Raw genomic sequence first — 58,630 nt, forward strand, 5'->3', positions numbered from 1 at the left:
TGGAAAATTCAAGCCCTGTCTGTCGTAGCGGTCGCCCAGGTGCAGGTTCCTTCGCCGCTGTTTTGGGGCCCAGATGGTCGTCGAATGCAGATCCACCCCGCCGCCTTGACCAGACCGCCGCAAATGAGCCACCCTCGCCGTCTCTCAACAGGACAGTGCAACACAGGCTGTTTCAGGCAGCTCGTCACAGGTGACCTATTCAAGCATGCAGCACTGTTAAAGCAGGCGTTATTCGAGAATGCCACCTGCAAAAGGTTGCTTGAAAGTTGCCTTGTGTTGCATTGCTCCTTGTGTGTGTGTGTGTTTGTGTTTCATGCATGTGTTCACTCCTGAGCCCCTTCGAGTGAAGATCTGGTTGCATCAGCCTCTTTTACTGCATGCTGTGCAATCCCTGAATGTGAGTTGATTGGCAGCTGTGCTGCCCAGTCCCAGGCTCTGCCTCCTTCACGGATCCCTCCCCTTTCCTTCATGCATCTCAGTCTCAAGGTAAGTGAAAATAATCTTTATTCCCCATATATTAAATATTAATTAAATATTAAAATATTGGCAATTTTGACCAAGTCTACAATTTTCTTTTTACACTTTACTCTCTCTTATACCCCCCCCCCCCCCCCCCCCATAAAATTGTTCTGAGTAAAGGATAAATTATAATAATAATCTGTTTATATAGCGCCTTTCATAGTGGACCACCATCACAAAGCGCTTTAAAAGATACGAGACTAGGGTGTCACAACAATGCCTCACCCCAAAGACGCAGCACAAGGAGGTTCAGTGACTCGCTCAGGGTCACTCAGTGAGTCAGTGGCTGAGCTGGGATTTGAACCTGGTTTCAATCTTTATCTGTCTGTCTGTATCTATTTATCTATACCTCTCTCTCTCTATAATTTTTTATATAATTTTATTTATATAACATGGCTGAAGTGGGTACCTTGCCAACGACAGTAAATTAGTTTCTCTTTCAGATTTAATATAAAATGTATGATTTTTGTTAGTCATTTGAATGGGCTATCCCCATAGACCACAGCACCACACAGTGGCTGAATGGTGTAACCCCTGCGAGTTTCATTAACAGATATTCAAATATGGGTTTTCTGTACATCCTCAGAATTCAAGTTCAACGCAGCAGACCGGTTTAGTATTGCAGAAAAGCAAAGCTACAGGAGTGAGTGTGAATCCCGCAGATCTACAAACTAACCGCGGGTGCGCCCGTGTCTCTCTCTGTGTCACTAATTACTTGATTTTTTAGGACGAGACACTAAAACTATGGAAACAACGCAAGTGTCTAGGCTCCAAAGCCACTGTGCGTGAAAATAAATGGGTTTTACACAGGAGTAAAATTTTACTCCGCCACGTTAAGCATTTAAATAATATAATAAAATAAGTAATATTTATATTTCCAAGCCAGAAAAAAAAAGGTTACTGACGTTAGCAGCGATTAATACATTATTCTGGCCGACATGAAGTCAAATGCAAATGCTTCGTGCAAAAGTATTTTTAAACTGAAAGTTTAAGAAAGAGAGGAGAGCATTTTCTTGCGTTTTTATCTCGGTTAATTTCCAGGGATTGTTAATTTCTGCAACATTGCCGGAGCATCGCGGAACCCGGAGGGTGATATGCGAAGAAATACACCGTCTGGCCACCAGAGGGCAGTTGAGTAATGTCAAAATCCAAGCAGGACTGGGAATCACTCCAATGGGTTTACCTGTGCTTTTATTTTATTGTGCTCCCCATCCGATTTCCGAATGCAAGAAAGTGTTTTACACACACTGGGAAGCTCTCTGGCTGAATACTGTGAAGCAACCGAATTGCTTTGTTGCTCAGACACTAATTGGATTAAAAAAAAAAAAAAAAAAGTATTATTTTGAGTGAACCAAACATTAATATATTGGACTGTGGATCAAACATATTTAATATTTTTTTTTAAAGGTTGGTGGTTTACAAACACACTTGATTCAAGCCACACAAGCTGTAAAACATGTTGAGGCCTGCAGAGAAGTGTTACATTATTCATGATTTTATTATTTTCTCCCAATTTGGCATCTCTGTCCTCTGAAGCGTGTGCCGTCAGCTGACTGCTTCTTTTACACCCTGTGGATTCACCACGCAGCTGCCCAGGAGCTACAGCGTGGGAGGACAACGCAGCTCCCAGGCAGCTAACAGGCACCCGGCCAGACTACAGGGGGCGCTGGTGCGCGGTGAGCCGAGGACACCCTGGCTGACCTAAACCCTCCCCCCACGGGCCGCTCCTGTATTTTAGTTATCTAAGTAAAGGATGCATGATTCATTTCTAGAAGGTAGCTGGAAACCTTCCAGACACAGTAAACAACATTTTGCCAGGATCCCTGCAGCTTTGAGGACTGGTGAACCATCAGAGCCCTGAACTCCAGTCTCTGCTGGGAAACGACACCTTTAACTGGGAGCCACTGGGATGTAATCTACAGGTAAGCGATTAGCCAACTGCCAGTTTCTGAGGTCGGCTGTTCAGCGGCACAGCCTCTTACAAGATAGTGAAGCCCTCTCCTGAGTTATCTTTGGGTTACGTTTGGTAAGATGTACTAAAAATGGTCTGTTCGCAGCTAGATTTCAAGGTTAAATGAACATTTCCTAACTGGTATGCATTCTAATGTTTTTATTTTGTGTACGAATGCAGGTGAATCTATGAAGGTAATCCTTGTTTATGTCTTTCGCTGTCAGATTTATTGTTTTGTTTCTTTAATAAAATTTGTTGGAAGAAAAACACCTGTGGCCTCGTTTTTAGCCTGATCTCTTGCATTGACCTTGCTTCTGGTGGATTTTAGATGAGTGCTTTGCAGGTTTTGATTCTGGTTTTTAAAAGCTCTGTTTCCACCGGCCTTAGCCTGTGACAGAGGTATTCAACCCCGGTCCTGAAGATCCAGTCCTGGTCTTTATTCCAACAGCCCGGAATGTGTTAATTGCCAGCTCAGTTAACTATTTTAGAAGCTGTTTGGAGTAAAAACCTGGACTGGATCTCGAGGAGCAGAATTGAGTACCACTGGCCTATGGTCTAACCCAGGGGTCTCCAGCCCTGGTCCTGGTGAGCCCCTATCCAGCTGGTTTTATAGGTGTCTTTACATCATCAGTGGCTAAAGAACACCTGTTAATCTTTACTAATTAAGCCAGTAATTGATTCAATTAAGTAGGAGAGATTGGTTGAAAACCAGCAGCCGCAGCAGCTCTCCAGTACCAGGGTTGGAGACCCCTGGTCTAACCTAAGGTCTGCCCTCCTATAAACTGAGTCAGACACAGAAAGAGAAACGTGTCCAGATTTCACAAAGCTGTAGAGCGGTTCTTGAAGCCACAAACAAACATGACATCACTTTGTGAGGGACAGCTTGCCCTCCTGTTTACACACATTGGGGGGGGGGGGGGGGCATTAACAGCTGCTTCAACTCAAACCAGGAGCCAGCCTCTTAAGAGGTGTGGCCTCACTACCGTTGGCTATCATGCGTTCTCACCACACCCCTTGCCCTTTTTAAGGTGGAACCCGATCTCCTGCAGCCCGGCGGATGGTACTTATTGAGGCCCGGTCACGTGTGTCACTTCTGACCAGGAGCACAGGACTGGCAAGGGGCAACACCAGCGGGGCAGCAGAAGCACCACAACCAAGCCAAAAAAAAAAAAAGCAATCTTGTAGCTCGGAGGGTCTTTTATTTTGCGTATTGGAGGCTGTTGATTAAACTAGGTAGGAGAGTAACGTTCTTGTGTGTTCAGAACCTTATATCAGGGTAGCAGAGGGAGAGAGAGAAGAGAGAGGCATAATGACACAAGTCGAAAGCCAAGTGCAGTACAGCACCAGCTATGTGGTGTCGACGGAGGATTATATGGTCCAGGAGGATGATTGGGACCGGGACCATTTGCTTGACCCGGCCTGGGAGAAGCAACAGAGGAAGGTGAGCAGTGAGCGAAGCTTGGCATCGCCAGACCCAAACTACCCATACAGCACTCTATAGGGAAAACACTGCAGCATGCAAACTTTGGATGATTACAATAATAATAACATAAACAGTGCTTTAATAAATAATATGTGATCTGATTAAATGTAATATATATATATATATATATATATTAAATATTTATTTTATAGACTAATTTATATATATATATATACAATGTAAATACTGTTCATTATTTTCAACATTCTAAGATTTATACAAGTTTTAATATTATTAGTAATGTCAGTACAGTTTGGAAACTTTTTTTTTTTTTTCTTTTAAATATGTTTGCCAAGCTGTCTTTAATATTTCATATAGCTCATCGTGTATTTATAAATTCATGTAGGCTAGCCATAAATCGAATGGAAACCCGAGGTAATTTGTTCGCAATACAGAGGGTACTGTTTTGCATTCAACAGCCTATTTATTTATCTATTTATTTATTTAAATTGGAAGGAGGTGAGACGTCCCGTTTGTAAACGGCTGAGTGAGTTTAGGAAGGGGCCGGGGGTTCCAGTCCGCTGTTTCGATGTCTTTGACAAGACCCGGCTGCTGTTTGAAAGGTGCTTGTCGCGCATTCGCGTTTTTAAACGGGCTCAGAGTATTTCTTTACAGAAGAGGGGGGAGGGGTCCTGAGCGCTAAAAACTAAATAAATAAATAAGATGAAAGGCTGAGGTGACATCAGCTCAGCGGTCTTTTAAGCAGCCAGGAGGCGAGATCGCGTTACCTAGAGGTTGGAATAAAGTTACGTGTTTTTTTAAAAGTTGCCAACTTTCCACCAATCTTAAAAGGGTTGTGGTCCTTAATATAGTGTAGAAAATAACCCCCCCCCCCTTTCCCCTAGAGCAGAGGGGGTGGGGGGGGGATGATTTTAATGAGCGTTTCAGTTCCAAATAGACGACTCTTCTAAAAATAATTCCCAGGGCTCCAAACCCAATACTGTAACTCCTTTCCCTGCCGTCCTGTCCGTGGATACGCGCTCACGCTGGCAAGAAAGGCAGCTTGCCCACTTTGTGAATTATAGCTCTGTCCAGGTTTATAGCACACTCGCTAGCTGTAAACAGCCCCGGCCTCCTCCCCTCCATCATATCTTCTGCGCGACGGCAGCTTTGCGCACAAGAAGCTGTGAAACACCGCAACCCCCGGGAGTGATCTCACTGTGTATATATAGCGCCTGTTTCATTTCGCAGTGAAACTTAATATCGGCCATCTTCCACCTGTCGTGGTGGGCATCTGTGAACGTCTTAAGACCAACACATTGAAAGAGACGAACGGTCACAGGAAAACAGACTGCTCCCCGATACAGGCAGACAGGCGGGCTTCATTTAAGGACGCAATATATGTTTCTAATTAGTAAATATGGGTTTCCTGTGTTTTAGAACACACGCAAACTACCTTCAACCCATTTTAGCTCATCCGGTTCCTAGTATAGCTGATTGATCTCAGAACTTTGTCAAGTCGGGTCATAAAGGATCCCAGTGATTCTGCCTCAACAACATGACTAGGTAACCCATTCCATCCCCTCACCGCTCTCTGTGTGAAGAAGAGTCTCCTTCAGCAACATGACTAGGTAACCCATTCCATCCCTCTGTGTGAAGACTCTCTGTGTGAAGAAGTAACCCATTCCATCCCCTCACCACTCTCTGTGTCTCCTTCAGCAACATGACTAGGTAACCCATTCCATCCCCTCACCACTCTCTGTGTGAAGAAGAGTCTCCTTCAGCAACATGACTAGGTAACCCATTCCATCCCCTCACCACTCTCTGTGTGAAGAAGAGTCTCCTTCAGCAACATGACTAGGTAACCCATTCCATCCCCTCACCACTCTCTGTGTGAAGAAGAGTCTCCTTCAGCAACATGACTAGGTAACCCATTCCATCCCCTCACCACTCTCTGTGTGAAGAAGAGTCTCCTTCAGCAACATGACTAGGTAACCCATTCCATCTTCTCACCACTCTCTGTGTGAAGAAGAGTCTCCTTCTATTTGTCCACTTAATTTCCAGATGTGTCCTCGGGTCCAGGTTTCTGATACTCTTAAAGATTTCATTTCTTCTATACTCTATATATTCGTCGCTCAGTGCTTTCTGCTGCCATGCCTTCTACGGAGTCACGTTGTGTAATACCAGAAGTGAGCAAGAGCTGGTTTTATATACGTGACGCAACATGGAAGCGAACAGAATCACTGAAGGAGTATACTTCATATTAGCGAATTTAAATTAGCTGGTTCAAATATCAAGCGTTGTGGTCAAACACTTGACATGTATTAAAACAACGAGCCTCTAGGTTGAAGTAGTAATGACATTATCTCCATATAATCCTCGTCACTCAGCTCTGGCAATTAATGTCAATACACGCCTACGGTTCTCAAGTTACAAGATATTCACACCTAATAATAAGTTAGAATGCAGAGCCTAATAAAGTGGATACAGAGAGCAACATGCTGATCCGGACTAGCTGCGGGGACGGGAATGTGTGGATCAATACTTTTAATAATACTAAATAAACAGTTATTTAAATGTGTATAACTCTTACGCACGCGCGGTGTGTAGGCCCTGTAAACCAATCGCATCGCCGTGTCAATTTGAAACTTTTAAAAAAACATTTCTGACTGGCCTGCCTAAAAATAGACGGTCCCTTAAGGGAAAGCGCTTGGACTGATCAGCATCTATTTAGGGGCGCTGAGATCTATGGAGACGCGGTGGAAACGGGCGCTGCCGCTCGGGATGCGCTCTCGTTACGCACGGTGCTGGATGCAGGAGAGTATCCACGCACAGCGCGCTTTGCCCAGGCGAGTCAGCGCAGCAGGTGGTGAGCTGAAAGGTTGGTGTATCGGAAGTGTGAGACGGAGCTCTCAGCCCTAGCTCTAAATACACGCATACAAAAAAAAAAAAAACGTCATTTAAAAACAAACCCAGCCGCCCACCCGCCGTGGACGCTGTTTTAGTCTCCAGGACAGGTGGTAGTGTTCAGTCCTTTGCTTTGAAATGGTGAACCTGTTGCCTGATTCATAACTTTGTAGCCCCGTGGGAGGTCTGCTTTACACAGAGTATGTTCACAATGTTATATTCCTAATCAATATTATTATGATTATTTGTTTATATCAGGATGGAGTGTTTTAATGCAATGTACTCTCGTATTTAGGAAGTGTTGCTATACAGTTGTGTTTTAATAGAGTATACAACAGCAAATCAATGAATAATAGTTATTTCATTTTACTACTTGTCTAAAGTTTTGTTACTAAAACTCACATTAGATTTTACCATATTAATTGCATTACATAACATATAGAAACACAAATATATTATTACATCATCAATAATAATACGATTAACAATTTGTATAGTCATTATAATATGATAAAAGCGTTTAGTCTCATATTAATATAAATAAATAAATACATTGCCTGGAAAACCTTTGTGAAAACGTTTCCAGATAAACTGCTGAGGACAGTTCGTTTTCAGCTAACAAAATCTTAATCTTAACGTCTGGGTTTGAAATGTAACTGCGCAAAAACACTGGCTAGCCATTGGGCTCATAATATATTCACTCTGTGTTCATTCTTACTGGTCTGTAAAACCAGTCTCATAATATATTCACTCTGTGTTCATTCTTACTGGTCTGTAACTCCAGTCTCATAATATATTCACTCTGTGTTCATTCTTACTGGTCTGTAACTCCAGTCTCATAATATATTCACTCTGTGTTCATTCTTACTGGTCTGTAACTCCAGTCTCATAATATATTCACTCTGTGTTCATTCTTACTGGTCTGTAACTCCAGTCTCATAATATATTCACTCTGTGTTCATTCTTACTGGTCTGTAACTCCAGTCTCATAATATATTCACTCTGTGTTCATTCTTACTGGTCTGTAACTCCAGTCTCATAATATATTCACTCTGTGTTCATTCGTACTGGTCTGTAACTCCAGTCTCATAATATATTCACTCTGTGTTCATTCGTACTCTGCTCTAACTTCAGTCCATAAGGAATAACCCATTCTTACACCAGCAGTGTGGCGAGAACATGCAATGGAATCCATGCAAATAAATTCATAATCCACACAAGCAAAGTTATGGAGTTGGGAGTTCATAGTAGTCTAACGTGTCAAACATTAATTCATTCATTAAAACAGACTCTTTTGGTTTTGGTTTTATAATCTTATTTATTTATTTGGTTATAAAAGTTTTGAGAATATAGAGCCTCTGACTTTGTTGTAATAAAGTGCTCTAATTGGCTAGTTGGGTAACGCTATACTGTATATATTATATATATATATATATATATTGCATATGTAAAACGTGTCACCATTCACCTTTTATTAAAATAAAATACATGGAAACAGGTAAAAATCATTCATAATTTGAAAGGAGTGTTTTATGCAGTGTTGGCATTAGATAATGTTTAACAGTTATCTTAGTTTCTGTTATTTTTAATTTTTTGGGGGGTATTTTTAAAAGCTGTTTCGCAATCTTTAAAGGCATTTTCAGAATCGAGTGTTCTGAGCGTGCTGCTCGTTAAACTATTTTTAATTTCTTTTCCATTATTTGCACTGGCACCTCTTGTTTAAATAGGGCTGTATTCATCAAAGAAACTGTTTAAATGAGATCAGGAAAAGTCTACAGGAATCCATAATATCAGTATTTCATGTTGGATTTCAAAATGTTACATTTCTGTCAGTTTTTTGTGAAGTAAGTCTATATGGAAAACACAAAGCGCTTGTTGTCGTTGGCTTCTTTTGCAAAACAGGCCCCCGGGATTCATTGATCAGTCTCAATAGCAAAGTGTGAGCCGGCAGTGTGTTGCTGTATCGTTTTTTGTCATTCAATGCAAGTGTAGTTTGCATGGAGAGGGCGCACCCTAGTGGATGGTGCTTGAACAGCATCATAAACCCAAGCATGGGCTTTGGATACAGAAAAGAAAAGATAAATGCTGTGGGTGTGTTTAAAAATGCCCCCGATCATTGTACACTGACATGTAACGAAGCCTGTTAAACACAGTCTATCACAGACTTTAACGCATTCTGCTTCAAGAGAGACTTAATAATGCAGTCTGTTTACTGCGAGTGTGTCGACTGTATTGTTACTTTTATCTTTCCTTTTGTGGCATCTGAAATGCAGTGCATAGACCTCCGCGAAGCAGTTTTAGCAGCAGGGACGCAGGATCCTCTCCCAGTCAAACCTGCTTGAAACCAAACAGCCATACTAATACTTGCAGCGGTGGGAGGTCATAAATCATATTGCTGAGTCGAAGACAAAATCTAGATTAACTTAAATGGGATTGCCTTCTTGGAAAAAGTACCTTTTTTTTTAAGGTAGTACGGTTGTGTTAATAGCTGCTTTAAATGTGTGCACAAGCCAGAAAGCGCATTAAACATACTGGTAGTGTAATATTTTCAATACCGCCTTAAAACAATCCTATATGAATGTATAGGAATATTTGTCAGGAGGGTGAGTGGGGTATAGTAGAAATTAGCTTTATTTTTGATGCATATTAGCCCTTAGATTCCTAAACACCAGAATTTTAGCTTCAAATAAAGTAATAGAGTTTTTTTTTTTTTTTTTAGGAAGCCGTGCTTTCGCTTAAAACTATGATTTCTAGGGTGATTTTATTTATTTTTTATTCACAGGTGTGTGTTATACGGGCAGAGCTTCAGTTTTCTACTCTTTTCTACTCACAATTGTTCTGGCTCTTGATCCAATATTTCCTCTCGGTGCTGCAGAACAATCGTTGTTAGGAAATTGTCTTCCTGGTTCCAGAAAAAAATCACGTGACCCCGTGACCTTTCAGCAGAGCTCTGAACCCCCTGACCTCTTGTTTACCAATACTTCTTCCTGGTCTTGTTAAGTTCGCTTGATCTCGTACTGTCGTTATTGGAATCGTTCAAATAGAAACCTTCCTTAGTTTTGTGTTGTAGTTTTACAGACGGAAATATGAGGCTGCTGAAAGAATTTGATGACCTTCCATTGGTATTTTAAACAGTAGATTTTTAGAAAGCTTGAATGCGGGATTCTGGTGTGTTTGGTTTTTAACCATAAGAGAAGTACAGTGTGATTGACGCACCATATAGATCATGATGTGATAAACTGACTTTATAATCACCCTGTAGTTCAAAATGTCAGTGTAAAAGTAAATACATCTTTACATATACATAATATTGCATATTAGGACATCATGTCAGAAATGTCCTGTATATATATTGTGAGATAGCAGGGAGGGGGTTAAAATCCTTCCCTGCTAAAAACCTTGTGAGAATGCACATTTGGGTGTTATGGGGTTTAATTGTGTAATTGTTTTATTGTTTAATAATCCCCTGCACCTGGTGGTAATTGTAAATTAGAGCCAGGTGCAGGGTATTTGAGAGGCAGCCAGTCTGCTCCAGGCTGCTGCTGAGAGAAGAGCCCGACTGTGTGAGTGAGCAGTCGTATTGAGGTATTGCGTAAGGGTGTTTTTGAATGTTCGTGGCAGGTAAACGGTTTAGCTGTCCTGCATGATAGTTAGGTTCCTGTTTATGTTTAGCGAGTGCTCCAAATAGGAGCTAGGTGTTTGTTTTGTGTTTATTTCATTTTGTGTTTATTAAAAGTGCGCGTGAGCGCTGTTTCAGTAGAATCCTGTGTGTTGGGTCGTGATTCGGAAGGGAGAAGAACCCGTGAGAGCCTGTGTGGCGAGCAAAAAGGTGACATAATATATATATATATATATATATATATATATATATATATATATATATATATATATATATATATATATATATATATATAGGGTTGTCTATTCAGTCCTACTTTTACCTTTCAGCTTTTATTTTTAATCCAAAAAAACATAATAGTGCATCATTTTTTCTGTTCAAAAAAGATTTGGAAGCTGTCGCACTGTTTAGGTCAAACTAGGTATAAAAAAGTCAAGTTGACCAACGTTTACTGGTCCTTCTCGGTGCGTAAAGGTTTTTTCCGCCTAGTTTTCTAAGGATTTCTGAAGTTCTGTGTAACTCATTTGTTAGTGCCTGCAGTTCTGCTGAACAACAGTTGCTCATAAAGCAAAGCTATGCGCAGGACATTGTAACCTTTTTATTAGCTGAATTCCACTTTTATTTTATTTGGATGCACCCATTCCACCCCCTTCCCTCCCCTTCCAAAAAACAGTGTGGCTGAAAATGTCAAAGGGAGGGGGAGGGGGGGGGGTCTGTGCTGACTGTACAGTCTTCAGGGTTGAAAGGACAGGAGCTCAGAGAGGGAGCAAGGGAACGAGAGAGAGAGAGAGAGCAGGCGATCAGATGGCAGTTTCTATTCCAGAAGCCATGCCCTTGTAGGGCAGCTTCTAAAAACTGCCTCTGAGCGTCAGGACCTCTGTGGAGGAGGTGGGAGGGGGAGGGGGGGTGAGCTCATGCAGGTATTTCAGAGTGGGAGAAAACTTAATTAGGGTATAGAAGTGAGAGAAAGGGAAAGGGTTTTAGTAACCCCTTATAACAAAGTGTGGTGATAAACTGCTGGAAGAAATGCCAAGTTTGTCTCAAAGGATGATTTGATTAAACTTAGTTTATGGCTTTAAAAGGACCCTGTGAAACTATAACGGTGAATAGTGAAGGCTCTCTAAGCTGCATGCAATACCAAAGTACATCAGTTAGCCTTATGATTATATTTGTTTTGTTATGTGCAGGGATGGTAGTAAGACTCCTGTTGCCCAGCTGTTTCATCCATTCAGGGTTTTGCTACCAAGAGCTTGATTAGCCACAGTGTATATGTAACAAGCCCAGATGTGTCTTAATAAACTCCTAGTGATACCAGGACTGGAGCAAACCGCTATGCAATGGGAGCGTCGTTTCCATCCCTCATGGGGTACTTTTTAAAAGCTGGAAGCCAGGATTGTGAAATTCTAATTGAGATTCAGTCGGATGTAGCTGTGATAATCAGTGTTTCAGAGCGCAGGAATTGTGCTATGCAGGGAATGTGAACGCCCATCTGGGTAGCCCTGTAGTTCGTGCACAGTGATGTCGCCGGAGTTCAGCAGCAGCGGTGCTTGCTAGAAGTTTGCATTGGGAGAGGTAGCTCGTCCTCAAGCCCACACCCAACCCCTGCATTACTCCACACTGCCCTCTGGTGGCACTGTGTAAAATCACAGCGCTCACGCAAGATTCGAAAGCCATCTGTGACGGACTACTGCTAAATTTAGAAATGAAACGCTTGTCGTTTTAGTTTTCTAAGCATTAGCATGTCGTTTTGTCTTTATTGTTTTTTCCAAATTTAAAAAAAGCAATAACACTTTCTCTTTACAAGTTTTTACAGCGGCTACAAATTATCGATACGAAATAATCTCTAAGGGCACGGAAACCAAATTCTTCTGTATGCATTACCCATCTCACCCATCTAGCTTCAAATAGTACATCTCTTATTACCTGCTGGGTTTTTTTCCCACCCTTTATGTTCTGTTTGCAGTTTGCTGAAGTCTTTTAGGTTCATGCACAGTTCAATTGGCAAAAGTTTGAAGTTTTGAAAAATGATTTAGGTACCGTTTTGTAATTAGTTCATGTAATTTTAGATTCGTTTTTATTTTTCATTTAATTTGAACTATAAAACATATAACCTATCGGCCCAATTGGTCACATTTACTTGGACAGAATTACTAAAAGGAACTTCATAGATTCAATGACAAAAGTTTCAACTAGAAGTCTTTTTTCTTTCACATTGAAGACACTGAAAAAGACTTCTAGTGAAACATTTGTCATTTGCAGAAATGACACTATAAAGGCAAGCAAAGCATTGAATTTGAATTTCAAACCACGAAACCGAACACGTGGTTCGAACACTTTCTTGCCTCTCGAAAGCAGAAGAATAATTTTCTTAATGCATGTGTCAAGTTCCTTCTAGCATTGCTGAATGCTTTATATTATAGGTCTGGATGCATTCTGTGGAAAGTGTATGCAAGGTGCGGGACATTGACAGAACTCGGTACCAACACTGTTTAAATTCTTCAAATGATTAAATGCAGGGGACTTTATAAAAAACAGCAGTGTGTCTGTGTGAGTCTATTTGAGGCAGTGCCAGGTGTTGCAAACTAAGAAAATACCTGTCTGTTCCTATTTTCAGTATTAAAACAGAGCTGGCATTTGGGTTGGGCACTGTTTCATTCCAGTTGAATGATTGGGACTGTTCCTAAACTTTAAACCGTTGTCCGTGTTTCCAGACGCAGAGCTCCGGGGCAGTGCTTCCACAGCACAGCGTGTGCAGTGTCAGGTTCGTTATTCAAAGTCTCTTCCAAGTAGACACGGTCTCACTGCCACGTTTAAAGCTGGATAACGAGACAGTAACAGCTAATGGAGGGGCTGCTCGTGGTGTGAGTGGCCATAAAGAGCCCCGGTGTGTTAAAGTTGAAACGTTTTTAATCCTAAACGTTTAGTGAATCAACACAGAAATGCACCCCTGTGCTGCTCGGATCAGCTGAACAGACTGTCTCTCTGCCCCCTGGTGTGAATTCTCTCTCTCTCTCTCCTCTTGGCAGGCTCTCTGTAGTGCTGGTTCTGGGAGGCTGGCAGCTGAGAGCTCCCTGATAATCTGATAATCAATAACCCTCCACCTCTGTTTATTAATAGCTCCAGGAGCATGGAGAGTGCTGGTGAAGCAGGCAGGGTCATGCGCTGCTATTGTAAGTGTAAGTAAGGAACCCAAACCAAAGTTCTTGCTGGGTCTAAATACTGCGATCATTATCGACTAATTAAGAGCGCCATCTGAATACAATCAGTAAGCATTATTGCTAGTTCTGCTGCTACTAAATTATTATTATTATTATTATTATTATTGTTTGTAATAGTGGGGCACATAGTCTTCAAACAAAATCTTTGACAAAGTCGAATAGAAAGCTGCCGAATAATGTTATGTTAACATATTGAATTATATACCGCTTTGTAGTTTTCCATATACTTCACGAAAAACTGACAACAGTTGAAAAACGTGACATGATGTTTTGATGCAGCAGCTGGTGTCTTTTTCACTGAAGACATTTGAAGAAATGGTGCAGCTCTATGCAGTGTGTGTTCAATCCTTTACCTGGAAGCAAACTAAACCGGCTGCCAGGTTCCTAAACACAGAGTGACAGGCAGTGCGTCAGGAAGGCAAACGCTTTCTGTATTTATTTTCAAGTGATAATTATGTCTAATGACTATCTGTAGCAGCGCTATTTCATTCTTGCTTGTACTGCTGGGTTTCAATAAGCTATTTTTTTTTTCTCCATTCACTTTTTTTTTGGTAAGCAAACATCGATACGTCAAGCACTTCTGTACTGAACCCTCCAAAACATCACACTGACTGAGGAAGACAGAGAACCGAGTCTCACTAAGTGAAGAGCAATCAAAAATAAAGAGACGACAAGACACCACATAGGAAATCTAAATCAACAGGGCGCAAGATATCGGCAATCAAAACCAAATCCATTTAATAACTATCAAAATCAATAGGCAGTGGCAGAGAGAGGGGGAAAGGGCGTCAATCTCTCTCTGGATCTCAAGCGGGGGAAAAAGGAGAGCGGATTTTAATTAAATGCTCAAAAGCCAGGAAAACCAAATCATTTTGTGACGCAAAAACAGCATTTCTGATGAGGAGTTACTGAATTCATAGCAAGATGTTCAGGTGTGACTAAAGCTTATTTTTTGTGCATGTAGTTTCTATGCTGCTCTGCTGTTGATTCCTAACTAGAAAAGTCTTTAATAAACACTGCGAGGCTGTCCAGGCTGCCAGCCCCATTGAGACATTGTTTAGCGATCAGGCTGAAAGGGCGCCCCTTCTGTCCACCGCTTCGAGCCCACAAAGAGGGGCTTGGGAATCAGTAATTCCTCTGGTCGTTTTGGAGAGCGTTTGGAAGCTGGCTGGCTCTGCTCCGCTCAGGGTTTTGAGGGTGTTTTGAATCCGTGGATCTCTCCCATACCTCCGCCACGCACCTCCTCTAATGTTAGCTGTGGATCTGATATGCAGGTCAGGTCTCCAGGGGGCAGCGTATAATCTGTGGGGTTGTCTTGTGCCCGGTCTATGTTTCGATGCACACAGCAAGCAGCGCTGGCTGGGCTATTGGGGCTATCGCAACACAATCATGAGAACATCTTGAAGAGAGGTAGTTTGTTTTTTTTAAATGGAAAATTGGGTTTTAGAGAATGGATTATATGGGATTGATAGGGATTGATTTGATCAGTCCATACCCTGGATTTCTAGAGCATTTTACAGCACTGACAGTTATCCCAGAATGCAAGGTTGCACCTCTCTTGAGACCAGCGCTCTTTGCTGTAACGAGAGAGAAGATGCTAGCTTGTGTCGTGTGGAAGAGCATTTACGAAGGAGAGGAGGCCATTCAGCCCGTCTGAGCTCAGCTGGTTCCTAGTAGCTGAGTGATCTGAAGGATAAGCAGCTTCAGGGTTCTAGTCCGTGAACTACAGCATCTGTACCTTCTTATAAAAGCTTCCATAGCAAAGTGTAATAAAGCATAGGCAAGCATTGCAAAGCACTGAGAGGTGTGGTAAAGCATAGGCAAGCATTGCAAAGCACTGAGAGGTATGGTAAAGCATAGGGAAGCATTGTAAAGCACACAGAGGTATGGCAAAGCATAGGGAAGCATTGTAAAGCACAGAGAGGTATGGTAAAGCACATGGAAGCATTACAAAGCACAGAGAAGTATGGTAAAGCATAGGGAAGCATTGTAAAGCACAGAGAGGTATGGTAAAGCATTGTAAAGCACAGAGAGGTCTAGTAAAGCATCTAACATGGCAAACCTTCTAAAATAAGGTGAGTGTTTAATATCACCTTGGAAGAAGGTAATATTACTGCAGTAAACGCGTAGAAGGATTTTTTTTTTATCCCAGGGAGCACCAGCCATGCTTATCTTCTCAGCTGACCCCGGGTTAACGCACCGCAGGCTTCCACCTCGTTAATAAACAAAGGACACGAGGCACGCATTCCCATTGCTAACAATCAACAGGGAGCAGGTGGGCTGCGCGGCGAATATAAATCATGCCTGACTATTAATACACAGCTGAGTGCTTTGTGAAGGGTGCTGATCCATCACAGTGACAGATACGGGCTGTAGGTGAGGTTTACAATGGAACTCGGTTGACCCGGAGGGTGAGAAGAGGCAGTGGGTTCTTTCACTAATTCTGTTTGCTTTACAATCGCCTGCATTTCGATGGTGTCGACCCTCAATCGATAGCCTGTGTCACAGACAGTAATTGGTTGAGCTGGTAAAGTTTGCAATCCGTTTTATAAAACATCCAAGAAATGATTCAGCATGCCGTGAGCACAGACTGTAGAACATGCTTTTTTTTTTTTTTTTTTTTTTTTTTTTTTTTTTAGCTAGACCTGCTGAACTGATTTGTGGTGAAACTTGGTACAGCCATTCTTCAATACAAATTCTTGAGGTGCTAAAGGCTATCTCTCGGACTGCTGGCCTGGATTTGGTTGCGCTTTGCCCCCATTCGTCATCAAGTTATTTTTATTATTTATTTGGCAGACGCCTTGATCCAAGACGTTGAAAAAGAATTCCAGTCGAAACTTTGTCACTGAATTTAAATGGCTTAGTATTTTTAAACTCTACAAATCCCAGTTATAATGCAGGTTAGAGAACTGAAAAAATATTGAATCGATAGGTGGAGACAGACTGAGGAAGAACTATCAATAAATACCCCAATACCCCAATGTTTTCCTTTACTGATTTTTTAGCTAAAATGTCTCAGTTGAAAGCTAGTGGAAGGGAACAAAATGTTGCTGTGGGAGTCTGGCAGAAGGAGGAGGGGGGTGTGTGTGGGGGCTGACTCAGGAATCCTGCTCCTCTCTCAGCTGTTCCTGGGTGTCCCACAGCGGACTGATTTAGCCTCCTTGCTCCCCAGCCCTGGCCCGGGCCCTTGTCTAAATTTGGTGATGTGTGGCAGAGGGATTGATTTGAAGGAGGGAACACCTGTGCGCCTGTCTCTCCTTCCACGCTACATCAAATTTCATGAGCAGGAGCATTCCAACCATCCCCCAGTCTCAGCTTTTTAAAGACACAGTCTACCCAGTTGGGTTTGGCATGACCCTGGTGTGGGGCATGTTCTCCTGGCACACCCTGGTGTGGGGCGTGTTCTCCTGGCACACCCTGGTGTGGGGCGTGTTCTCCTGGTACACCCTGGGTCCCTTGATTACTCTGATGCTAACTTTCTTAATTTTGCAACAAGGCGCACGAAACCGGGTTTAAAATGTACTGACAGGCTGGATCCGGTCGTCCAAACTGTCAGTTTCCTCCTTGTGATGCTTGAGTCGCTGTCCAATGAATTTGAAGAAGAAACCATTTGAACAAGCGCTCGATTTCCTGGTGTACGCGAAGGCAGTGGTTCCCAAACTGGGGGGTGGGGAGATGAGAAGGTTCAAGATCTTTTTCTAGTTTTAATTACCGTGCACATCTTAACCTATATGTATTAACTTCAAGCAAATCTTACTGCTGCCACCTCCTGGCATGTCGAAGTTGCTAGAGGGCGCTGTGCACGAGACTGGTGCCTTTTATTAAAGCTTGTGTATAATTGGATGAAGTCCGCTGCTATCTGAGGTACGTAGTTCATCAACTTACCACATTAGTAAGGGTTGGACACGTTATTTGCAGTGTTAAGTTTGATCTTATTGCGATGGCTGGTCTGTGCAAAAGAAACAAACCCAACAGCAGCGAAATACAGAGAACCCAGAGGCATGATTGATTGCTTTCCCCCCTCAGTATATGTACGTGTGTGTGGAGGACCGGGAGTAGCGTCTTCTACCACAGACAAGAGGAAGGAAGTGGGGCACGGTCCAAAAAGTTTGAGACGCATTGCTGTAGGGGTTAAGCACGGCTGTCCCGCTCACCCCTCCCTGTCTCTGTCTCTCAGACGTTCACAGCCTGGTGTAACTCTCACCTGCGCAAGGCGGGCACGCAGATCGAGAACATTGACGAGGACTTCAGGAATGGACTCAAACTCATGCTGCTGCTGGAGGTCATCTCTGGTAAGACACGCAGATCTGAATCTGGCCCGGTCCAGAACCAGCTGTTCATTTAGTTTGCAATGTTTTCTGCTTCTGATCTTGTTAAACCTGCGTTAAGAACTTTAAAACACAAAACTATACGACTGTGATCTGAAATGGAAACAGTTGACCAGATAGTTAAGTGTCTGGTTCTACAGCTGTGGCTAAAAGTTTTGCATCACCCTGTAGAACCACCCTCTAGTTTTGCTTCATAAAGTGGAATGAAAGCTGCTGAATAATGTTACTTTAACATATTGAATTGCACACTGCTTTGTAGTTTTCCATATACTTAACGAGAAACTGGAAAATGTAAAAAGTGAGGTTTTGAAATCTCAGATTAAATATTGTACTACTATTATGGCTTCCGGTAGACCTTTGCAATATCGTTGTGCAGTTTGATTACATGATGTTAAATAAAAGATCTAAATTATTATTTTTATTTTGTTTTGAATTATGGCTCGGTCCTAAAATTTTAGCCGATGCAAAACTTTTGGCCCTAGCTGTACACAACGATCTTGAGAGAAAAAAAGGTCTCTGAATGCTGACAAGTTAGCTGTTATTGTTATTGGCTGTTATTGCAGCAGGAGCCTGCCTGCCCTTTACAGCGCTGGTCTGATTTACTGTCGTGTCTCCGTGTAGGTGAGAGGCTGCCCAAGCCTGACAAGGGCAAGATGCGATTCCACAAGATCGCCAACGTCAACAAGGCCCTGGACTATATCTGCAGCAAGGGGGTGAAGCTGGTGTCCATCGGAGCAGAGGGTGAGGAACTGTATGCATCAAAAACTGCTCAAACGCCAGCGTGGCATCCAGCATGAGACTACCTTCTCAGCCGTGCCTTCTTTGGCATTAGTGCGTTGTGTTCGGTGTGAGGGGGCTAGGGGGTTTGAACTGTAGTGTTTGCAGCACACCAGTAGTAAAGGATGGCTGTGTGACCTGACTGCTGTTTTGTCTCCCTCCCTCAGAGATCGTTGATGGAAACTGCAAGATGACCTTGGGAATGATCTGGACTATCATCCTGCGCTTCGCCATCCAGGACATCTCCGTGGAGGGTGAGTGGGGCCACGGGGGTGAGGACACACACAGTTGGAAATTAAGTGTAGACTCAGAACAGAAAGAAGGAGACACTTCTTCACACAGAGAGTGGTGAGGGGATGGAATGGGTTACCTAGTCATGTTGCTGAAGGAGACTCTTCTTCACACAGAGAGTGGTGAGGGGATGGAATGGGTTACCTAGTCATGTTGCTGAAGGAGACTCTTCTTCACACAGAGAGTGGTGAGGGGATGGAATGGGTTACCTAGTCATGTTGCTGAAGGAGACTCTTCTTCACACAGAGAGTGGTGAGGGGATGGAATGGGTTACCTAGTCATGTTACTGAAGGAGACTCTTCTTCACACAGAGAGTGGTGGGGGTCTTAAAGGATCCCAGTGATTCTGCCTCAGCAACATGGCTAGTTCGGCTCTCTCTGTGTCACTGACTGTTCTCCTTGCTCTGCCTTTTCAGAAACCTCGGCGAAGGAGGGCTTGCTGCTGTGGTGCCAGAGAAAGACTGCCCCCTACAGGAATGTCAACGTGCAGAACTTCCACATCAGGTTGGGCGTGGCACAGATATAAACGCGACTCTTCTCGTAAACACTGTGCTGTATTTTTTAAATTGCGTTCATGTGTTTTAAGTCCCAAAATATCATTTTATATGTGAGCGGATCACAACTGCACTTCCCGTCCGTCCTGAACCCGCTCGCTTGACGGTGACGTCACGACCACAGTCACATGACGTGTGACATTAGTCCACTAGCCATGTCGGCCGTCACTATTCCACACTGTGCTCTGTAGAGAGTCCTCGTAATTGCTTTAAGGCTGAACAGTTCCAGTTAGTCACATGCAATCTGGTGCAGTTGTGTGTAATATCAAAGCAGTGGTCACTGTGTAGAGTGTGGCAGGCAGGCAGGATCAGTACGTAGGTTTTAAAACAAGGCAGATATTTCCACAAGAAGTCTTTGGGTGAGATGTAAAATGAACGAGGTCCTATTGGAAGAGACTCTGCAGCGGCAGCAGCAGTTGTTGATGAAGCAGAGTTCACCCTCCTAGTCTCTGTAAGTCGCTTTGGATAAAAGCGTCTGCCAAGTGACTCATTCATAATAATGAAGTCTGTTTTTTTTCCTTTGTTACTTTTTAAAATCCTGTGTTAACAGAATTCCTTACTAGTCCTTTGTCCTTTTGATTCTGTAGAACATTTTTGAATCTGGAATCTTCCTGTCTTCAGTTAGAATGCTTTTTTTCAGTTTATTTTCACCTGACTTCCAATCTAATCCCTTTCTCTTCTCTCTCACTCTCTCTGTCTCGTTCTCTATCTCACATTCTTTCTTTAACTGTCACCCTCTCTCTTTCTCACTCTTACTGTCATCCCTTTGATCTTTCTTTCCACATTTTCCTTTGCTTGTACTCCATCTGTCTCTCTCTCCCTCCCCCTCTCCTGTCTCTCTTATCCTTCCTCCCTGTACTCTGTTTTCTCTCTCTGCCTGGTCGATCTCCTCTTTTCTTCTCTCCTCTCTCCTGTCTTTCTCCCCTCTCTCCTCTCCCTGTACTCTCACCCTGTACTGTTGCTCTCTGCCTGGTTGATCTCTCCTCCTCTTTCTCTCTCTTTCTCTCTGCCTGGTCAATCTCCTCTTCTCCCCTCTCTCCTCTCCCTGTCCTCTCCCTTTACTCTCTCTCTCTCTTTCTCTCTGCCTGGTCAATCTCCTTTTCTCCCCTCTCTCTCTCCTGTCATCTCTCTCTGTCTGTCTGTCTGCCTGGTCGATCTCCTCTCCCTGGCTGTGCCGTGCTTGTTCCTGTCAGCTGGAAGGACGGTCTGGCACTGTGTGCTCTCATTCACAGACACAGACCTGACCTCATCGACTACTCCAAACTGAGAAAGGTGCCTCTCTTCCACTGCCAGCAGCGAGCTCACTAACACTGTGTCACAAGGGTGTGAGAAAGTGCCTTAAATTGAAAACATGGAATTGACTCGGAGTTGAACAGCAAGCCACCCCACTCCCCAGCTCTTAACTAGATAAACCAGCCATGGCATAGTAACTAAGCAGTATTAAAGTATTACTATAAGAACCTTCTAGAATTCAGCAACAAACATCTTGACTAGAAGTCATCGATTTCCCTGGTCACTTTTTTAAAAGACAGAAGCCTAAAGCACGGCTGTGGATTCAGTAGCGCTCTCAGAATCATGTCTACAGAGAGAATTCTACATCCGCTAGGGTTGTTGCATGGGGGGACAGTTTAATGGTTACACCCTGGTGTGCTAGCTGTATTTAGAGTGTACAGCTATGGCCAAAAGTTTAGCATCACCTAGACTTTTAGGCTTGAGACAATAATAATAATAATAATAATAATAATAATAATAATAATAATAAAAACTAATTGAACATAATTTAGATCTTTTATTAACATCATGTAATCAAAGAAACTACAAAATGATAGTATTTCATGTTAGATTTCGAAATGTCACATTCTTCAACTGCGTCAGTTTTTCGTGAAGTGTATGGGAAACTACGAAGCGCTGGTGTGTAATTCAATATGTTAACGCAACACTATTCAGCAGATTTCATTCGACTTTATGAAGCAAAAGGTGTTCATTCTACAGGGGGATGCAAAACCTTAGGCCAGAGCTGCACACTTTAAACTGGCACAACAGGGTGTAACCGTTAAACTGTCCCCCCCCCCTGCAACAACCCTAGTGAATGGAAGGAATACATCAGAGCCAAACAGATGTGCTATTTCATACTTCCACTAGGGGCAGTGTTGCAGGGGGGACAGGTCAATGGTTACACCCTGTTGTGCCAGATGTACTCGGAGGGTAGCAGACATGAATCCGAGAGCTCTGTTGAGGCCACAGCGCTCCAGTTCGTGACAACTGAGCCAGAAACTGATTCACGAAGCAACTCTCGACCAGAGGAAGGGCTGTGACGCTGTAGCTTTCACAGAGAGTAATAACTGGCGTCTCTCTCCCAGGATGACCCTGTTGGTAACCTGAACACTGCCTTCGAAGTGGCTGAGAAGTACCTGGATATCCCCAAGATGTTGGACGCTGAGGGTGAGAGCAGAGAGCAGTCTGGTTAACAGTTCAGTATGATAGTCACAGCAACGTGCAGTAAAGCACAGGGAAGCATTGTAAAGCACAGAGAGGTATAGAAAAGCATAGGGAAGCACTGTAAAGCACAGAGAGGTCTGGTAAAGCATAGGGAAGCATTGTAAAGCACAGAGAGGTCTGGTAAAGCATAGGGAAGCATTGTAAAGCACAGAGAGGTCTGGTAAAGCATAGGGAAGCATTGTAAAGCACAGAGAGGTCTGGTAAAGCACAGAGAGGTCTGGTAAAGCATATTCAGAAAAAACTATGTTGAATGCGTATTATAACCATGGGAAAACAATTAGTGAATGATGCCATGGCTTTAGTTTTGCAGGCCTAATTGAAACATTCATAAACAGATTAATTGCAGGGATGGAAATAAGACTCTGTTGCATAGCAGGTCCACCCATTCCAGGTTTTACTGCAAGCTTGATCAGCCGGAGTGTATATGTAACAAGGTCTTGTTGTTAAACTCATAGTAAAACCAGGAATGGATCAAGCTGTGGAGGAACGGGAGTCTTATTCCCATCCCTGAATCGCCTGGGTAGGCTAATTACATTTTTGCCCTAAAGAAATTTCTAGTAGCTTCCATAATCATGTTGTTGGATCCCAAGGCCAGTTCATTAGGGAGCACAGACACAGTGATGTATACAAGTCCTTTGTATGTTAGTTATGGAAATGGGTAGAGGCCATGGTCTCTCTGAAGTTTTGCAGCTTGTAGCAGACCGCTGGTTCTGGGGTGACTGTGATGGGGAGTTAAAGCCCTTCTCTGACATGCGGTGTGATGAATGTGTGTGTTTCCTCTCAGATATTGTGAACACCCCCAAGCCTGATGAGAAAGCCATCATGACCTACGTGTCCTGCTTCTACCATGCCTTCGCTGGGGCAGAACAGGTAAGAGAGGCGCGCTGACACTGAGAGAGACATTGGCACAGAGAAAGAGAGAGAGTTGTGTATCGATTAATCAGGATCATTGCTTTACATGACTTATCGTAATGGAGGTATGGTGATACGGGACCAACACAGTATACTGTAGTTTGCCAGATAGTTCTTGTATAAGTGTGATTTACAGTTGGGATGAATGCATACTCTCCCTATCTCATGTAGGATTGGTTCTTTAACAAAATATTTAATCTTTAAGTAGCCCTATTAGGAACATCCCATGCACTATTGTGAAACATATCATATCTCAGCCTGCATGTCGTGATACTGTCAATGTGACATAAGTGTATCACTCCACCCCTAGCATCGACACACACCTCGATATTTAACTTTCTGGTGTCCTTATGGTTATTTTCGTTTAATGTATTCTGTGTTTATTTTAGCAGCTGTCTGCCTTTTTTAGATCCTTTTGGTATAGATTAAAACATGATAATACCGAGACCTGTTTGTTAGTTTCCTTTTTAACACAGCTGTGCGCCGTAGTGTTTGCTGTGCACTAGGGGGCGCTGTGTCTTCTCAATGCCTGTCTTCCTCACCCCCCCACTCCAGGCTGAGACTGCAGCTAACAGAATCTGTAAGGTGCTGGCTGTCAATCAGGAGAACGAGAAGCTGATGGAGGAGTACGAGAAACTGGCCAGCGAGGTACGGGGGGATCACATGTTTTGCATCGCCTACAATTTTAAACTTGATCGAATTCTTTACAATCCTAAAAGGTCTTGATTAAGTCAACCCAAGACACGGCTTCAAATTCAGCACAGAGAGAACAACAAGAGGGTGTGACTGGAAGCTGAGTAGAGTGTAGAACAGAAGGGAGGAAGCACTCTGGTGATATAGTAGGATCTAAAACACTGAGAATATTTTAAAGACTTGATTCTATGCCTAGTAGGGGCAAATGAACGACTTCTTCTCGGTCCCAAACTTTTCTTCTGTTCAGTGCTTTTAAGAGCAGCACAGAAACAAGGAGCAGAAGATGGTTGTAAGTGGAGACTCAGAACAGAGGGAAGCAGATGCTTCTTCACACATGATGAGGGGATGGAATGGGTTACCTAGTCATGTTGTTGAAGGAGACTCTTCTGCACACAGAGAGTAGTGAGGGGATGGAATGGGTTACCTAGTCATGTTGCTGAAGGAGACTCTTCCTCACACAGAGAGTGGTGAGGGGATGGAATGGGTTACCTAGTCACGTTGCTGAGGCAGAATCACTGGGATCCTTTAAGACCTGACTTGAGAAAGCTTTGAGATCAATCAGCTACCAGGAACCGGTTGAGCTAGCTCTTCTCGTTTTTATAATTGTCCTTCTGTTCCCCTCTCCTCTCTCTCTGTCTCCAGCTCCTGGAGTGGATCCGGCGCACGATCCCGTGGCTGGAGAATCGCGTGGCGGAGCAGACGATGCGCGCCATGCAGCAGAAGCTGGAGGATTTCCGGGATTACCGGCGCGTGCACAAGCCCCCCCGTGTGCAGGAGAAGTGCCAGCTGGAGATCAACTTCAACACCCTGCAGACCAAGCTGAGACTGAGCAACCGGCCCGCCTTCATGCCCTCCGAGGGCAAGATGGTCTCGGTAAGAGGACCCCCCCAAACCTCGCACCCCAAACCCCTTTCTGACTCCCCCCTCTCTGACTCTCTCCCCCCCTTCATCCCCTCGCAGGACATTGCAAATGCGTGGAAAGGTCTGGAGCAGGTGGAGAAGGGGTATGAGGAGTGGCTCCTCACTGAGATTCGTAGGCTGGAGCGCTTGGATCACCTGGCTGAGAAATTCAAGCAGAAGTGCTCCCTGCACGAGTCCTGGACTGACGGTGAGGGACCAGAGACCATAGAGACCAGAGAGAGACTAGAGCTCTTATATTAGCGCTGCCATTGCCAGTGCTTCCCCTGCCAGTATGGAGCCGACCTCTGCATTTCAAATACAGGTGTAATAGGATAGACCAGGCCACTGTACAGTATGGATCTCCAACTGGCTTGGCTGAGGGAGCTTGTCCTTTAGCTCCTCCAGGGGGCACACTGTTATCTTGGGGTATATTGAGGTGCAGCATGGGGTAGCAGCCTTGTGCAGTGTGATCACGGGGCTGTAATGACTCTCTCTCGCCCCCTCTCCCCCCAGGCAAGGAGGGCCTGCTGTCTCAGAAGGACTATGAGTCTTGCTCCCTGATGGAGATCCGCGCGCTGATGAGGAAACACGAGGCCTTTGAGAGCGACCTGGCAGCACACCAGGACAGAGTGGAGCAGATCGCAGCCATTGCACAGGAACTCAAGTGAGACACACACTGAGACACGCCCAGAGAGAGAGGGACAGACAGACAGAGAGAGAGAAAGGCACACAGGAGGGGCTAAGAAAAGGGGTAAGGGAGGGGGTGAGGGAAGAGAGGGGATCTTTCAGAGTGACCCGGGTTATAATTGGGGCAGAGTGGAGCTCATTCCATCTCGCAGGACATCGAGAAAGAGAGACGGGAAGATGGATGATGGTGACTTTTCGCACAATCGTGAAAGAGGGGCATGTTGCCAGCTGGAGGTGGAACTCATCTTGAATGGAGGAGGGGCTTGTTTAATCAGGGAGGGGCTTGTCTAAAAGGAGGCAGGGCTGGTCTAGTTAAGGAGGGGCTTGCCTCTAAGTGGCAGAGGCTGTTTCTAAAGGGACGGGGTCTGTCTCTCAACCCACTCGGTCTCTTCCAGTGAGCTGGATTATCACGATGCATCCACTGTGAACGCCCGCTGCCAGGGCATCTGTGACCAGTGGGACACCCTGGGCACCCTGACCCAGAAGAGGAGAGACTCCCTGGAGGTAGGGCAGCACCCCGACGGCTTTTCAGTTCCTTCTCCTGTCGCCTCTGTGACGTCCATGGTTTTTAACAAGGGTGACGTCATGGTTTTTAATGGGATGATGTCATGGTTTTTAATGGGATGATGTCATGGTTCCTGCCTGCAGCGAGTTGAGAAGCTGTGGGAGACCATCGACCAGCTGTACCTGGAGTTTGCCAAGAGGGCGGCGCCCTTCAACAACTGGATGGACGGAGCGATGGAGGACCTGCAGGACATGTTCATCGTGCACAGCATCGAGGAGATCCAGGTGAGAGAGGAGAGAGAGGGAGAGGAGGCATACAGAGGCGAAGGAGAGAGACAGAGAGGGGAGAGACAGTGAGAGGGGGGAGAAGAGAGCATAGAGAGGAGAGATACAGAGGTGGAGGAGAGGAACAGAGAGATGGAGGGGAGAGAGGGAGAGGAGGCATACAGAGGCGAAGGAGAGAGAGTGGGACAGGGGAGATGGAGGGAGGGGAGAGGAGGCATACAGAGATGGAGTGAGTGTGTGTGTAGTTGGCTGTGTTGAGCCCCCCTCTCCTCTCCCTGCTCTTTAGAGTCTCATCACAGCACACGAGCAGTTCAAAGCCACCCTGCCCGAGGCTGATAAGGAGCGCATGGCCACCATGGGGATCCAGAACGAGATTGTGAAGATCGCACAGACCTACGGCATCAAGCTGTCCGGCATCAACCCCTACACCAACCTGTCCCCCCAAGACATCGTCAACAAGTGGGAGGCTGTGAGTATCATTACTGCCCTGCCAGACTCCCCATTGTTACAGGGTACCGCTCTCACCCCACCCCCTGTCCCTCTCCCTCCCACAGGTCAAGCACCTTGTCCCCCACAGAGACCAAATGCTGCAGGAGGAGGTGGCTCGCCAGCAGGCCAACGAGAGGCTGAGGCGCCAGTTCGCTGCCCAGGCCAACATCATCGGACCCTGGATCCAGACCAAGATGGAGGTACCAGTGGAGTTCGGAAGCAAACGCCGCTGACGTGGTTTTCCGCTGCACAGTGCAACAATTTGCCTTGCCTATACATTTGCCTTCAAAGCATTTACTCTAACTCTGAAAGGAACTCTGTGTTTTTTCATTTTTTTTATGTGTGTAATGTCATCCAGAACTAAAACGCGCTCGTGGGGCGTCTTCCAAATGCCGGTAGACTCGTAGCTTTTAAAGTTTATTTTTGCTATTTTTATAAGTGGTGTAGAAATTAAGCAATACAATGTAACATATTGGCTGAGCTGCTCCAAAAGGAAGAGCTTTCTCCTGTTAGAATATTCTTCATTTGTACCATATTACATGGGGGGGAAAAAAAAGCAGTAAAATAAACCTGATGCACAATCTCACCAGAAGGGGAGTTGCTCTCTGTCCTGTACTGTAGAATGGGTGTTATTGATTTCAGACCTCATTTGTGCACTGGTTTGCTTTAGATCTTTTTGGTCTAGTTGTATATGAATCCCGTTTTGTGAACAAATGTGAACGGGATCGTTTTTTGCCATTGGATACATTTCAAGCTGTGTTGGTTACAATATTTTAATGCATGGGAGTTGAGCAGTGGGGTGGCGCTGACCCTGCCATGCTGTGCTGTGTGATAGGGCAGTGGGGTGACCCTGGCGTGCCGTGCTGTGTGAGAATGCAGTGGGGTGGCGCTGACCCTGCCGTGCTGCTCTGTGTTCCAGGAGATTGGACACATCTCGGTGGAGATCTCAAGCTCTCTGGAGGACCAGATGAACCAGCTGAAGCAGTACGAGCAGAGCATCATCAACTACAAATCCAACATCGACAAGCTGGAGGGAGACCACCAGCTCATCCAGGAGGCCCTCATCTTCGACAACAAGCACACCAACTACACCATGGAGGTACAGAGACATGCTATATACTCCCTACCTCCATGCCCTCCTTCCACAAGGAGGTACCCAGATACACATTCCCCTCTCCTCTCCTTCAGCAAGCAAACGACTAACTAGTCTATATATAGACCACTCCAAGGAGATGAGAGAATAACTATCCCTCTCTGCAGCACATCCGTGTGGGCTGGGAGCAGCTCCTCACTACCATCGCCAGAACCATCAACGAGGTGGAGAACCAGATCCTGACCCGCGACGCCAAGGGAATCAGCCAGGAGCAGCTGAATGAGTTCCGAGCCTCCTTCAACCACTTCGACCGGGTGAGAGAGAGAGAGGCTGAACTGTAACACTGAGACTCCGAGACTGCACTGTAACACTGGGAGACTCTATTGTAACACTGAGAGACTCTCAGACACTGAGTGCAAGTTATGTAAAAGTGTGTAGTTATGTCGGCTGCCTCCTGTCTCCTGTTCCTGTCCTAACCTCTGACCTCTCACCCCTGCAGAAGAGGAATGGAATGATGGACCCAGACGATTTCCGTGCCTGTCTCATCTCCATGGGCTACGATCTGGTAAGACAAAGAGGCCAGTCACAGTATCAGAGCCTCCGTTTGATCGAATGTTCAAAGCTCTATTGATTTGAAAGGGGGGGGGGATAACCCCCCCTAATCGTTTTTTTTAAACAAAGATTCGCTGCTCAGAAACCTGCCCTCCCCCTTTAGTGAACAAGACAAAAAAACTGAAAATATAAGTACAGTGATCCTATTGCTACCACCAATTCTGTTAGGAAAGAAATCCCACTGCTACCACCAATGCATGTAATTACTGGGATCCCTGCTAGAATGAAGTCGTAACATTGTCAGGATGTCATCTATAAAAGTTTTTTTAAGGAAAAAGAAAGTTTATTCAAGGGGCTCGGTGATCAAATAGTAAAAAGTAACCCAAGTATCTAAGCAGGTTAAGTTTACTGCAGATGAACTTGGATGACGTTGTTACAACATTCAGGTAAGGGACCTGCTTGATCATGATGACACTCAGGGCAAAATAAAATATATACATTAGGAATTTTATGGGAATTGGGTGTTTTTATTGATAAAATGTACCATACCTCCAACACACTCTCTCTCTCCCTCCCTCTCTCTCCCAGGGTGAAGTGGAGTTTGCCCGCATCATGACTCTGGTTGACCCCAACAACACAGGGGTCGTGACCTTCCAGGCCTTCATCGACTTCATGACCAGAGAGACGGGCGAGACGGACACCGCCGAGCAGGTCATGGCTTCCTTCAAGATCCTGGCTTCAGACAAGGTGAGAGGCGAGAAGCGCCTTGCCATTCACAGACTGCCCTTTTCAGGAAGATTTACGACCGCGGACTGAGCTGCGGCAGAGCTTCCCAAAGGACATTTCTTATCACTTGAGTCCGGGTCGTAGGGATCGGAGGTGCTCAGACTTTGTTTGGAGAAACCCTCTTTTTAATATATATAATATAAAAATAATATTTAATGGGGCCCTCACAATTCTACATCCTAGTAAGGCATACTTTTTCATTGTACCGTCAACTTGACTGGCTGTTTCAATTTCGTTTCCAATACCTTTTTGAAATCGATCCCCAGTCCTTCGAAGGAACAGGAGTTGATATTTTAGATGATGGTTTGGATTGTTCAGAAGCTTTCCTTTGTAGCCGACTTAAGCAACCAACAAACAGCGACTTCAATTGCAGTCATTAGCTGCCACTGAGAAGCTGATTTACTGCTAGCCGCAGTTTCGATCAACGATGTGCTGGAATTGATTGAAAGGGAACGGGAATTGGAATTGAAAAGCAGGACTTGCCCCGACCCTGTTTGGATGGTGATGCGCCTGCTCCTTCTCCGTGGGTGGTGGCTTTTTTGATTTTGGGTTATTCTTAATTGTTCAGCATATTTTTTGTGATAACTTATGAAAGGCGCTGTATGAAAACCAGTTGTGTTGGCTTGCGTTTGTGTTACTGATGAACCTTGTTCTCTCTCTCTCTCTCTCAGACGTACATCACGGTGGACGAGCTGAGGCGTGAGCTCCCCCCAGAGCAGGCAGAGTACTGCATCAGCAGGATGACCAAGTACATTGGAGCCGACGCTGTCAACGGGGCGTTGGACTACATGTCCTTCTCCAGTGCACTCTATGGAGAGAGCGACTTGTAAACCCTCTCCCTTCCCGTCCCCTTCTCCCTTTCCACCCTTAAACAAAGAATCGCTGCTCAGACACCTGCCCTCCCCATTAGCGAACAAGAAACTAAAAGAATATATAAAGTGTAGCGATCCTATAGCTGCCAACAATTCTGTTGGCAAAGACATATCCCACTGCTACCACCAATGTGTGTAATTACTGGGATCCCTGCTAGAATGAAGTTGTAACATCATCACAGAATGTCATCGACGAGGAAAAATCTACTTTTATTCAAGGGGCTGTGTGATCAAATAGTAAAAAGCTGATTAAATTTACTCCAGATTAACTTTGATGTGGTTACAACATTCAAGTAGGGACCTGCTTATATGGTATATACAGTTGGCTGTGTTTTAAGAAAAGTTGTAATTCTAGCTGCTTAAATTCTGTGAACCGTGATCAGGGCAGGCTGAGTTTAAGAGTGATTTAAAAAAAAAAAAGTAAAATAATGGAAACTGAGAAATAAAATACCTTGCCTAACACTGGATTATTATTATCTTTGCAGATGCATGCAGTGTTTTAGAAATGCTAGCTATGTAACTTCTCCTTAACCTCGTTGCAATAAACATAGAAATATATATCTCGACTTGCGGTCAGGTCCTTTTTAGTGAAGATGAGATTCTGTAAACCTAGTTGCAGGAACTTTGCACTTTACAATGTCAAGCTAAATAAACAAATGGAGCTCAGCTTTCAATTCTGCAGCCCTGGTTTGCATGTATGATCACATGACGAGGCTAACCAATGGTGGTATAAGACCCGCCCCCAGAGAGGAAAGGGGGCGTGGCTTGAAGGTGCTGGGAAGTTATAAGGCCGTTGTTAGAGAATAGGACTGATTTAATGTTAGGATGTGGTGTTTCCATTGTCCAGTAATACTGTGCTCAGACTGTAAGCTATTCTTCTTAAGCAACTTAGTTATACCTGCAGGAGGCTTCAAATTCTACATGGTGTCCTGTAAGCAAGGCATCACCAGCAATATCATATATTAAGCCGATTAGGACGTTCTCTGTTAAATAGGGCGGCCACATGCCTTCGACTATCAGCACCGCACAGCCGTCTGAGTTCTGCTTTGCTTAAAGACATTTCACACTTGAAACCGATATTAACAGCTGAGCCTGATTTTTATGGGACAGTCTGTACAATGGGAGTGGTGAACGTGAGGGAGAGACGCTGTACGGACAACATTGAGCAAAGACGCCCTCCCTTGCAGGCAAACCTCAAGCCACACAATATATATCGGAAACCCACTGTTCAGTAAGTTATCGTTGCCACTTGTGGCTCGTCTCCTCGCCTCTTTCACAGTCTCCAAGTCTGTAGCAGCAGGCTGTTTGTGAGGCTGCACTGCAGTGGTCTCAGGTCACTGTTAATCTGATCAGTGCTGGACTTGCTCTGTACTCTTACTCATGGCTCACTGCATAGATCTTCTCCCTTCTGTGTTTTACCCAAACGCCTTGGCTTGCTTCCACTGTAACAGCACAGAAGCCTTAATAATAATAATAATAATAATAATAATAAACATCTACCTTGAATAATAAAAAAAAAATACTTCCCTGTTGTTTTTTTCTCTTTGTTATTACACTGGTTGAATGTATGGGAATGCATGTTGCAATCTCAGGGTTGGAAATACGATCTGCAGTGACATAGCAAGCATTTTGATTCTTTCCAGGTTTTTAATGCAAGGTTCATTAAGAACATTTACAAACGAGAGGAAGCATTTGATCCAACTGCGCTCGTCCGGTTCTGAGCAGCTGATTGCTCTCAGAACCTTGTCAAGTCGGGTCTTAAAGGATCCCAGTGATTCTGCTCTGTGATGAAGCTGGTTTATTCACAGTCTCTGCTCTGTGATGAAGCTGGTTTATTCACAGTCTCTGCTCTGTGATGAAGCTGGTTTATTCACAGTCTCTGCTCTGTGATGAAGCTGGTTTATTTGCTGTCTCTCTGCTCTGTGATGAAGCTGGTTTATTCACAGTCTCTGCTCTGTGATGAAGCTGGTTTATTTGCTGTCTCTCTGCTCTGTGATGAAGCTGGTTTATTCACAGTCTCTGCTCTGTGATGAAGCTGGTTTATTCACAGTCTCTGCTCTGTGATGAAGCTGGTTTATTCACAGTCTCTGCTCTGTGATGAAGCTGGTTTATTCACAGTCTCTGCTCTGTGATGAAGCTGGTTTATTCACAGTCTCTGCTCTGTGATGAAGCTGGTTTATTCGCTGTCTCTCTGCTCTGTGATGAAGTGCGCTGGGTGTGCCAGGCCTCTCTCTGCAGCGTGGCTCTGCCACAGAGCCTCATCGCTCGCGTGGGTGAGGTAGCGCCGACCCAGTCGGGTCTCCAACTCCCTCAGATCCAACCAGAGCTGGAAATCCTGGAGGAGAGACAGGGAGAGGCCGTTACACTTTCAACTGCTCCTCCCACTGGGGCTTCTGTGTCCAGCTGTTTATTTACCCTCCTTTTTACCTGAGGTGTTTTCTTTGTAGAAGGACAACATTTAATGTCTATGGGGGCTATAAAAAACATAGATCTTTTATTTAATGTCATGTAATCAAAGAAACTACCCAACGATCTCGCAATCGGAAGCCATAATAGCAGTACAGTAGTATTCCCTGTTGGATTTTGAAATGTAACATTTTTCAAGCAGTATATGAAAAACTACAACGTGATGGTATGTCATTCAATATGCATAACGTTATTCAGCAGGTTGCAATCATGAAGCAAAATGAGTTCATTCTGTAGGGTGATGCAACACATTTGGCAGCAGCCCCTCCCTGTATAGTCGTGTACCTGGAGCCAGGTGTGACCGAGAGCCTTGTCCACGCTGTACCTCCGGCGCACCGTCACCTGCAGCAGGTTGCTGATCAGATCGATGGCTGCGAACGGAAGACGGAATGGATTTGTGAGGTGGGTGGAGGAGCTGTGATCCTCATTACAATACACAAGCGCGCTTCACACACATGCAAGTAACATTCACATCGCTGCTTATGAAAACTGTCTCCACTGTCCCACTTCATCAAAAAGACGTCAAGCGCAGGTCTCTAGTCGTTTTTTCTCAGGAAAAAGCCAAGAGAACCTTTCAATGGCCGAGTGAGACCGACAGGAGCAAAATGAAGCTGAAAAGAAGTGCGTATCTCATAGCCCCGCCCACTACAGAGATAACACGGACACAACAAAGGAGAGAGCTGCTTCTGCATCCAGCGCTCAAAGAATATCACAGACATCTGCAGCGCTTTTTTTGAGATGTTATAGTAATAAAATAATGACTCGGATCACATTATTGAGGAGTTTGGTGATAAAACAAGTGATCAGGAGAGGATTTATCAGTATGCACGTCTATAAAGAGGTATGTGAGAAACACAGCGAACGAGGGGTGGGGCTTGGCTGGAGATTTGTGATTCGATGCCTTTTAAACCAGTTTTACTCTGAAAAAAAACAGCACATGTAAAATATACATAAATTGGACCTGACGAGCGCTGATGCAAAGGGTTAAAGGTATCAGCCCAAAACTTATGGTCATAATGATGAGTCCTGAGGGGTCCCCTGCAGGAGGGTTGCCCAGCTCCTCCCCTCACCGTGCTGGGAGACTAGGCTCCAGGGATGCTCCGGGTACATGAAGGTGGCGTTCTGGATCTGCTCGCCCACGTCCTCGTCCTCGTTGAAGGGGAAGGTGCCGCTCAGGCTCACATACAGGACCACGCCCACGGACCACATGTCCAGGGAGCGGTTGTACCCGTGGCTGCGGATCACCTCGGGGGCCAGGTAAGCCGGCGTGCCCACGACTGACCGACGGAACGACCGTTCGCCGATGATCCGGGCGAAGCCGAAATCGCACAGCTTCACCTGGGAGGAGAGAGCAGGGAGCAAGACCTGTTGAAGGCATGGGCCAACGGTGGCCAACTCTGGTCCTGGAGAGCCACAATCCTGCAAGTTTTCTAGCTGTCTTTAAATCGTCAATGACAAAAGACCTGGGCATTCTTTTTTTAGTTTTAAGAAAGGGGCAGAGGGGAGAAAAAGAGTGGTGGATTGGTGAGAAAGGGGGCATGGGGGGAGAGAGGCAGACAAATAGAGCTGGAGTCAAGTAGATCTTCAATGGTACCAACTCTTTCAGTCGGATCCAATCCAAGATCCTGCTCCAGATGGTCCTCCATTATTTCATTGAACGTGTTGGTTCAATGTAATAACTAAAGATCGGTTTGCAACCAGTATAACTAAGGTAACTGAGATCACGCTAGTGCAGAGCCAATGGGAGGGAAGCAGGAAGCAGGAGGTGTGCCCTGACCTGTGGGAAGGGGTCGGCGGATGCCAGCAGCACATTCTCTGGTTTGAGGTCACAGTGCGCGATGTTCTTGAAGTGGAGGTATCTCAGCGCTTCCAGAATCTGAGAGAGATAGTATATAGAGAGAGAGATACATATATTAAGGCAGAGGAGGGGGAGGACAGTCGTAGTCCAAATGGGTACAGGACTACAGCCCCCAGAATGCCTTGGGGTTGGAACTAGAGTCAGGATGGGAAACAGCTGTCTCTAATAGAATGAACACCTGCCGGTAGTTCAGGTGTATTCTGGGGGGTGTAGTCCTGTACCCACTTGGACTACACCTCTCCTCCCCACAATATATAGATGTAGATGGCTAGCTAGATATATATTAGAGGCAGTGAATGGTAGAATAGTTACAGTCAACCTCAGAGACTGATAGTCGACTAATCGTCCCGTGACGTCATTGTGAAGCGCTTGCAGTCCATTCACATATAAATGACATTTTAGAACACTAGTAAAGAGTTTTTTTTAAAAATTCAAATATAGCGCACGGACAGCAAGGTCTTGCAAAACAGTGCGCCCACAAAATCGAGCGCCAGACATTATCAATTCGCGTACTCATGTATTTTTTACAGTGGTGACTGCAGCAGGAGTGGTGCTACGTGTAGTGCTGCGGTGTGGACGGCAGGTTGATGCGCTGACCTGTGTGACCAGGAAGCGCGTGCTCCTCTCCGGCAGCCTCCCCCGCTCGCTGGACAGGATCATCTCCAGCATGTCCCCCTGGAGCTTCTCCATGACAACGAACAAGTGGTCCACCGTCTCGAACAGGCCTTGCAGGGTCACCACCCCTGGGTGATGCAAGCTCTGTACAAAAAGAACAAGGGCTCAGGAGTGCCAGCAACACTGCCTAGGAATGAGATCCCTCAACACTGCAGAGCGCTCTAGCAGTACAGGAGAGAGAACTCCACTCTCCACACTGCAGAGCGCTCTAGCAGTATAGGAAAGAGAACTCCACTCTCCACACTGCAGAGCGCTCTAGCAGTATAGGAAAGAGAACTCCACTCTCACCACTGCAGAGCTCTCCAGCAGTATAGGAAAGAGAACTCCACTCTCCACACTGCAGAGCGCTCTAGCAGTATAGGAAAGAGAACTCCACTCTCAACACTGCAGAGCGCTCTAGCAGCATAGGAAAGAGAACTCCACTCTCCACGCTGCAGAGCGCTCTAGCAGTATAGGAAAGAGAACTCCACTCTCAGCACTGCAGACTAGTAACCTAATCTAATATAGTGATGTATTTCTACACACATTTTAATGTAGTATACAGTAGTAGACACTGAAATGGTTGCATAGTCTTTCTTTCCCTGTTGAAATGTCTCATGATTTAGCTCAATGCTTTGTTTTGCTTGTGTAAAACAAGCTGGGCTCCGACCTGAACAAAACACGGGTTCCCTGTAACGCGCTACAGCACGCTGTGCTTCTGATCCACGGTGGAGGCGCCCTCGGCTTGTTTCTCTACCTGGGTCTCTCACCTGCAGGATGGACACCTCGTTCCTCAGCTGGCTCTCCTGGTTGCTGGGGAACCTGGCCTTGTCGATAGCTTTGACGGCAACGTCGCGGCCGGATTTCCTGTGCTTACCTGAACAGCAAAGACAATTGCAGCTAACAAATAGTTTCATTGATTGTACCCATTTTGTGTTTCCATCAGCTACACAGTGCAGTTTACAAACACCACTCAACACTGCAGAGCGCTCTAGCAGTATAGGAAAGAGAACTCCACTCTCCACACTGCAGAGCGCTCTAGCAGTATAGGAAAGAGAACTCCACTCTCAACACTGCAGAGCGCTCCAGCAGTATAGGAAAGAGAACTCCACTCTCCACACTGCAGAGCGCTCTAGCAGTATAGGAAAGAGAACTCCACTCTCCACACTGCAGAGCGCTCTAGCAGTATAGGAAAGAGAACTCCACTCTCCACACTGCAGAGCGCTCTAGCAGTATAGGAAAGAGAACTCCACTCTCCACACTGCAGAGCGCTCTAGCAGTATAGGAAAGAGAACTCCACTCTCCACACTGCAGAGCGCTCTAGCAGTATAGGAAAGAGAACTCCACTCTCAACACTGCAGAGCGCTCTAGCAGTATAGGAAAGAGAACTCCACTCTCAACACTGCAGAGCGCTCCAGCAGTATAGGAAAGAGAACTCCACTCTCCACACTGCAGAGCGCTCTAGCAGTATAGGAAAGAGAACTCCACTCTCAACACTGCAGAGCGCTCTAGCAGTATAGGAAAGAGAACTCCACTCTCAACACTGCAGAGCGCTCTAGCAGTATAGGAAAGAGAACTCCACTCTCCACACTGCAGAGCGCTCTAGCAGTATAGGAAAGAGAACTCCACTCTCAACACTGCAGAGCGCTCTAGCAGTATAGGAAAGAGAACTCCACTCTCCACACTGCAGAGCGCTCTAGCAGTATAGGAAAGAGAACTCCACTCTCAACACTGCAGAGCGCTCTAGCAGTATAGGAAAGAGAACTCCACTCTCCACACTGCAGAGCGCTCTAGCAGTATAGGAAAGAGAACTCCACTCTCCACACTGCAAGAATGAATGGAATGCAGAATAATATTTTTGGAATGAATTTCAGACCTGACAATTCCCTGACATGGTCTTACCTCCATAGACTATTCCAAACTGGCCTGATCCTAATAACTCATCAGGAAAGATCTGGTAGACACTGCCGAAGTCCTGGTGTGGAAACAGAAACACAGGTGTGATACATCACAAACTTACACAAAAATGAACACTGACACTTGACAAAGCAGTGATTCCCAGGATGGAAAGAAGCAGCTGTATAGCAGTTTGAGCCATTCCTGGTTTTAGTATGAGTTTCAAAATCAGACACACCTGAGCTTGTTGCCTATACCCACTGTGGCTAATCAGGCTGGTAGTAAAACCTGGAATGGGCGAAAACGCTATGGAATAGGAGTCGTATTTCCAAACCTGGGATCCATTCATTGACAGAAATATGCCAGCTCTATTGTATATTTGTTTTATTCATTACAAAACAGACATTTCTCTGTCAAGCAGCACTCTTCTAAAACAAGGATGAAACCTTGAGGGGCTGGCTGGAGGCCTTTTGGCTTCGAGCGGGAGAGCTATCCTAAGCCTTCTCAGTAAGTCTCACTTTAAGTGATGCTAATTCAAAGGGGGGGGGGGGGGGGGGGGGGGGGGGGAGTGGAAGGCGAAAGAGAAGATGTTTACTGCTCAAGGAACTGAGAATGTGGGATCTGACCTTGGCTGGAACACTGCTGACACGAAGAGAAACTAAGCCAGCAAAGGCAAGGTTTAGCTTCACGCACACGTTAAGGCAAGATGAAATAGGAGCTATGAGAAACATACAAGATCATCCATGTACACGGCTTAACTAACTACTGCTTCATTTCTGCTAACCCTACCCCTTCCCTGAACTACCCCCTCCCTCCAGAGCAAGGCTAATGAAGACGGAGGGAGAAGCAATGCGGGGGACGGGTGTGAGTTTGGTGGTCTTAGCTTAGCCCCCTTTCGGAATTTGTATAATAATTTGTATAATAAAAAACAAACACCACATTTCTGTTTGAGAGAGGCCCAGTACCAAATGGCAGGGAAGGGAGTTACAGTCTTGAGACCCTGGGAATTATTTTTAGAAGATGAGTCTATTTGAGTCTCGCTCTCTCGCTCTTAGTGCCTTGAGGGAAAGCTCTCCTGGTGTCTGTCTCCCTGTGCTAGGGCCGTTGTCCCTCACCTTTCAAAGACGTGTAAAACACCTTTCTTCAATAAAACACACTTACCGTATTCTCCTGGGTTTGCATGTCGGAAACTGCAGGGATAAAGAACAGAACCATGGGATGGCGATTGTGAAGGACCCTGTTGTGGGGATGAATTCTACTGACATGCTTCTTCAATCCTTTAGGTATAGCTTTACAATATGTGCTCGTTTGAGCAATCAGAAAATAAAACCTAAGAGAAATTGTCAAGTGTGCAGTTTATATGCTTGACATACATCTCTATGCTTTACCAGACCTCTCTGTGCTTTACAATGCTTTATTACACTTGGCTATGTTTTTACTGTGGTATACTTTTATAAGGGTTAGTTTACCATGGTTTGTTTATTAATATCCTTTACTATACCCTTCCGTGCTTTACAATACTTCCCTATGCTTTCCCTGTGCTTTAACTTTGGGAAGCTTTTTCGAAGGCATGCTGTTCCCCTTACCCTGCCCTTCTGTGCCCGTGCTGGAGGGCATGTGGAAGGGCATCAGTGCCTGACGGATTGCCCTCTCCCAGGCCCTGGGGTCTGAGGCTTTGCTGCCCTGTGCTGAATGCGGCCTGCTCTCGGACACGCAGTAGACCAGGGTGTCTGTGACCAGCTCGAAGCAATGAGTGCTGCCCCCTGCTGGCAGGACGGATAACTCCTCAGCACTGCACACCTGCAGGATCTCAGACAGGGGCAACTCCTGCAGACAAGAGGGGGTGAAGTTTAACCCTGTAATGCTGTTTCTGTATGCCGTATTGGGGCAATTAATCTGTTACAGGGCTATATGTTTTATTACCACCTGTTTAGACTGCGCTTGGTAGATCTCTTAATCCGCCCCTCCTACTCTGCACTGGAATTGCCTGACCTCAGCATCATGTTACTGGATCCTCAGCTGATGCACTATCCTTGCACTGTTGCACTGCTAACATGTATTTGTAGATATAACTTGCTGTGATCCTAACTTGCTGCACACAAGTACATCCGATTCCTAGCAGCTGATCTCAGAACTTTGTCAAGTCGGGTCTTAAAGGATCCCAGTGATTCTGCCTCAGCAACATGACTAGGTAACCATTCCATCCCCTCACCACTCTCTGTGTGAAGAAGAGTCTCCTTCAGCAACATGACTAGGTAACCCATTCCATCCCCTCACCACTCTCTGTGTGAAGAAGAGTCTCCTTCAGCAACATGACTAGGTAACCCATTCCATCCCCTCACCACTCTCTGTGTGAAGAAGAGTCTCCTTCAACAACATGACTAGGTAACCCATTCCATCCCCTCACCACTCTCTGTGTGAAGAAGAGTCTCCTTCAGCAACATGACTAGGTAACCCATTCCATCCCCTCACCACTCTCTGTGTGAAGAAGAGTCTCCTTCAACAACATGACTAGGTAACCCATTCCATCCCCTCACCACTCTCTGTGTGAAGAAGAGTCTCCTTCAGCAACATGACTAGGTAACCCATTCCATCCCCTCACCACTCTCTGTGTGAAGAAGAGTCTCCTTCAGCAACATGACTAGGTAACCCATTCCATCCCCTCACCACTCTCTGTGTGAAGAAGAGTCTCCTTCAACAACATGACTAGGTAACCCATTCCATCCCCTCACCACTCTCTGTGTGAAGAAGAGTCTCCTTCAGCAACATGACTAGGTAACCCATTCCATCCCCTCACCACTCTCTGTGTGAAGAAGAGTCTCCTTCAGCAACATGACTAGGTAACCCATTCCATCCCCTCACCACTCTCTGTGTGAAGAAGAGTCTCCTTCAGCAACATGACTAGGTAACCCATTCCATCCCCTCACCACTCTCTGTGTGAAGAAGAGTCTCCTTCAGCAACATGACTAGGTAACCCATTCCATCCCCTCACCACTCTCTGTGTGAAGAAGAGTCTCCTTCAGCAACATGACTAGGTAACCCATTCCATCCCCTCACCACTCTCTGTGTGAAGAAGAGTCTCCTTCACCAACATGACTAGGTAACCCACTCCATCCCCTCACCACTCTCTGTGTGAAGAAGCATCTCCTACGCTCTGTCCTGAGCATTTCAGAAGCGATGTCCCCATGCCCTCTTACCTTGTAGTACTTGGCCGTGCTCTCATTCTGAAAGAGAGTGATGCACTTGCTGTCCAGACGCCAGTAGTGCCACTTTCTCTACAGTGAAGAGAAGAGGTTGGAATTATTAATGAGTCATTCAGCAGACGCTTTCATCCAAAGCGACTTGCAGAGACTGGGGGGGGGTGAACTCTGCATCATCAACAACTGCTGCTGCTGCTGCAGAGTCTCTTCCAATAGGACCCTGCTTTATGAGACATCAATGAATTCCGTGTCTCGTGCATCTAAGCAATTGCAGAAATCGTGCAAGCCGTTCAATACAGCAAGAACTAGCACTTAAACCCAGCTCTAAAATACCAGGCAGGCAGCTTCATCATTTGCAGACTGATTTACGGTGGCAGCTTTGGTCTCATTCAAAAATGACACATTTTAAATGACACGTCATTAGGGATTGGATGACTGCATATAAGTACGCTGGTGTTTGCAGGCTTGTTTCACAAACCCAGTGATCAAGCCAGTCCATTTTGTATTTATTTCTGCTGGGTTTGTTGTCCAGAGTGCGGTGTATGGTGGCTGGGGGGGTGTAAGGGTGTATTTTTCAGGGCAGGGTGGGGCTCCTTTCTGTTTGATGTGGAGTGAACAGTAAGCTCTGTTGCCCCCGCTCTCTCACCAGCAGGTCCTGGGAAGTGCAGTGCAGCAGCCAGCCCTCCCTCAGCACGACGCTGCCCCTTCTCTTGGTGTGCCTCACAGACTGAACCACCCGCATCAGAGGGATGTTACTGCTGAAGCACGGGCTAGGAACAAACCAAAAGCATTACAGTCAGTGGGGGGTGTGGCTGCTGACCCAGAATGTATTTAGCAGTTTTCCTCTGTTTTTACCACAGTTATACTATGCATTTACTATGGTTGGCCATGCCTTTTTAAATATGCTTTACCAGACCTCTCTGTGTTTTGCAATGCTTCCCTATGCTTTACCAGACCTCTCTGTGCTTTACAATGCTTCCCTATGCTTTACCAGACCTCTCTGTGCTTTACAATGCTTCCCTATGCTTTACCAGACCTCTCTGTGCTTTACAATGCTTCTCTATGCTTTACCAGACCTCTCTGTGCTTTACAATGCTTCCCTATGCTTTACCAGACCTCTCTGTGCTTTACAATGCTTCCCTATGCTTTACCAGACCTCTCTGTGCTTTACAATGCTTCTCTATGCTTTAAAGTGTATTCACTATGCTTTATTATACTCTGCTGTGCTTTAACTATGGTAACCTCTCTTGTATTTTATATTTGTGTATCAGTGAGAGAGGGATGAAATCAGACTGAGAAACAACATGTTTAATGATCTGTGGAGGATCTTAACAGCGTCATCCCAAAATGTTACAAGCAGGTCTCCACCTCTGATCTGCTACCTGATTGGTGGCTGTAGCTCCGCCCCCCCAGGCTCAGGAAATGGGTCTTGCTCAAAGCTGGGCTGCTCGTCCAAATCCACCAATAGGGTGCTGTGGAAGGGCGGGTCTAGATCCCCCTCTGCATCAAAGGACGGACAGGAGGTCATTTCAGCATCTGCAACTAGACACCCAGAGATCGTATCGGATCGCATGATCATTTCAGCTGTTTATTCCCTTTTACCAGGGGAGACCCTCTGGGACCCCTGCGCTCCCCTGACAGCGTGACTCCCCCTGCACACCACACAGCCGTGCCTTTACCAGGGGAGACCCTCGGGGACCCCTGCGCTCCCCTGACTGCGTGACTCCCCCTGCATGCCACACAGCCGTGCCTTTACCAGGGGAGACCCTCTGGGACCCCTGCGCTCCCCTGACTGCGTGACTCCCCCTGCATGCCACACAGCCATGCCTTTACCAGGGGAGACCCTCTGGGACCCCTGCGCTCCCCTGACTGCGTGACTCCCCCTGCACACCACACAGCCATGCCTTTACCAGGGGAGATCATCTGGGACCCCTGCGCTCCCCTGACTGCGTGACTTCCCCTGCACACCACACAGCCATGCCTTTACCAGGGGAGATCATCTGGGACCCCTGCGCTCCCCTGACTGCGTGACTCCCCCTGCACACCACACAGCCATGCCTTTACCAGGGGAGACCCTCTGGGACCCCTGCGCTCCCCTGACTGCGTGACTCCCCCTGCACACCACACAGCCGTGCCTTTACCAGGGGAGATCATCTGGGACCCCTGCGCTCCCCTGACTGCGTGACTCCCCCTGCACACCACACAGCCATGCCTTTACCAGGGGAGATCATCTGGGACCCCTGCGCTCCCCTGACTGCGTGACTCCTCCCCCTGCACACCACACAGCCATGCCTTTACCAGGGGAGATAATCTGGGACCCCTGCGCTCCCCTGACTGCGTGACTCCCCCTGCACACCACACGGCCGTGTCTTTACCAGGGGAGTTCATCTATGATCTGACACTTGTATTATTCTTAATTGTTTGATGTATGTGTGCTGTGTTAGTAAATATTCTACATCTTTAAGATGAGGAACGACAAGCAAACCAAACTGAGCCAGGAGAGCTGCCGTGCTTATGTGGTAAAGCTCCCAGCGTTGGATCTTGTTTCTGGGTTGGTGTGTCAGCTCCACTGCAGATTGTGTGGATAGTGTATGAGCAGAACAACACCATGGATCTTTCCTGTAAACAGCTACCCCACCCCCCTTTGCCAAGCCTGCCGCTTCAGTGCTTGGATTCTATTGCTGGTACGACCCCCTATCTGTTGTCTCGGGCTCCTCTTACCTTCCCCATTGAAGGAGCCTCTCTCTCCCACACAGTCGCTGGGCAACAGAGGCAGGCAACGTTTGTGGCAGTTGAACTTGCAGTCTGTTGAGAGCAACAGGAGAGGGGGGGGGGGGTTTAAAACAGCATAAGTCTCATCCAGGATTTTTAATGATCTGCAACTGAGTCCATTCTATCCCGCTAAGAGCTGAAATTCAAGTTTTAGACTCATGACGAAATGCGCTTTGATCAGTTTCTATCTCCCCCCTCACCTGAGCACTGCAGGCCCTGCCTGAAAAGCCCCAGCAACAGTCTCTGGCAGTGCTGGCACACAGTGGGGCGCGTGTATGTGCGAATGTGGAATCTGTGCGGCACTTGAACCCGGGTCGGCTCCCTCTGATCCACCCAGACGGGACGCCCCCCCCACGAGGGGGCCCTGGAGCGACGGCTCGGCTTCGACCGGCTGATCTGGGGGGGGGTGGGGGGGTAATGTAACCAGCTGTCGAATTACATGCTCCCTCGTCAAGACAACAGCCCCCACTACAGGTCGGAGGACAGAATCCCTTTAACGTATTTGATCCTTTTCAGCCACCAGCCCCATGAAGTACATCCCCTGATATCACAGTCAAAACCAAACAAAAATTAAAGCACAGTGTCTGATCACATGAGCATGAAAAGATACAAAAAACGAAAGAACTAAAACACAGCATTGCTCTATTGTAGGAGTAACTGTTGTTAAGAAGGCTCACCTCTTGAGTGGCTCACACTTCTACACAATCAGAGTTTTAAATGGGGCTACCAAACTGCAGGCGGCTTTTACTTCGGTTGACAAGGTTTTAGAGGCTATCTGTTAAATAATGAACAGATTTAAACTGTTGATTTAAAAGTCTGCTTAGACTGCACTTGAAGATCTCTTGATCCTCCCCTCCTACTCTGCACTGCACTTGCCTGACCTCAGCTAATGGAGAAGAAGAAGAAGAAGAAGAAGAAGAAGAAGAAGAAGAAGAAGAAGAAGAAGAAGAAGAAGAAGAAGAAGAAGAATTCCTGGATAGAGGTTTGCTGGGTTGGTTTCAGTAGTTGATCAGCCTGTCTGCCCCGGGCTGTGTTACCTCCTCCAGGCTGCCCCCTGTCTGGGTGCTCAGCGAGGCGGCTCTGCTTCGGCCCGTGGGGATGAGGGAGAGGCTGGGTCCACACCTCCGTCGGGGTCCGCTGCAGTTACTGGGGATCTTGAAGGCACAGCGCTTGTGGAAGTCCAGACCACAGCCTGAGAGGGGGAGACAGGGCTGAAACAAGCACCAGTGACACAGACACACACACTCACAGAGGCATGCAAACGCACGCACACACACACACACACACACACACAGGCATGCAAACACACACACACACACACAAACAGAGATGCAAACACACACACACACTCACAGAGGCATGCAAACGCAAGCACACACTCACACACACACACACACACACACACACAGAGCCATTCAATTGAAGACACACCAAGATGCACACACTGCTAGTCAACCAAGCCACACAAACACTGAATCACAAAATCTACCACTGGATCTCAAGGATTTCACAACTAAACCCACACCAGGATCTAGTGGTGGAGGTGCAGAGACAGAGAGAGAGCTTCAGTCTCCACACTTGCCTTCGCATTTTAACCCTTGGCGCACCAGTCCCCACAGCATCTCTCCGCAGTGATGGCAGAAAGTAGGCGAGCGATACGAGTGGACAGCCAGGACGTGGGGGCGGAGCTTCAACACAGCCAAGGAGGCGGAGCCTGGGGAAGGAGAGGGGAGGGGCAAGCTGACGGACACATTCCGCGAGAGCTCAGCATTCCACAGCATTCCATACCCTCACATTCAAATATGAAATAAATGCCCTTACGCTGTACACTTACTACTAATTACAGAAAGACTAGCAACTAGATTCGACATGCATATTTGTGCTATCGGTAAATCTCTTCCTGTAGCCGCTGCTCGAAGACGGGCAGGATTGCGGGGTGTGTCTCCCCCCTACCTGACAGCACCACCTCTATGAGGTCCCCTTCGCGGATCGCGTCGCTCCCACCCAACCGCTGGAGGATGTTCTCCGAGCTCGGGGCGTGTCGGAACAGCAGGATCTTATCATCCAGAGCCAGGAGACCACTCTCCGGAGCCTGGAGAGAACAGCAAGCCTGTGAACTCTTTGTCATGCGCAATGCATTCTAAAATCCTTCATCTTGCTGAGTGCACGCTTCAGAGTTTGCACTAGCGATTTTTCTTTTTAAAGAATCACACAGAGGCAGCGCCACCTGCAGTTTAAAAGATGGACAGCAACGATGGAAATGAGAATCCTATTGCAGAGCGTTTTTGCCCATTCCAGGTTTTACTACCAGCCTGATTAGCCACAGTGTGTCTAGGTAACAAGCTCAGGTGTGTCTTATTAAACTCCTAGTAAAACCAGGAATGGATCAGACTGCTTTGCAAAAGATGTCTCATTTCCATCCGCGTGCCGAAAATGTCATGTGATGACACACAGGGCAGATCTCCACAAGATAAGCGCCGGCTTGATATTTGGGGCAGATCAATCAATGTCTTTTATGTGTGTTACTGTATTTTATCGCGTGTGGCGTCCTCCATAACTATTAACCACAGCAGAGTTTCGAAACGTTAAAAGAAAGGTCATAAATTCAATGACGAAAGTCATCGAAAAAGACTTCTAGTCGAAAACGTTTGCCATTGAATTGATTCTGTTTCTTTTGGTGTTTCTCAATTCTTCAAATGTATCACACTACTATGTCATTATATATATCGCTGTAAACCTAACTTGTTGCATCCTAGTTCATATTGTATTCTAGCAGTGTTATTATTTGCACTTGCTGTAAACTATACCAAATAAATGATAATATAGAAATAATAATGTTAATAGGCTTTTAAAAATGTATTCATGTCTATTACAATACAGGTGATAATATTGTTCTTGGCTGTTTAAGATTCGTTGTCTTGCTTGTTTCTGGTCACCTGGTCATTGCTGACTGGGAGGCAGTGTGTGGTTTGGGGGTGGGAGGGACGCACAGTGGAAAATATTTTTCCGCGCGGCAAGAAAATGCTCAGAGGTGAACTGTGTCAGTCTCTGACACAGCAAACTTCCTGACTCAACAGGCGCCCACTCATCAAGTTTTCTTCAAAGGTTTCATGAAATAAACAAAGCTATTTGCTCCAGACCTTTATAGGAATCTATCAGCCGTATTCTGGTGAGACTTTGAAAACACGTTCTGTTTCTACAAGATTAAAACCTATAAGTGTTAAACTCTAAGGATACCAGACCTCTATGTGCTTTACAATGCTTCCCTATGCTTTACCAGACCTCTCTGTGCTTTACAATGCTTCCCTATGCTTTACCAGACCTCTCTGTGCTTTACAATGCTTCCCTATGCTTTACCAGACCTCTCTGTGCTTTACAATGCTTCCCTATGCTTTACCAGACCTCTCTGTGCTTTACAATGCTTGCCTATGCTTTACCATGCTTTCACTGTGCTTATTAGACTTTGCTGTGCTTTTACTGGGGGAGTCTTCTCTTAAGTGCCTCAATGTTGCGTTTGTTCCTTCTCTGTATGAAAGGGCAGCTCTGTGTGGGAAAGTGAATTATTGTGATGCTGATATAAAGCTCTCATCTCAGACTGTGGTTTCAGTGCAACAACGGAAAACTCAACCACAACGAGCCCCCTGTCAGCTAGCAGGAACCCAGCCCTTAAAGAAACAGCGTCCAATGAACGAGGGTTCAAACGAGGCGCTACTCTCCACTTCTGATTACTAATGTCTGTGGTAGCGTTGCATTCTGCCCGCCAGTCAGAGTTCCTCATTAGGCTGCATTGGATTTTCTTTTCTTAGTTTTTGTGATGAGTTCAGGAATTTCTCTTTAAGAGAAACTCCCATTGCATAGCGGTTAGAGCCGGTCCTGGTTTTCCTGTGAGTTTAATAAGACACAACTAAGCTTGCTACCCACACACTATAGCTGGTAGTAAAACCTGGAATGGCTGACATTGCTGTGCAATAGGAGTCTTATTGCTATACTGTAACAGTTTTATTTGAATTAGCGAGTTCAGGTCTTACCTTCTTCTGGATTATCTCCAAGGCCAGCTTCTTGACGGCGCTGAAGGAGAGCTGCGGCCGCGGGATAGAGACGAGCTCCCGGAACAGTCCGACCTGGAGCTGGATCAGCGGCGGCGGCGCCCCCCGGGGAGGGAGCCCGGGAGGGGTGTGAGATGCAAGGGGGAGCGGCGGGTTGGAAGACATCGCTGCGCAAGGAAACCGAGAACAGTTAGCCTTACAAAAAAAAAAAAAAAAAAAAAACATTTTGGATTGGGACACGTTTATATATAGCTTGACAATTCTGCAAAGTAAATATGTAATGCAGCCTCTGCAGGTACGAGAAAGTACCGGTTCTATTCCAGTTAAACAAGTCTAGCTGCTACTAACGTGCACGAATCTGGTTAAGCAGACAGCAAGGAAGCATGAACAACATATTAAACCGTTATATTACATTACAAAAAAGATTGCCCAGATGCTGAAACGAAAGACGGCTGCAGTTATTGTGGCTCTTGTCCGATCTGCGCACCAGTACGCGGTGTTCAAGTTTCGGTCTTTCTGTGGGATCTCTTCGTGTCAGCTACGCTGTCCGCTGCTCTGTCTGAGTGTCTGTCGGTCCGCAACTCATTCAGCAGAGAGAGAGAGAGAGAGAGAGAGAGAGAGAGAGAGAGAGAGAGAGGAGAGGGAGAGAGAGAGAGAGAGAGAGAGAGAGAGAGAGAGAGAGAGAGAGAGAGAGAGAGAGAGAGAGAGAGAGAGAGAGAGAGAGAGAGAGAGAGAGAGAGAGAGAGAGAGAGAGAGAGAGAGAGAGAGAGTGAATTCTCAGAACAGACAGGAACCAAAAATAAACTACCCCCCCCCCCCCCCCCCCCCCCCCCCCCCCCCCCCCCCCCCCCCTAATTATAACCCTTTCTTTAATGACACGCGTCTCAATCGAGTCACATTTAAACTCGTCAAGGGTGTTTCTGTCAGTCTGTCTATCTGTCTGTAGTGTTAGAACTATAAGAAAAAAAATTATATAGTATTCACTATGTTATAACACATTGATAACTACACACACACACACACACACACACACACAAGTAGTTTACAAGAGCCAATCAAATCTATGCGAGATGCTAACTTGCTGTTCATTGTCTTTGATTATGTCATTCGGGAACTTGTGACCTATCCACTGGGATCCATTGTGATGTCACTGAAGAACAAGAACACTGGGGAGTGCAAATGATTTAAAAAGTCTTCAAGCAACCAATTCAATACCTAAATGCAAGACATTCTGACAATTGATTCAGTTCAAGATATCTCACTAAGGTAAAACTAATACTGTACTCACAGTACACTGTCCTAGTTAGTAGCAGTGTAACACTGTTTAATAGAACCACTAGGGGGCATAGTAGTTTCTATGAGGGCACTGCTAGTACAATGGCTTCTTACTGTCCTCCCCAGGTTTCTCTGAAATGGACTACCTGACCGTTCCTGGGGTCTCCAGTGCTGCGCCGGGGGTCCCCAACCTTTACCAGCAAAGGAGACCCTCCATCCGCACCCACCCTCACAACACAGCCCACCATCTCAAACCAAGCGCAGGTACAGTGCTGAGGAGACAAGCATGTCAGCTAAGGGCTTCTTCAGAGAGCAGCTGGGATAATCAGATTGTGAAGCCAAGGAGTTTCCCCTATCAAAACCTCTGCTAAAGATCTACTGAAAGCCTTTTATCTTGGAAAGCTGCTTCATATCCAGTAATGCTGCTATTCGGTTAATACGAGAGACTGTGGACTGAACAGGGCGTTTTCTATGGCAAAAGTGTAAAATGTTAAAAGAAGCTGAAACAGTAAACCTTAACTAATACTTAAACACAGTACAGAAACAGGGATAGATGGCAATCAAGTGGAGATTAAGAGAGTGATGAGAGGATGGAATGGGTTACCTAGTCATGTTGTTGAAGGAGACTCTTCTTCACACAGAGAGTGGTGAGGGGATGAAATGGGTTACCTAGTCATGTTGCTGAAGGAGACTCTTCTTCACACAGAGAGTGGTGAGGGGATGGAATGGGTTACCTAGTCATGTTGCTGAAGGAGACTCTTCTTCACACAGAGAGTGGTGAGGGGATGGAATGGGTTACCTAGTCATGTTGCTGAAGGAGACTCTTCTTCACACAGAGAGTGGTGAGGGGATGGAATGGGTTACCTAGTCATGTTGCTGAAGGAGACTCTTCTTCACACAGAGAGTGGTGAGGGGATGGAATGGGTTACCTAGTCATGTTGTTGAAGGAGACTCTTCTTCACACAGAGAGTGGTGAGGGGATGGAATGGGTTACCTAGTCATGTTGCTGAAGGAGACTCTTCTTCACACAGAGAGTGGTGAGGGGATGGAATGGGTTACCTAGTCATGTTGCTGAAGGAGACTCTTCTTCACACAGAGAGTGGTGAGGGGATGGAATGGGTTACCTAGTCATGTTGTTGAAGGAGACTCTTCTTCACACAGAGAGTGGTGAGGGGATGGAATGGGTTACCTAGTCATGTTGTTGAGGCAGAATCACTGGGATCCTTTAAGATCCAACTTGATAAATTTCTGAGATCAATCAGCTGATTGGAACCGAGCACAGATGGATCAGATTTCCTAAAGTATTTTGTGAGCTAAAACCAATTGAACAGAGAAACACAAGCACGGTATATCGAGGGCGTGTTCCACTTTGAGGTTGTTCTGTGGTTCAGGTTCCCGCAGGAAGTCCCGCCCCCCGAGCTGGCTGAATTGCTGGCTGGAGACTCTGATTGGTCGGTGGCGGAATCTGTACCACATCATTGGCCTCTTCACAAACTCCCGCTACTTTGACAACTTTATCCTGGGCGTCGTGGTGCTCAACACTGGCACTCTGGTGGCACAGACCTTCGACATTGTGGCAGTACGGGGAGGTAAGGACTAGAAACACGAGGCAAACATTTCGATATTCTCTTAATGAGGCTTCCCCTTACTGTACAAAAATAAAGCTGGAATTTCATCAAGGGGATCTGGGAACAGATACAACCACAAGAGCACAATTCATAGGAGGCAGTGTGGTCCAGTGGTTATAGAAACGGGCTTGTAACCAGGAGATTCAAATCTCAGCCACTGACTCACTTAACCTCCTTGTGCTGCGTCTTTGGGGTGAGATGTTTTTGTAAGTGACTCTGCAGGTGATGCGTAGTTCACACACCCTAGTCTCGTATCTTGTAAAGCGCTTTGTGATGGGGAGCCGCTATGAAAGGCGCTATATAAAAATAAAGATTTGTTTAAGTGGTCCAGAGTTAAGTGGTCTCTCTCTCTCTCTCTCTCTCTCTCTCTCGCTCTCTCTCCCTGCCCAGGCTGGTTCTTTTCAGTCATGGACGCTAGCTTCCTCGCAGTCTACCTGTTGGAGTTTGTTCTCAAGGTCTTTGTGTTGAGGAAGAAGTTCTTCAAGAATGCGTGGAACGATCTGGGTAAGAAAGCCAACCTGACGTTGAGATCAATCAGCTGCTCAGAACTGGATGAGCGTAGATGGGCTGAATGGCCTCCTCTCGTTCTTATTAGGTAGATGTGTTAATAGGAACAATACATTAAGAAGGATTTTAAGTCTGCCAAAGTATTTAATGATCCTTAAGAAAGGGACGCTCAGTGTTGCTGAATATAGAAACACCAAAAAGAAAATGCAACGACAAGCGACTGGAAGTCTTTTTTCAATGTCTTCATTAGAAGAAACGCGAGGTTAGTGTCTGATAGGGGCTGCACACACTCCTCTCAACAGGATCGTTGAGAGATCCTTCACACCCATTGGAGGTGGAGTCCACAGCCATGAGGGATAGAAGCATGTGCCTGGAGGCTTGGTGGTCCAGTGGTTAAAGAAAAGGGCTTGATGCCAGGAGGTTCAAACCCAGGCTCAGCCACTGACTCACTGTGCGAGACCCTGAGCAAGTCACTGAACCTCCTTGCGCTCCGTCCTTCGGATGAGACGCCAAACAAACGAGGTCCTACTGGAAGCAACAGTTGTTGATGCATCGTTCACCCCCTACTCTTTGGATAAAAGCGTCTGCTGAATGACTCATTCATAAGAATAATGTTGATTATAGCAGGCTTTGCCCTGATCCTTGTCTCTCTTTCTCTGCAGACTTTGCCATCGTTTTCATGAGCCTCGTCGACTTTATTCTTCCTCTGATCGAGTCCTCGGGCAGTTTCAGTGGGAATGCCTCCTCAGTGTTCCGGATTCTCAGAGTCTTCAAGGGAATCCGGGCAATCCGGGCGTTCCGAGTGCTCAGGACCATCCGGTAAGGGGGGGGGGATTTATTTATTTGGCATTCTCTAATGGTGACTGATCTAAAAAGCAATGGCTAGCTGGGGCAGGAAGATTTTGAATATCTTCCAGTAGAGAGTTTAATTATTTCACCCTGTCCTCATAGCTCATTGAGTCCAGGGATCAGCCTAGTTCTCTGTACACTCTCTCCAGTTCAGTGATGATTTTGTAGTGAAGTGATCAGAACTGGACAGGGTATCACGGTATTCCAAGTGGGGTCTAACTAGAGCATTGTATAAACTAAACTAAATTGTTCCAGCAGTCACCTCTCTCTCTCTCTCTCTCTCTCTCTCTCTCTCTCTCTCTCTCTCTCTCTCTCTCTCTCTCTCTCTCTCTCAGTTTCCTCCAGAACCTCCAGTCTATCCTGTCCACCTGCCTGCAGTCTCTCCAGTCAATGGGAGCCATCATTGTGCTCATGTTCACCTTCCTCTGTATCTGAGACACTAACAGCATCTCACTGCGCTGGGGCATGCTGTAGAACCATACAAACAGTCTTGGGTATTGGTGTTCCCTGTGGACATGCAGGCACTCCCTTGGTGTTGTATATTAGCCAGCGTCAGAGTATGATTGTGACTGTGAAACTGACAAGATGTTTGGAACATTTTTATCTATTCGTCTGATTAGACCCCAGAGGGCTGAGCGGTTAACTTACTTAGTTCACAAACGCATTCTATTTGTCCAGTTTTGAAAGAAATGGATTTACGAAGTTTTTTTGTCTTGCTTTACAGGATTTATTTATTTATTTGTTTTGGGGGCTTTCCTTTGTCATTATATATATATTCCTCATATATACTGTTGAAAGTGGATGCAGCAGTCAGAGCTGACAGGCTGTGCTCCTTAGCCCCTGTCCTCAGTCATGTTCGCTGTCATATTCCGGGAGATGTTCTACCAGTCGGATCCCGATCGCTTCGGCACCATGTTCAACACCATCTTCACCCTCTTCCAGCTCCTCACCCTGGACGACTGGTCCTACATCTACACCACCAGCAGGGACAGAGGTGAGCCAGCCTGTCTGAAGCCAGGGAACCCCTTCTAACTATGTGCTATCCTTACTTGTTGCATCCTAGTTCATATTATATTCTATTTGTGCTAATGCACTTGCTGTAAACTACACTGTATTTAAATATTAAGCTTGCAATGTAACCCTGCACTGCCTTGCCCATACGTTAGTTAATATAGTCAGCATGTACTCCCTTAAATATGAAACCAAACTTACTGTGAATTCAGGATCAGAGCCGTCGGGATGACAACATGGCATACAGCCAAGGCTTCTTGAAAGCTCTTTAACTCTGTGTTGGAAGCGTTCAGTACTGAGAAGGCTGGTACTGACAGCGTCGTCTCCCTTCACTCTTCCAGGGTCCTGGTTCATCATTATCTTCCTGGCTCTTTACATTGTGGTGGAGTATTTCACTTTCCTCAAGTAAGTGCACACTCACACTCACACTGATGTAAAATGCCTGCACTGCCGTGATGGATAGATGTTGAGCTGCTGTGTGTTGAACTAATTTTTCTTAATTGTAGCTCTCAAAACTATTTCATAAATAGTGTCAGTCAACAGGGGGAGCAGACAGCTGATTGGTTAGTGACAGGAGAGAAGCCAGCGAAGGGGTGGGAACAATTCCACCCTCCAGGTGACCCAGGAAGCGCTAGACAGTCTAAAAGCATGGCTTGCAAACAGAGATCACTATAACCTACTGTAGTTCCAAATGTGCTTACATTTTGTAAAACATGTGTTTCTTTCAAAACTGCACACTTGTGACCTGTCTAATGAATGGATGTGCATGGAGCTGTTAGCTACAATTACTTTAGACAAACTTTAAGGGACCACGAAGATACTTGTTCAGAAACAGCGACTTGAAACCTGGTTCCAGGAGACCTAGTTTGAGCCACACAGTGGCTCCATGTTCCCTCAGCTGTAGTGTGGGGACCAGACTTTGTGTTCCTTGTGTGGAGACCCATCTGATCCACGGTTTTGCTTTTCAGCTTGTTTATCGCAGTGTTGGTCGATAACTTCCAGCTCACCATCAAGAAACGAGTGGCAAGCAAGAAACTGAAGGTGATGCTACAGCCGGAGAGAACACTTTGCAAGAAAGGCATTATCTTTGCTGTGTCCCGAGCTGTCCCTACCACAGCGTTATATTTTGAAAAATGTTGCCGACTCTTGACAGTTTTAATCACTGGTTGTAAATTTCTCAACGTGGGCGTTCGCCGGGGGGGAAAGAGAATACCTTCCAAGGATCGCGGCGCATCCAAATCCCGCTCCCTCCTGCTGCAATGCGCCACTCTTTTCATCAGCAGCATTGTTGCAGGAGGGAGCGTGATCTGGACGCACTGCGACGTGCGGAAGAAAAAAAAATCTCATCCTGGAGAACGTTCCCGAATAAAAGTATTAGCATATTAGCATTATTACTAATAAGTATTGACCTATTAATGGCTTTTTTATAACAATGTTCTAGTCTACTGCCAAGTTTGACTTTGAGGATGACGTGGGTTCTCCTAAGAGAAGAGGTAAGCAGTGTCTTATTCATTCCCCTTCATGTTCGTTACTGTAACAGTAGCTAACAAAGTAATCCCAACAATGCCTATGCACTTGGCAACACAGACCTCAAATGTGCAGTTTTGAAAGAAACACGTATTGTAGCCCATTTATTTTAAAACCGACATCTGGTGCTGCACTAAGTTCTCAGTTTGCTTGCCTTGTCATCCAGGAAGTCCGTGAGGGCAACACAGGTTAAGTGACGCTTCTTCACACAGAGAGTGGCGAAGGTGTGGGTTACCTAGCCATGTTGCCGATGTTGAATCACTGGGATCCTTTGAGACGTTCGCTAGCGACTTATACATCCGTATCAGACCCACACTCACCTCTTGACTAAACAGTCCTTAGCTGAATGGCAAGACTTGCCTCTCTGAAACGTATGGTTTGCGGTTCGCGTCCGCCCCTCGGCCTCTCCATTCAATTGAACGCACTGAGCTGTTAATAGCTGTGTGACAGGCTGCCTTCTCTGTGGCCCCCTGTCTTTAGACAGCCAGATGGAAACCGAACAGGACGGCGAAACGTTTCTGAAGAATATCATCAAAGACAACTTCAGTCAGAGGAAGTACCCTGAGAGGTAAGCAAGCGCTTTATTGTATTCCTTTGGGCATAGTTATAGTGTGCAGTTGAGTTAATAGTCAACCCTAACCCTAAGTCAACCTCATTTAAATTGCCTTTTCATCCTAATTGTTATGGACTTAAAAGTACAAATCTCCCCTCGTGTGCAGTGGCCTGAAACCTAGTCTCATGAAACCAAGTCACAAAAGTGGCTTTTTGTTCCCTTAGCTTCAGGACAGATGGAAGGAGACTCTTCTTCACACAGAGAGTGGTGAGGGGATGGAATGGGTTACCTAGTCATGTTGCTGAAGGAGACTCTTCTTCACACAGAGAGTGGTGAGGGGATGGAATGGGTTACCTAGTCATGTTGTTGAAGGAGACTCTTCTTCACACAGAGAGTGGTGAGGGGATGGAATGGGTTACCTAGTCATGTTGCTGAAGGAGACTCTTCTTCACACAGAGAGTGGTGAGGGGATGGAATGGGTTACCTAGTCATGTTGCTGAAGGAGACTCTTCTTCACACAGAGAGAGTGGTGAGGGGATGGAATGGGTTACCTAGTCATGTTGCTGAAGGAGACTCTTCTTCACACAGAGAGTGGGGAGGGGATGGAATGGGTTACCTAGTCATGTTGCTGAAGGAGACTCTTCTTCACACAGAGAGTGGTGAGGGGATGGAATGGGTTACCTAGTCATGTTGCTGAAGGAGACTCTTCTTCACACAGAGAGTGGTGAGGGGATGGAATGGGTTACCTAGTCATGTTGTTGAATGAGACTCTTCTTCACACAGAGAGTGGTGAGGGGATGGAATGGGTTACCTAGTCATGTTGCTGAAGGAGACTCTTCTTCACACAGAGAGTGGTGAGGGGATGGAATGGGTTACCTAGTCATGTTGTTGAAGGAGACTCTTCTTCACACAGAGAGTGGTGAGGGGATGGAATGGGTTACCTAGCAAGAAGAATCACAGGGATTCTTTCAGACCCAGCTGCTAGGACCCGGACAAGCTCTGTGGAGTGAATGGCCTCCTCTCGTTCTCATAGCTGTTCCCCGCTCCCCCCTCGCTCTCTCTCTCTCTCTCTCAGGGAAGCTCAGCTCATGTCCAGATATTTCCAGCTGCTGGTTGAGATTGAAAAGAATCAGCACTCGTTCAGAGCGCATTCAGCCACGCTGGAGAAGATCATCGACTCCTCCTTCGAGGTACTGAGAGGCTACAAAGAGTCTCACAATCACACGTAACAAGTTTCCTTTTATTGAATGCAAGAATCAAAAGTTACACACAGGTTGCTTGCAGGAGGCCTGGTGAGCCAGTGGTTAAAGAAATCTCAGCCACTGACTCACTGTGTGAGACCCTGAGCAAGTCACTGAACCTCCTTGTGCCTCATCCTTCAGATGAGACGTAAAACAAACGCGGTCCTATTGGAAGAGACTCTGCAGCAGCAGCAGCAGTTGTTGATGATGCAGAGTTCACCCCCTAGTCTCTGCAAGTCTCTTTGCATAAAAGCGTCTGCTAAATGACTATAAGCTAGCAGTTTGTGGAAAAAGCATCAGACACGGCGCTGGTGTGCGTTCACGGAGGATCTTGATGCTTCTCCAATGCACCTCCAAGTGCTGCAGTTTATACAGTCTCTGCACCCCTTTGCAAAGCTTAGTGCTGGCTTACCACTGTGTGTCAGCAACATGTTCACCAGACAACTCCTGCTTGCACCGGGTCAGGTGAGGTCAGGTCTATTGATTCTTTCTCAGGGAATAAAACATTCTGTCCCAGACAGCAGCCTGACAACAGCATGCTTTGCACAGCTGCACTCGAAATCAGCACCTAACAAGACCGGCTTATCTCCTGTAACATTGTGCAGCCCGAGATGACTCAAACACATTAGCTATGAAAACGGGTCTTTCTTAAATAAGAACCTGACGTCCAAATACTGATTACAATTGAATATACTGGAAACACACTTTAAGTTGGCAGAAGTACAGCACAGTTTTAAAAGGTGAACATAAAACAAGCATGGATTAAGATAATTTAGCTGCTTCTCAAAACAACTAGTATAAGTACAGTCTTCTATGGATCAGATCATTTGCAGGAAAGCCCGTATTGACGACCTGAAGCAAGAATGACTTTGTCAAACTCTTGGGAATGAGATCTGTCACGTGTAAACCACACACTTAGTGCAAAAACAAGTGGCCTCATGACTGTCACGCTCTACACAGGGACCGCGATACCTGCCTAGATTCTGCGCCAAACTGCACCACACACCCCTGCTCTCCTGCAGACGTTTCAGAGTGCGTGCGGCTGAAATCCGATAAACTCTCAAATCTGTCAACAGCTGAGCAATTATTACATGACTACGAGGGCCTGTGTGTGTGTCAGTCTCTGTGTATGTGTGTGTCAGTGCTGGTCTCGCTGTCCCTTCACAGTTTCCTGATGTTTGCAATCATTCCACATGGGTCTTACTGAGAATCGAATTGCTTTTTTTCTCTTTACACGTTTGATGAGTCTGTGTTAAGAGGTCAGGAATTGCTCACCAGTTCCAGCTGCCTGCCACAGACACCTGTACCACAGGCCAGATCAGCCATAGCTCCACTGCTAAGCACCAGCGCCATCTAGTGCACAGCGGTGCATTTTGAATGGCTTCTTTGGCAGCTGACCCTCTCCTTCTCCCCACCGCAGACTACGGAAGACGACTCTCACAAGGACTAGTGGGTACCGCGAGGCAGCACAATAAACACCTTGTTCTTATAACCCAGCCTGTGCCCCTTGATGTCTTGAAGCTCACAGTGGCTACACAATGGTTCTAAGTGCGTTACACTGAAATCAACAAGCGAGGAGAGACTGCCACAGAGGGGCGATAGCACTGAGGTGTTTGTCTTCGCTGCCAGATTGAGTATATTGATTATTTCAATGCTGGCGGTACCTGTAACTCTAAAACACTTGATGGTACTGACTTTGGAAACAGTAAAGCTCGGAACGCAAAGCCGCTGGGTTGGAACTTGGTTTCAGGAGGTTAGGTTTCAGGCACACCAGGGGAGTGTTGGGGTTTGAGCCAGCAACCTCAAACCAGGTCTCCTGAAACCAGGTTTCAAGTCGCTGTTCCCGAAAAAGTGGCTTTGTGTTCCCTCAGCTTAAAGTTTGGGATAGCATTCCCACTGCCTGGGCACTTTATCAGAACTTCAGACTTGTCTGAAGTAACTGTAGCTAACAGCAAACATAGTGATGAATTTGGAAACGCCAAAAGAAACTGAAATTCAATGACAGAACTTTCCAGAACTCTTTGTCTCTTGATGATATTAAGATCTACTAGTGTTTAAATCAGTAAACCGAATGCCAGTCTCCAATGTTGCTCACAATACAGTCCAAGGAGTGAAGCTGTGGCCGGTCTCCCCCTGAAGGTGACTAGTTTCTGGTTGGCCCCTGAGCCGCAGTACCGGGGGTCTCAGCCAGGGGTGCAGTGACCTGGAAGTGGATCCCATCGCCGGGCAGGGGTGAGGGGATGAGCGGGCACAGCCAGGCCAGGTACCAGCGCTGCCCCAGGCACTCGCACACGTTCCGGCGCCAGCCCAGGCTGTACGGCCGGCGGCTGGAGTACCACTCTCGCGTGGTCTGCCCGCGGAGCATCAGAGTCACGTGGAACAGGAGGAACGCAGAGACGCACAGGCAGCCCACCACGCAGGTGTCAGCGATGAAGGCGAAGATGAATGCACGGGGGGTCACCTGACCTGAGCGAGCACGAGAGAGAGAGAGAGAGAGAGAAGGTCAGTAAGTGATGTAACTGGTAGGTATGTGCAAAAGACTTTCTGTTGTGATTGACAGGGCTGGGGGGGGGGTTGTGACAGAGAGCGAATCCTAGTCAGCAATCTCCCTCCCGACCTGTGAGGGAGCTGTAGAACAGTGTGCCTCGCACTGGATGGTCTGGCAGTTCATTCCAGGGTCAGCCGGGTGCCAGCCAGGAAGGGGGCAGAGTCCCAGTGCCCAAAGTCATCGCCCTAAAGCGGCACGCGATGTGTCAGTCACGGATTGGAAGAGGCGTGACTGGACTAGCTATTGTAATCTGTCCCTTTGATGTGGTTATGATAAAGACCGGTAAAGGAAACGGACAGTGAAAAGCATATCGTGAGCATTAAGTTTGTCAAATCTAACTGTCTGTGTTTGTCAGACACCTAACACGAACCGGGAGCTGTCGCTACAAACCAGCATCAAGCCCGGACCACACAGCACCACCGTGACTATCCTTGCACCACACCTGCACTAAGAGCACTCACTATCAGAAGTGGCTGCGTCTGTGTTGTGTGCTATTCTCTGCATGATTATTTCAGGACTGAACCCTGTGGTTTATATGCTGGCAATACACATCGATCCACTATTACTATTAACTATGAACTTTGTGTCTGTCCTTGTTGGGGCGTCTGCGTCACCTGCGCACTGCAAACCGCCCGATCACGGGGGACCAACAGAACAGAGAGACTGACTGTCCCTTTCCAGCAACAGGTTTGCCTCACCGATGAGCAGCATGATCCAGGGCATGAGCAGCAGCATGGTGCT

General features: G+C 46.1%; 3 protein-coding genes across 11 annotated transcripts; 1 reads left to right on the forward strand and 2 right to left on the reverse strand.

Moving 5' to 3' along the window:
* The first annotated feature begins 3,538 nt into the window (after positions 1 to 3,538).
* On the forward strand, positions 3,539 to 30,532 carry LOC121310061 (alpha-actinin-2-like). The gene is made up of 21 exons (XM_041243268.1): positions 3,539 to 3,911; positions 17,815 to 17,929; positions 18,587 to 18,706; positions 18,910 to 18,996; positions 19,449 to 19,536; positions 20,780 to 20,858; positions 21,947 to 22,028; positions 22,870 to 22,955; positions 23,553 to 23,645; positions 24,333 to 24,563; positions 24,651 to 24,798; positions 25,104 to 25,254; positions 25,673 to 25,781; positions 25,926 to 26,066; positions 26,353 to 26,535; positions 26,621 to 26,755; positions 27,475 to 27,654; positions 27,816 to 27,962; positions 28,148 to 28,213; positions 28,789 to 28,947; positions 29,658 to 30,532. Exons 1-21 carry the CDS (start codon positions 3,780 to 3,782, stop codon positions 29,814 to 29,816), a joined length of 2,691 nt encoding a protein of 896 aa, XP_041099202.1. The 5' UTR covers positions 3,539 to 3,779; the 3' UTR covers positions 29,817 to 30,532.
* A 1,458-nt stretch (positions 30,533 to 31,990) lies between these two features.
* LOC121310062 (serine/threonine-protein kinase D3-like) lies at positions 31,991 to 47,363 on the reverse strand. Of its 9 annotated transcripts, none has more exons than XM_041243270.1 (19): positions 47,238 to 47,363; positions 46,733 to 46,917; positions 44,658 to 44,796; positions 44,287 to 44,418; positions 43,742 to 43,896; positions 42,905 to 43,100; positions 42,654 to 42,737; positions 41,315 to 41,474; positions 40,579 to 40,702; positions 39,930 to 40,007; positions 38,319 to 38,559; positions 37,894 to 37,922; positions 36,739 to 36,811; positions 35,607 to 35,713; positions 34,780 to 34,941; positions 34,102 to 34,200; positions 33,395 to 33,662; positions 32,610 to 32,695; positions 31,991 to 32,193 (listed from the first exon to the last, which is right to left on the reverse strand). In XM_041243270.1, exons 2-19 carry the CDS (start codon positions 46,913 to 46,915, stop codon positions 32,035 to 32,037), a joined length of 2,475 nt encoding a protein of 824 aa, XP_041099204.1. In that variant the 5' UTR covers positions 46,916 to 46,917; positions 47,238 to 47,363; the 3' UTR covers positions 31,991 to 32,034. The 9 variants fall into 9 exon arrangements, 8 of the variants coding, with proteins under 8 accessions (XP_041099204.1, XP_041099209.1, XP_041099207.1 ...); XM_041243275.1 differs by having other exon boundaries at positions 46,733 to 46,945; XM_041243273.1 differs by having other exon boundaries at positions 47,168 to 47,363.
* An 8,171-nt stretch (positions 47,364 to 55,534) lies between these two features.
* Positions 55,535 to 58,624, reverse strand: LOC121310060 (probable palmitoyltransferase ZDHHC24). Its single transcript, XM_041243267.1, has 2 exons — positions 58,588 to 58,624; positions 55,535 to 57,807 (listed from the first exon to the last, which is right to left on the reverse strand). The coding sequence occupies exons 1-2, from the start codon at positions 58,622 to 58,624 to the stop codon at positions 57,485 to 57,487; spliced, it is 360 nt and encodes a 119-aa protein (XP_041099201.1). The 3' UTR covers positions 55,535 to 57,484.
* Between the last annotated feature and the right edge of the window lie 6 nt (positions 58,625 to 58,630).

Source organism: Polyodon spathula, unplaced genomic scaffold (genome assembly GCF_017654505.1).
Source record: "Polyodon spathula isolate WHYD16114869_AA unplaced genomic scaffold, ASM1765450v1 scaffolds_1708, whole genome shotgun sequence".
Taxonomy (NCBI): Eukaryota; Metazoa; Chordata; class Actinopteri; order Acipenseriformes; family Polyodontidae; genus Polyodon; species Polyodon spathula.

Coding starts and splice junctions, on each gene's coding strand:
- LOC121310060 (XM_041243267.1), bottom strand. CDS start 58,624: ATGCTGCTGCTCATGCCCTGGATCATGCTGCTCATCG. Junction 57,808..58,587: donor CTGGATCATGCTGCTCATCG/GTGAGGCAAACC, acceptor GTGCTCGCTCAG/GTCAGGTGACCCCCCGTGCA.
- LOC121310062 (XM_041243270.1), bottom strand. CDS start 46,915: ATGTCTTCCAACCCGCCGCTCCCCCTTGCATCTCACACCCCTCCCGGG. Junction 44,797..46,732: donor TGGAGATAATCCAGAAGAAG/GTAAGACCTGAA, acceptor TGTTCTCTCCAG/GCTCCGGAGAGTGGTCTCCT. Junction 37,923..38,318: donor CACGGGCACAGAAGGGCAGG/GTAAGGGGAACA, acceptor TTATCCCTGCAG/TTTCCGACATGCAAACCCAG.
- LOC121310061 (XM_041243268.1), top strand. CDS start 3,780: ATGACACAAGTCGAAAGCCAAGTGCAGTACAGCACCAGCTATGTGGTG. Junction 19,537..20,779: donor GTGCAGAACTTCCACATCAG/GTTGGGCGTGGC, acceptor TGTTCCTGTCAG/CTGGAAGGACGGTCTGGCAC. Junction 23,646..24,332: donor ACGAGAAACTGGCCAGCGAG/GTACGGGGGGAT, acceptor CTCTGTCTCCAG/CTCCTGGAGTGGATCCGGCG.